Raw genomic sequence first — 72,089 nt, forward strand, 5'->3', positions numbered from 1 at the left:
GTGTCAAATGCATGCCTATCAAAGGGAACGCTAACCATGAATCCTGACCTTGATTTACTCTCCCGGCTCAGTGCCAGGCAGTGGAGAAATCACGTTTAGTTCTCAGGAAAGACATTCAAAGTTCAGTCTGCAGCATCTCATCAGCAGCAGCTCTCTCTACATCTTTCTGTCTTTGTGCTGCAGGCTTCACTTTATTTGTCCTCAGGTCTTCAAGCCTTCCCACATGATGCTTCTCTGTGAGGACACAAGTTGAAGGTGAACATAAAGGGACACACAGGTTCCCATCGTTTGCTCAGTACTGATGGACATGGATGATGTAGGAATCAGAAAACTGACAATGGTGAAAGTGAGGTTTTGGATATTATCAATAAGCTTGAATAAACATCAACTGCTTGGAAGGACATCAATAACAATTGTCAAAAAGGTCAAAGAGGGAATCTTAAAATCTTTCAGAAACATCTCACATTTATTACAGATGTGCTATGAAGCTGCATGGAGACGGATGACTTCACAAATTACAGACATTTTTCTGCTTCCACAGTTTTCACAAATCTTAAAACTTTTCTGTAACCGATGAGACAAATTCCTAAATAAATATGAATTACTCTCCATTGATTTAGGTCAAACATTTCAACATTACTAGCACCAACAAAATCAGTTGAGAAAATGAGAAAAGCTATTGATCAGAAGCAGAATGCAAATGAAATATATGTTGTAGTGCTGACACGGTGTCCACCAGGGGTCAGTGTTGGGTGCTAAATAGTTTAAACTCTAAATCAGAGGTTCCCTACCTGAGGTCTGGAGTTCCCTCAAAGAGCAAAAGGGGCCCAAAGGCTTTTATCATTCAGGGCCGATGTCCACACAGCAAGTTGAAATGTATCAATTTAGTTTTTTTAAATCACTTTTTGTTAACATGGAACTGGAGTTTTAGGAAAGGTAAAGCTTGATGTTTTTCAGAGGACATGATTTAGCTAGAACACAGTATTTATAGTGAGGATCTTACTGATGAAGCATACAACCAAGCATTGTTGCAGCACGCTGTATAGAAGCGGGTGCACAGCTTTTTAGTATTTGCATTATGGGGGTTCTCAAGGAAAATTCCCCAGGGAACAATCACTCTATATCAAACCAATTAAAAAATTGTTTGTATAGCACCTTTCATAAATAAAGTAGTGCAAAGTGCTTTACATAGATTAAAATAACAAGTAAAACAATTAGACACATAATCATTCACACACACATTCTGAACACACCCCAAATCCCATGTTGCATGGTAAAACTATGAAGTAATTTTCTGTCTCTTCAACCAATCATAATAGTAAGAATAATAATGAAAGAATAAACATCTGTCCCTCTCTGAGCCGTCACCTTATTGTGGTGGAGGGGTTTGTGTGTCCCGAAGATCCTAGCAGCTATGGGGGGCTTTATGCCCCTGGTAGGGTCACCCATGGCAAACAGGTGTCTAGGGGAGGGACCAGACCAAGCACGGCTCACAGACCCCTATGATGAACACAAACCCGGGCAGAAATGTTCCCTTGCCCGAACGCGGATTACCGGGACCCCCCTCTGGAGCCAGGCCTGGAGGTGGGGTACGAGAGCGAGCGTCTGGTGGCCGGGCCTTCGCCCATGGGGCCCGGTCGGGCTCAGCCCGAGAGGGTTACATGGGCCCCACCTCCCGTGGGCTCACCATCTGCGGGAGGAGCCGTAGGGGTCGGGTGCAATGTGAGCTGGGAGGCAGCAAGAGGCTGGCTGTCCGATCCCTGGCTGCAGAAGCTGGCTCTAGGGATGTGGAATGTCACCTTTCTGGTGGGGAAGGAGCCTGAGCTTGTGCACGAGGTTGAGCGGTTCCGGCTAAATATAGTTGGACTCACCTCGACTTATGGCTTGGGCTCTGGAACCAGTACCCTCGAAAGGGGCTGGACTTTCTTCCACTCTGGAGTTGCTCATGGCGAGAGGCGCCAAGCAGGTGTGGGCATTCTCATCAACCCCCAGCTTGGTGCCTGCACGTTGGGGTTTACCCCGGTGGATGAAAGGGTAGTTTCCCTCCGCCTCCGGGTGGGGGGACGGGTCCTCACTGTTGTCTGTGCTTATGCACCGAACAGCTCTGAGCAGCCCTCTGAACCCAAATGGTGTTTTGTTATTGGACTTCTGTGCTCATCATGGATTGTCCATAACGAACACCATGTTCCAACATAAGAGTGTCCATTTGTACACCTGGCATCAGGATTCCCTGGGCCGCAGTTCGATGATCGATTTTGTAGTCGTACCGTTGGACCTGCGGCCACATGCCTTGGACACTCGGGTGAAGAGGGGGGCGGAGCTGTCAACTGATCACCACCTGGTGGTGAGTTGGCTCAGATGGTGGGGGAGGAGGCCGGTCAGATCTGGCAGGCCCAAATGTGTTGTGAGGGTCTGCTGGGAACGTCTGGCTGAGTCCCCCATCAGAGCGAGCTTCAACTCCCACCTTCAGCAGAGCTTCAAACATGAAGCAAAAACTTGGGCATGGGAGGAGTTCGGCGAGGCCATGGAGAAAGACTTCCGGACGGCTTTGAGGAGATTCTGGTCCACCATCCAGCGTCTCAGGAGGGGGAAGCAGTGCTCCATCAATACTGTGTACATTGGAGGTGGGGATCTGCTGACCTCAACACGGGACGTTGTGGGTTGGTGGAAGGAATACTTCGAAGACCTCCTCAATCCTACCAACACGTCTTCCGATGAGGAAGCAGAGCTGGGGGACTCAGGGGTGGACTCTCCTATCTCTGGGGTTGAAATTACTGAGGTGGTCAAAAAGCTCCTTGGCGACAAGGCCCCGGGGGTGGATGAGATCCACCTGGAGTTCCTTAAGGCTCTGGATGCTGTGGGGCTCTCCTGGCTGACACGCCTCTGCAGCATTGCGTGGACATCGGGGGCAGTGCCGCTGGATTGGCAGACTGGAGTGGTGGTCCCCCTTCTTAAAAAGGGGGACCGGAGGGTGTGTTCCAATTACAGTGGAATCACACTCCTCAGCCTCCCTGGGTAGGTCTATTCAGGGGTCCTGGAGAGGAGGGTCCACCAAATAGTCGAATCTCGGATTGAGGAGGAGCAGTGTGGTTTCCGTCCTGGTCGCAGAACAGTGGACCAGCTCTATACCCTCTCTGGGGTCCTGGAGAGGGCATGGGAATTTACCCAACCTGTGGACCTGGAGAAGGCGTTGGACCGTGTCCCCCGGGGGCTCCTGTGGGGGGTACTCCGGGAGTATGGGGTACCGGACCCCCTTGTGCGAGCTGTCCGGTCCCTGTACGACAGGTGTCAGAGCTTGTTCCGCATTGCCAGTAGTAAGTCGGATTTGTTTCTGGTGAGGGTTGGACTCCGCCAAGGCTGCCCTTTATCACCGATTCTGTTCATAACTTATATGGACAGAATTTCTAGGCGCAGCCGAAGTGTTGAAGGGATCCAGCTTGGTGGCCTCAGGATTGGGTCCCTGCTTTTTGCAGATGATGTGGTCCTGTTGCCTTCATCTGGTTGTGATCTCCAGCTCTCGCTTGAGCAATTCGCAGCCGAGTGTGAAGCGGCTGGGATGGGAATCAGCACCTCCAAATCTGAGACCATAGTCCTCAGCCGGAATAGGGTGGATTGCCCTCTCCGGGTCGGGAATGAGTTCCTGTATCTGTCGTGGTGAAGAAAGAGCTGAGCCAGAAGGCGAAGCTCTCGATTTACTAGTTGATCTACGTTCCTTCCCTCACCTATGGTCATGAGCTGTGGGTTGTGACTGAAAGAACGAGATCTCGTATACAGGCGGCTGAAATGAGTTTCCTCCGCAGGGTGGCCGGGCTCACCCTTAGAGATAGGGTGAGGAGCTCGGTCATCCGGGAGGGGCTCAGAGTAGAGCCGCTGCTCCTCCACATCGAGAGGAACCAGTTGAGGTGGCTAGGGCATCTGGTCAGAATGCTTCCTGGACGCCTCCCTGGTGAGGTGTTCCAGGCACATCCCTCTGGGAGGAGACCCCAGGGAAGACCCAGGACACGCTGGAGGGATTATATCTCTCGGCTGGCCTGGGAACGCCTCGGGATCCCCCCCCCGCAGAGTTGGCAAATGTGGCTGGGGAGAGGGAAGTCTGGGCTTCCCTGCTTAGGCTGCTGCCCCGGCGACCCGACCCCGGATAAGTGGCAGGAAGATGAAGATGAAGAAGATAAACATCTGTCTTGGCAAACTGTGAGAAAACAATGTCCCGGGGATCCTTTCACACCAGGGGCCAGCTCACCCATAACCATAGAGCGTGTCACCACTGGAACAGCCACAACCCAGGGCTGGTTCAGATCCACACCACAGCCAAATGGCTGCAATGCAAGGGCCAACCTGTTCAATGGCCATCCCCATGGCAACGACCCGGCACAATGAGTAGGCATAGCCCCCAGCGTGAAGGATCCTGTTGAGGAAAACACTGGAATCACAAAGCTTTAAAGATCAGACAAGATTAAGAGCTACAAAACAGCTAAAAAAAAAAAAAGTAACTAAATAAATGAATAAAAGTAAACAAAAGAATAAAATATTTAAATAACAAAGTGATAAAAATAAACAACTATAATAATAGAACAGCAATAAGAACAAGAACAATAGATTTAAAAAAAAACAAAAAAACCCTACATCAACTCAATACCGGATAAGATCATCTAAAAGCTAAACTAAAAAGCGGGGTCTTGAGTCTCTTTTTAAACATTTCAATAGTCTCTGCAGCCTTGAGGTCCTCTGGCAGGCTGTTCCACAGACGGGGACCATAGTGATGGAAAGAGGCCTCGTTGTGAGTTTTAGTTCTCACTTAAGAAACATGTAATAGGCTAGTAGCAGAGGACCTCAGGGCCCAAGCTCATATCTTAAAAGGATGTCTGATAAATAAGACAAGACAAGACAAATTAAAAAATGACTAAAAGAATCTTAAAATCATTCCTGAAACGCACAGGGAGCCAATGCAGCGATTTTAAAACTAGAGTAATGTGTTCCCGCCCTCTGGTCCTCGTCAGAACTCGTGCTGAGTTCTGGAGTAATTGTAAGCAATTTTTAGGAAGACCAGGGAGCAAGGCATTACAATAATCTAATCTACCAGAAATAAAAGAATGCATCAGCATCTCTCTGCTGCCAAGAGAGAGAAATGGGTGAACTTTGTTGATGTTTTTAAGATGATAAAATCCTGTCTTTGTGACATTTCTGATGTGTGGAATAAAATTAAAGCCAAAGTCAAATAAAACACCTGGAGTTTTCACACAGTTAGAAGGTTTAATGTTTTCCAGTTTACGTGAAATTATCTCTCTCTTGTCTTCAGGACCAATAATTAAAACCTCAGTTTTGTCCTAGTTGAGCTGTAAGATATGTATACATGACTCTTGTAACATATCACATACTGATATTATTATTGTTTGCAGATGATAAAAATATGTTTTGTTCTGGGGAAAATCTTAAGGAAGGTCAAGAATAAAGATGTGGTTTGATCAAAATAAACTCTCCGTAATGATGTTTATTTATTTCTATTAAAGCTAGGGTAGGTAATGTTAGGGAGCTAGCAACATTCAAAAGTAGCGCCCTGTCTTGGCTCCTCCCCCTCTGGTTTTGCTCCTTGCATGATCCAAGGCTTTTTTCTTATCTCCACCAAGGAGGTTATGTTTTTTACCGGTGTTTTTCTGTTTGTGTTCAAGATAACTTAAAAAGTTATGGACGGATTTTAATTAAATTTGTTGGAAATGTGAAAAGGAAGAAATGATTTTATTTTGGTAGTGATCCGGATCACCACCACATCATCATTTGGAATCAGCAATTTTTTAAAGGCCTTGGCACCAGTTTGAGCTCTCTTTTCTCTTTGAGTGCTTTTCTAGCTTTTTCCACCAACGATTTTCTCTTTCTCGGCCTTTTAGCAGGAGGCAAATAAACTGAGCTGGGTCAGGAAATCCTTCCTGCATTTTCTCAGCAAATTTTGCCTTCCGAGTTTCTTTTTCACTACTTTGTATTTTCATCCTAACATGCTGTTTATATGCAGGGTGTGGCTATCAGGTATGCGCTGTAGGAGGGGGAGGAGGGGAGCCGGGAGAAGAAGCTGACTAAATTTAAGAAATTAACAACTTTAATTCGGTCCAAACGTTTGGATTGGTCAGAGGTTTTACAGATTCACAGTAAACTGAGGCGTCTAACTATATTTCTTATTGTTCACTATATATGAAAATATATAAATTTTCATCAAATGTATTTTGCGCCATGTTTTTACCATAAACTATCACATTATAAGGTGAAAAGGTCCCCTTTTTTTATTTTGTGTGACATGGCATCATCACTAAATCTGTAACAGAGATTTTACCTGTTCCGTCCAAACGATACTGTTTGATCAGCTGCTCGTCTTGGAAGCCAAAATTTCCTCCCCAAATTTCCACGCACATCTTTCTCATCCTAGTTCCATCTACTAAAAGCGACGCCTAACCACTGAGAACACCTCTGGATGTCTCCCAAATATCTGGAGGAGTAGGCGTGATCTTTAGACTTGAGAAAGTTGATTAAATAACTGTTATTCTTAGATTTGAGGATTGGACTAAACTCCACAAATTCTCAGCACAGGACCAAAATGTCACTCTAAGACCCAGATCTACGAAAGCTTTACATGTAATAAAACATGTGCAACTCATTGCACGTGGCTGCGGTTATTGTCACAGTTAGGAGACATCAAAACAAAGCAAGGAGACTAAAGGCACATTCAGATCAGCCTTTTTTATCCGAATCCGAGTCTGTTTGCTCGGAAAGTCCACTTTGTTTGGGGAAGTGTGAATGCGCCAAACAAGTTCTGATTTTGATCAAAGAAGCGGTCTCAGTCCGTTTCAAGTGAACCAAATACAGAAAGCAGACTAAAAAGTCATAAAAAGAAATTTTCCTGCATTTGGCGTAGCATTGCATTGTGGGTAAATACATAGCGACGACATTAAGAGTCCTCTGCCTCCTCTGTTGTTTATACTGCGTCTATCGTTGCTGTGTATTTCTGCAGTATACTTGCATGAGACAAAATAAAATAAAACAAAACAACTATAGTTCTGGTCCTCTCTTTTGGTAAATACTAGTGCAGTGAGAATAGGATAAATTTTTCTAATGGTTTGGCTCGTTTGACCAAAGTGCAGTGGGAATGGGATCTCGGTCTGAATGGATACACCCTCCTATAACTGAGTCGAGCCCCCAATCGGATGCACCCGCAGAGAACATCTTTTTCACCCTAGTATGAATCATTTTTGGGATAAACAAGGTGCAGCTTTGAAAATTAGACTAAGTTAAATTTGAGGATTGACTTCTATCAAACTATAACCTGCCTGTAGCTAAGAACTGACTGAGCTATCAGGAGCTAACCAGCTAATAAAGGTAGGCGGGCTAAAGCTAAATCACGCTAAAAACTGCGGTTGTTCTACATTCTGCCATCTTGCAGCAGGATATCGGATGCATGTCAATCAAAAGAACATGCTTCTAACTATGTCGTATTTCGAGATTAAATTGGTTATAGAAGGAGAAGTTATAGAAAAATTCACTCCCCCCACAGTTGTCATGAAGGTAAACCTGACCTATTAAACCTTAAATGATTTTTTTTTACCAGACTCTAAACATGTTTATTTCTGCTGTGAAGTTGGTCTTTTTAACATGGGAGTCTATGGGGATTTCCTGTTTTGGACCCCCTAGAGCAGGAGTCGACAACCCAAAATGTTGAAAGAGCCATACTGGACCAAAAAAACAAAAACAAATATCTCCGGAGCCGCAAAAAATTAAAAGCCTAATATAAGCCTTATCATTAAGGCAACACATGCTTTATGTATCTATATTAGCTATATTAGCCTACTATCAAAATGACTAAGATGGCTATAAATACATAATGAGCCTTAATGATAAAATGTTTATTTTCCCTGCAGCACATCCTGTAGAGAATGATGCACCACGTGATTACTTTGTTGTTTAACTTCATTACTATATTAATGAGTTATGTTTCGTTGCTTTGATGAAATTAAAAAAAAATGCAATATAGAAATCAGATTTTTTTATGTCATTTTTATTTTGAGGATTCGAAAAAAAAAAAAAAGCAAAATGGAATGTGCATAACGCGCCCCTTATCTGGGCAACAAACAGACCGCAATAAAACGCTGCCTGCATTTATAAAAAATAAACCAATAAATCAAATGAATACAGTTTGATTTCTGTGCAAATGCCAAGCAAGTCAGTGCAAGGGTAAAACGCAGCAGCATCTTCTTCTCTTTAGACACAACCAACGCAGCTATCCTCCGACCCGAGCACCATTACCAAGTGTCATTCCAAATATATACTGACAAAAATCAGAAATCATTTTATAAAAACAGCCACTTTGTTAGTCAATATGTGTCTATGAAGGATTATGTTCTTACCCGTTTAATGTGACTTCTGTTGTCCGACATCACTGGTCAGCTTCTAAACATGTAAGATGTAACTTGTGCTGAATTAATGTCCTTGATTTGCTGATCGGTAATGTTGCCTGTCATTTTAATGGTCCTTTCCTTCACTGTCTTAGCGGAGAGGGGCATGTCTTTGATTTTCTGTATGATCTCGGTTTTGTTTTTGAAGTCTGGAAATACGTGTCATGATATGCTGATGACTGACTCCTTCATGTAGTCACCATCTGAGAACGGTTTTCTACGCTTTATTATCTCCCGGGTTGCAACAAAACTTGCAGCAGTAGTGGAGTTTGGAGATGCAATCCACTTAAATCTATTTTTGCGCTTCTCTAATTTCTTCAGAAGTAATGCAATCGCACTTTTTGTGTCACTCCCAACTGGGTACTGGCTGCAAATGCAGCATGCTTTCCCTGGAAATGTCTTTCCACCTTACTCTTTTTGTTATTTGACAACTTCTCGCTACAGAGCAAACATTCAGGCAATCCTTCCGCATTGGCAATGAATGCAAATGATTCGGTCCAAAAAACGTTGAATCCTCTGTTCTCCTTGGTTATTTTTCTCTTTTTCCCTTTGGGATCCATGTCCCATCACACAGCCCCGGTTTGTTTACAACGCCACCTGCCTCCTCCCTCCCTGCTGATAGGCTATGTGTGTCGCAGGCTATGACGCAAATCTTCCTTGACAGAAATGTTGAAATTTAATATTTATTCTACACATTTTTACAGCGCTGGAAAACGTTAAGAATGTTTGTGTCATGTTTGTCCTCCTTCAGAACCAGATCAAAACAAAAATATAGATCTTTTTCCATTTTTTTAAAAAACATTTTTGAAAAAGCTCCAGGGAGCCACTAGGGCGGCGCTAAAGAGCTGCATGCGGCTCTAGAGCCGCGGGTTGCCGACCCCTGCCCTAGGGGATGAGGGCGGAACTGCAACTTTTTACACTTCCACATAGGCTTCTCTTTTAACCTCTGAAGGTTGCCGCTTGATGTAAACCCACGGCAAGTAGCTAAAAATGGCTCATTCGAATAGAATAAAACCTGAACAGCTCTTAACGGTTCATAACCATTTTTATTTTTACACAGTGCACCTTTCAACAACACACAGGGTGGCTGAAGCCACACTGAGGAGGTGACCCCCTCGCCCCCCCTCCCTCCAAAGTCACCATCATGCCACCAGGGTATCTTGTAAGGCTCATTATAGTGTATTAACAGCGTCCCCGTGGAACAATGGGAGGCCCTGAGGCAGAGCCCAAGGCTGGCTGCGACTGATATGGAGACCCCAGGGACCCTGCTCACCATCAGGCTTCCATATTCAGCTGGCAAGCTCCATTCACCTCTGCTTCAGGAGGTCATCAGGCTAATGTGGGCAAGTACTGTCTAGAAGAAAGAACAAAAGGCTAACCTTTTAAATGCAGTAAAAATTGTATTTAAATAATGTTATAAAATCAGTTTGTTTAATTACACTGCAGGTGTTTGTGCTTTCAGGTGCGGCTCATGTGCACCCTCTTACCTCTGGATGACTTCTGGTCCATTTGTGCACCATATCTGATCACTTTTATGCTCTTTTACCATTTCACGGATTCCAGTTTCCCACTTGCCCCTCAAAGACCAGTCGATGTTTCTCTGAACTGTGGAAGAAACATAAACAGTTCCCGTGACAGTATCCAGGTCCCCCTCAAACTCTGTCACATGAATAATAAAAGCCTCCCTTTATTTAATTTAACCAGCAGTAGCTCTCTCTATGATTATATATGTAAAATTAAATCAGAAACTGTCTTGGTGTACAAAGATATAATTTTAAATATGTTCATTTTTTGTGTGTATTGGGTAACTTTAGATATAGTCATCATCAAATTTTGGTCTAAAAGAATGAGACTTGGTTTATTTTTACTCCTGCCAAATGTAAAAACGAATTAAATAGGATTTGAATAGTATGTAAAATCAACTATTTTATCAACTGAAAGCTAAGAGCATTTATTGTCGTTTGTTTGGCTCCACATTAGCTGCAGAATCACTGCTACTATTCTTTAAAGTGTGCAGCGCAGTCGGCGTTCAGAAAGTTACACCATAATGTCAAATACAAACAATCCCCATTTAACCACCTCCTGGTGCACATTAATTTGGTCCCATAATCCATACCCACTGACGTAATGTGTAATACTTCAAATATTGATTACTGGAATTTACATTAGTCCTCCAAACCCAATAACACAATCACCCATTAAAATGAATCCTCATTGTTTCCATGTAACAAAAATTTACCACATATTTGCACATATAATTATACACAACATCACTGTTCTTTGTTACATAGTCAATATATCCTTAACACATTTTAATAATTTACTCTTATTTACCATTTCAGCTTCATGATATAACACTACGTGATCACAATAAAACCATAATACAAGTATTAATATTGTAATTTAAACACATTATGTCACAACACTTTAGACAATAAATTTAAAGATGAGAGATATATCAGTGAATGTTTAGAATAAAAGAAACCCTGTGAGAAAACTACATAAAGCAACCTGAGATGCTTAAAAGGCCAACAAAATAAAGAGAGTGAACCTCTGCTGTAAAAAGCAGATATTTACGATTCATTGTTGTATATTTAGATCAAATTCTCAATCTAAGGTCTTCTCTTCGTTTTTCTATCTGTCCCTTTGTGAAAAAGAGGAGGAGGAGGAGGAGGAGGAGAGACCCGCTGACGATGCTGCGTGCGCAGCTCTCGTCTGGAGTCGCTACGACGGGACCGCAATGAAGAGATAAATAGCGACCTTATCTATTTATTTCACAACATCACGGCTCTCATTAAACTGCTAATTGAGACGTAGCGATACAAGGAGACAGCTGCTAATGCGTCGGTCTGCTTTAAAGGTTAGTAAATGTTGATGTTCGTAGGGAAAAACATAAGAATTAAATGGCAGAAATCCAGTGAAGGAGCGGAGCGTGCATCAGGGAGAGCTGACGCTTTTTCTGAAACCGTCATTGACATCAACACGTTTCATTAATTACGATTTATCGACCTATTTGCATGTTTTCAGATTTAAAATGACCTCTCGTTTTATTGTAAATTATTTGTTTTCCTCTTTACCAATTCTCAGACGGTGTATGCGCACGCGCAGCGTTTGACAGCGCGAGCTCTGTTATTAACTGTGCCCGAGCTGAAGCTCGGGGGGGTGGGGGGTTTCAGAGATAACAGGTTATATTTTAACACGAGGACATCTCTGTCTCTCTTCTCCGTCTGACGTGTTTACTGCTTTAATGTCAGAGCAGCCTCACGCGCCCCTCCTCCTCCTCCTCCTCTTCCTCCTCCTCCTCCTCTTCCTCCCCCAGCACCTCTATGTGCGCATTCACAGCCTCCCTGCGTCTTTAATGGCGAGCTGTCGCTTTGCAGGGAGAGACCAGACACACCAGGGGACGGGCTCGTGTCTGTCTGGGAGCCGCGTGGCTGGAGGGAAGTGGGAGCGTAGCTGGGATCAGGGCCGTATTAAAAGTGAACAGGCCCCCGGGCCCAGAGTGTTCCAGGGACCCCCTTCACCACCGCAACATTGTGAAAATTGTGAATGATACAGTGTGAAACGACATTTCTAACATCTCTTAGCCAGTGGTACCAATGGAAATACACTAGACACTGTGGTGTAACTATCTGGCTTTTATGTACATTTTGTTTAATGTCCAAACTGCTGGTGTTTGCCCTACGTGGGCCCCAAGTGGGTCCACGCCCATAATGCCCATTGGCTAATCCAGCCTTGGCTGTGATGAAGAAAGGCAAAATATCTTCACGAGCTCGACACACTCCAGGACTGTTGCAATAGGCTGGTCTGTCTTTAGCATGAACTGCCTGTGTTGTCCAGACATGTACAAATCTCTGCATCCTTATAATCGATTAGTTCCTGCAGTTATTGAACTAAATAGAAGGTTTCAGTCTCGTATGTACAATTTAATTTGATTTGATTTTATTCCAGCATTTTCATGGTGTTCCACATTTTTAAAGTCTTTTTCCAAATTCTGTTTTCTTAATAGTGCACCAAAGACAGATTTACTCTCCTTTTAGGACATTTCAGGTAAAAAAAAAAAAAAAAAAAGAATCCCCAAAACTGAACTATAAAAAAACATTACACATTAAAGTTTTTACACAATGATGCTTTTTACTTTTTTAACTCAAGTGCTTCATAAATTTCTTTCTTAACCCTTTAAGGTCAGACCCATGAAAAATAGCAAGAAAAGTCCATTTTTATAGCAAAAAGTAATTTTTTAAATTTAAAGTTTTTAGGGACATTTACCATTTATTACCAACTATTATATCAAAATTTAAAAAATATGTATTTTGGTGTATTGTGTTGAGATTGTGTTTAACAGGATTTAGAGTAAAGTTTTTTTTACCATGAAGTGATGCCACACGTCTCAGGTGTGCGTATCAAATACGTCATGCTGGGCTCTTTAGGGTTAATCAAAAATACCAAGTGTGTAAAGTTTTAAATGATCATAATGAACATTTTATTATATACAGATGGAATTTATGGAAAAATACACATAAATGTATTTTCCATGGACTGGCGAGCTGTCCAGGGTGTACCCTGCCTTTCAGCCAAAGACTGCTGAGATAGGCTCCAGCTTCCCCGCGACCCTGAATTGAATTAAGCGGTTCGGAAAATGAATGAATGAATGTATATATTTTCCATTTCCATATATGTATACATAAAAGTTGGGAAAAAATCTGTAATGTGTTTACAGAGTTGTTTTTGGGAAAGGATTTTTTTTAGTCCTCCAATGACCTGAAACGACAGTAAACTGAAACGAACCTGACGAGTTAATAATAATCATCTTTCACGAAGAAGTGTGCACACTTTAACAGAAATTTAAAATGCTTGACTTTATGCTGCATGTTTTCTTCTATTTTCTTCTATACTGTTTTAGGACTAAATTCAGTTCGATGAAGTGAAAAATGGTCACACTGGTGATGATTTTTAAGCTGTTTTAAGCAGACTTGTTCGATTAATATGTCGGTGAAGTCATTGTGGCATTTAGGGGATCAGCTGGAGGAATAAAAGATCATCTGCGCTGATGTGAAAGGAGGGTCCATCTCGACGGGAGTCTGTGTGTGTCTCTAATGAGATGTAATTGGCTAGTGGAGCGGAGGGGTGTTGATGGGGATGACCTTTAGATTATCTGCCATCCTCCATCCATCCCCAGTGCTTTTGTTTCCTGTGGTTTAACTCTCAGCCCATCACATGGCAGATTTACATGAGAAACAGAGCAATCCATGCAATGCATCTGGACTGTAGTGCAGCTTTAAGCGTTGAGATCGAGGCATTGTTTTGTCTCTGCTGTTACTCCAGCATACATTCCTTCAATGAGGGAAGGAAAAAGCATGGAAATGTGGAAATAATTACAGCAACGGGGACAGGGAAGGGATTGCATTTGGCTTCGGTCTCTTCTTTGCCTATTTACTCAATTAGCTGTAACTGGCTTGTCAACACAGACCGCGTAGAGATGACGCTTGAGATTTATGAAGCCAAATGTGCAGCTTATTTAAAGAAAATGCTTGAGATTGCAGGTTTGGTTCTGTTGCATTTTTCTTGCATTAGCATGCATTTCACAAAAACTGTGTTTTTTAAACAGTCTGATCTACAAATGCTGTTATTTTCTTTGGAAACGGGGAACTCCTGCAACAACAACACATTGGATTTAGGAAGATTAAGATCTTAAAGGGAAATAAAGTAAGGTTTAACTCTCAGACAGCTGGGAAGACCTGCTGTATTAGAGCTAAGTGAAGTCTTGCAGCTAACCTGGGGTGAAATCGACACAAATCAAAGTGTTATTAAATGACGCTGATGCAACGTCTTTGTTTGACTTTCCCTATCTGTGATAACAGAGACAAAGCAGAGTCACTGAGTCGGATAACGTAACAGGAAAACAACAGAGGAGCACAGTCGCTGTACTTTGGATCCCTCCAAAATGTGCTGGTTAAACTTCCTTCTGCTGCTCATCTACACAGATTGACATTGTTCTTACATGATTCAAGTGAGCTGGAGGTGACGCAGTGACCTGTGAACTGCTGTGCATGCTCAGTGGGGTGGGGAGGCCTTGGACAACATGTCACCAGAGGGGTTGTTACTGCTTAGCCTCAGGTCACCTGATCTGGAGCAGTTTTCTTTTTTTCTCATCAAGCCAAGTCGTTGCAGAAAAGGTTGCAAAGGTAAGGGAGGAAGATTAAGTGAGTTGATTATTTGTGTTGTTTCCTCACTTTGTGCATAAGTGGGACAAATCATCGGGAGTGTGTGACAATAAGAGAGCCTCCGCCAAGAAAGACTTCTTTCATATTGGTCAGGGAGGCTTTACTGTGTCACAGACCTCATGACTGTTATCAAGCAGGAAATATCTTGCCTCAAACTTCCTGGAATGCAACTCAGACCATGACATTCAAGTAGTAGAAAAATGGATCTGAATTTCCTATTCATGGTCTTAAATTAGACTATTGGACAACATTTACAGTATTTTGCTTTTTAGACAAAGAGAACAACAAGCGGGGGAACTAATTAACCCTAAAACTGCTTTCTGCCAGCTCCCCGAGTCCTTTCTCTTAACTATATGTCAGCAACGGCAGCGTGTGGCACTGCGGGGTAGATTGGGATGGATAGCTTAACCTTTGGGTGATCTACGGACTTTTATATCCCTTCCAGGAGGTTTACCAGTCATCTGTAAAATGCAGTGTTTATTCAGAGACTATGGTAAATCCACAATGATTGATGCATGATAACATCATTATTTATCAGAGTTTTGTCATTAAAAAAGACCCCAATCATCCTTAAGTTGATAAGAAACCTTTATTTTAACCCAGATATTATGATGAAAGCGCTTCCTGTCAATCATTTGACCAATCAGAGAGCTTCAATTGATGGTAATGTCCAATCAGGAGCAGCCAAATATCAACTAGTAGGCAGAAAGTTCTATGTGTCTGAGAAGAAGGAAAATAATGTCCCTCTGTGGCCGGAATAAAACTGGCATCACAGGTTTGTGTCATGATATGTTTCGTGTTATGTCTTTAGTTCTAGTTTCTTGTTTTTATTTAGTTGTTTTACTTGCTTAGCTCTGGCTTTATGTTTTGCTTTCCTGTTCACGAGATTCACCTGGACTCCGTAGTTAAGTCATTCCACCTGTCTTGTTCTATTTGTGTACTACTAGGTTTCTATTATTCATCGCTGGTTCATTTTGTTAGCTCCATGTGCTCGTGTTTGGCTTCATCGTGTGAGTTTGTCTTCAGTTTAGTTTTGTGTTAAAAGCATCATGATTCTGCATTTCTGCCTCCTGTCCCTGCATTTGGGTCCACACCTCCACACCTCCACCTCTTCGTGACAGTTTGATGCACCGTGGTGCCAAAAACCAGCTGATTTGGAGTTGGTTTTGTGAGGGTAGTTGGTATTTAGTTGCATAAATAACTGTAAATAATGTTTTCCCCTCTGCCCCACTAAAAAATGTCAGGAGGAAAACATGTGAATATGTTCATGGCTTCCATTGTGTTTGGTTTTTTTTTTTTTCGTCCTGAAAGTTAAAACTCAACAGAATGATAATTAGGGCTGTGACAAAAAGCTTTCATCCTGATTCAATTCAATTCGATTCCAATTTTTTGGATACGGATTCAATATAAATTGTGATTCTAAAGATTCTGCGATATTGCTGTTTTTTGTAGACTAAAAACAAACAAAGAAAAAGTTAATTTTAAAATGGATTAATTTTATTTATCTGAAAAAAAAGATTTTTTTTTAACAAAAGAAACCCATTTTTAACAACAAAAAAATAAATAAATTTAAATTGTAAAGCAAAAAAATCCCGATATTTGATTTTTTTCTAATTTGATTTCCGACCCCTAAAGATAAATGAAATGAGAAAAGGTTTGGTCACTGTTAATCTGTTGAGCTTCTGCTAATAAATTCTGTTTTCTTGTTTGGTCTTGTTGCCTTTATGGCTTTTGGAACATTTACATAATTTTAGCTTCATAATCGTAAAAATGAATTGGTAGGAAATGGGTTAGAGTTTTAAGGGTTAACAAATAAAGTTTTGTTTATTGATTTGTGTATGTGTAAGACGTGGCGTTCGTTGGCTTCGCAACAATGTGTCTGAGTTAATTTAGTCTGGCCTGTGGTCTTGTGATGGGCAGGGTGAAGCCTCCATGTGGAAACACAGAAGTGAACAAGTCTCTAACTTTGATGTTGACTGCCATGAAAAGCCAAATCATCACACATAAGCCACACTGAAAAATGAAAAAGAAGTCTATGTTGGGAAATAAACATAGGATCTTCACGTTATTAATGCAGAAAAAGCTTCTATTGGATTTTAATAAAGTCTGTTTAGGGATGCCTTCATGCATGAATCCAGTACAGGATTACCGCCTGCCTGCAAAATCCACAGTGTAATCCATCAGAGCCCTGTTACAATGTCTCATCTGTGTTACAGAACAATGTAAAACAAGCCTGGGGGGGGAGGATAGAGGTCTCCTCCTTGCCGGTCACTAAGGCAACCCAACACCACATTAAAGCAGAGCAGAAGAAGAAAAGTGTCATGGTTTAGCTGTAAAAATGTAACTAAACGCCTCCATTTAATTGACTTTTTACTTTACAGGAACAAACACCTTGTTGTGTTGCAAGTGAGACTCCCCCTGCATCCAAAACCTGAACGTTGTCCTTGCTGCACCCACCGATATGAATAATTAACTTTGCTGATATCAAATGCGGCGTCTCTCTCAGCACCTGAGAGATGTTCATCATTACAGATGGATGGGGGTTGACAGCCAGCGCAGGCAGGACATGTGTTGTGTGGACGTGTCATGCAGTGATGAAAAACACAGCAGCAACTCATAGATGGATTGATCAAAACTGGGTCATCTCTCCCTGTGTGACCTTTTCTGTGTAGATATTTTAGGTTTGATGTGTCGGTCCCTTCGGACTTGTTTTGAACCAGAGGAGACGAGAGACGGGGAGGAACAGATGGGGGAGCATCACTAATAGCAGAATAGTGAAGGACCGTGATCGGCTGTGAGAGAGCACACAAGTGCAATTTATTTTAATCAAAACATCTCCTTGATTAATATGTGGATGGGTTAGTCTGTATAACATGTTGGCAAATAACATGTTTTATTCAACTGAACATCATGTTACAGGGACATGACACAACCTCCCTGCTGGAAGCTACACAAAGGATCCCAGCATGCAGGGTTATAGATCAATAATAACAATCTGTCTTTCAGATAGATGGATTTTTGTTGGACGACTGCATAACGAGCCTTCCAACACGCTCCTTCTATACTTCATTTTTATTTATATACATCCTTAGTTATTCACGGGCAATTGCTACATTTACATGGGAGTTTTAACTCCTGTTTAATGCCGAATAAAAGTTAATTCCACTTTAAACTGATGAAAAACGACCATGTAAACACTTAATTCCTAATGCAAATTTAGGAATTAAATTTAATTTTGATGTAAGTGTCTGGTTTATTCGCATTTTAATTCCGAACTATTCAGTTCCTCTGTCATGTAAACCTTTATTCTGCTCTAAGTTAATTCCGGTCGTTCTGAGCATGCTCGTTACCTTGTCCTGTCCCGATGACGCGCGTTGTTTTGCCTCCTGTGTTCGGTGGTCTATCTTTCTTCTCCTTCTCTGTTGCTGCAGAAAGTGAAGTAGTATGCCCGTGTTGAGCTGGAACTTCACTTTTATAATAAAAATAGAGGTGAAACTGGTACTTATTATGTAGTTTTTACAAGTTATGACTGAAAAGACGAGAAGCAGGGAGCCAACTTTGTTTATTTCTGGTATACGTCATACGTCACATGGACCCTCTGTCCAATCAGAACCCTTCCCAACCCGCCGCTCTAAAGAGGAATTAAGTAAGGACGTGTTTGATGTAAACCTTTATTCCGAATTATTATGTTCATGTAAACTCTTAAGAGAATACGTTATTATTTTTTATTACTTTTTTTTTTTTAACCTATTTAACCACATAGAGCCCAACTATCATATTTGTCACATACAGTATTTGAGACATTTTGCATCACTTTATGGTTTTAATTTTGCTCAAAATCCTGTTGAACACAAACTGCCCCTTCATAGATACCAGGAAGCCAAAGATTACAGTCATCATTTTCATTAATCACATGTTAACAAGAAATATTTAGTTCCATGTTTTTGTAACAAACCCAAAATGGTCAAATAAATTCATCATTTTTTTAAAAAAGGGACTTTTTTGCCATTTTTTTGTGGGTCAAACCTTAAAAGGTTCAGATCAAATTATGCTGAACGTGTGGGCCGGACTGAAATGGGCCTGAACTACATGCTGGTGGTGAATTAGCAGAGATGCAGCTGATCTGGTGGAGGCTAAATGAGCTCTGAAGAGAGTTTGAAACAGCGTGAATGTGACTGATTGGTTAGAAGAGCAAGGTGGGCGGGAAGCCCACCGGAGCAGAGTTGTGACGACAGAACTAAGGATTAGGTGAGTTTGACAGAGTGGGAAAATGAAAGTGACAAAGCTTAGGATGAAAAGTTCCAACAGCACATAATGAAGGCAAGTGTGAGGGAAAAATAGCTTCCTCATCAGACGTATTCGAGTCTCTTGTCGTCGCAGACATGCAAAACCTACTGACTTTCTTTCAGAAGAAGAAAGTCTTGTGAATGTTTTTCAGCCTTTTTGTTTGTTAAAGAATTTGACAGAAAAATGTCACAGAGAGAAAAGAAGTGGGGGATAAGATGCAGCAAGAGGTCACAGAAGATGCTTCCGTATCTGTACATGAGACCCATAAAATGAATTCTACAGTATCAGATCAAAAGTTTGAAACTTTTCACATTTCACCGCCTCTTTGACCAAATAACTGTCTCTGGCTCGCTTCTGACTTTCATTATGAGCATTCCCAGAGCTGTCGTTGCCTTGCAGCGTCCTGAGGCTGACAAACGGAACTTTACTTCGACTTTTCCATCCTTCTGCAGCAGCTTTTTGCTTTACGGCAACGCTTTCAAAGGCCAGCATCAGGATGAAAACATGTGGCTGTTAGGATGTGCAGCGTGGTTGATTCAGCAGAGACGTGCAGGAGGACGTTATCAGAGGAAGAGAGAAAGGAAAGCGCAAAAGAAAAGTGAAGAGAGCTCAGAGATAAGACAGGATGCACAACAGATGCTAAGTTAAAGGTGAGAAAGTCCGCCAAAGTTCAGCAGTGGGCTTAAACAAAGTCTGTGTTTTTTAAATTAAATAATTAATTAATTAATTAATCAGATCAAACAGTGATTTCTGCAGCTGAGTGGTAAATATGGCAAACCTGCTTTTTGCTGGATGTGACTAAACTCAGCAGTCGCAGTAAGTAGTAGCAGTAGTTACTAGGGGTGGAAAATTGAATAAAAAATCAAATATCCACATTTTTTGCTTCACAATTTTAAATTTGTTTTTTTTTTTATGTTAAAATTTTTGTACAAAAAATCCTGATAATTTTTGTCATTTTTATTGTTTTTATTGATCTTTTTCCTTGTCTTCTTTGTTATTATAGCAGCAGAATGATGGTCTGGCTACTGGGTTGTTTTTTCCTGATTGAAATCAAGAAAATTAACCAGCAAAAAAAAAAAAATGTTTTACTTTTTTTTTGTATTTAGTTGACAAAAATCAGGAATATCAAAGAATCGTGAGAATCACAATTCAAATTGAATCGGCACCCAAAATATTGTAATTGAATCAAATCGGAGCGAAAGCATATCGTCACAGCTCTCGCAGTTACCAGCCAATCAGGATTTCCACCCACCATTTTACCTCTTTTTTTCTTTTATAATCTAGATTATGATGTTGTAATTTAATATTTTGGGGGGGGGGGGTTGTCATAAAAATGACTTAAAAAATTTCTCTTTTCCATTAAGGAATATAGAAGCTTTTCCTTTCAACACATTTAAAAAGATCAACTTTAAGCTTTTAGTTGATTTTTTTTTTCACATTACTTGAGTAACAAAATGTTTGGGATTTCCACAACTTTGGAAATTCTAAAAGAAGTCAGACATGGATCAAAAGAAAAAATAAAAGAAAAAACAAAACAATCCTCTCAACTAAATAGTCGACCTAAATCCTCATGTCGTTGACATTTAATCAGACATCTTTGCTCAGGCGGCAGCTTAGAAACAATGTCTGGATGCTGCATAGTAGAATGATGTTCACGAGAAATGCAGAGCTACAATTATTTGTCATTCAGCCTCAATACAAATAAGTTTTCATTTAAACCCAACAGAATGAATCCTAACTTTACATTTAGTGGAAGTTAATTTGAACGGTTTTGCTTCCCAGCCTGTAAAGATTTATATAAACTCATATTTGTCAAGTGTGAGCAAATCAGTGTTGCATCAGATTACTTTGTTTTCCACAGACGGTGTGTTGTTAAAATGGTGCTACCTTGTCAAAACATCCTACTGCAGGCTGACTCTATGGCTCCGTTTCTTGATCTGCGCTACCGAATCAGAAGAAAACATCACACGTATTTTATTTGCAGTTTATTTTAAGATACATAATCCATGTTTATTCATATTTGAACCAAGTGAAGATTTTATAAACTGGAATAAATTTATGCTGAAAGCCTCAACAGTATAAAGAACCTGCAAAACTACCTGATGCAGGAAGGATGGTGTCATAGTGTAAACTGATTTATGGATCTGTTCATATATGAAATAAACTAATGATAAAAATCTTAGTTTACATGTTGGTTGATTTTTTTTTTGTTTTATTTAGTGTATTTTTATTTTTTGTGATGTACTGGCGACCTGTCCTGGGTGTCCCCTGCCTCTCGTCTGCTCACTGCTGAGATAGACTCCAGCTTCCCAGCAACCCTGAACTGGACTAATATTGCTAATGCTGATTGTCTCTTTGCTATGTGTTGTGCCGGGGCTTCATTTGGCCACGACCCTTTAAAAAAAAAAGTGGTCTGTGATCATTTATTTGGACTTTTTTGGTTAAAATTTAGCTATTAAAACAAATTATAATGTACAATTTATATGAATATGCTTTAAAATATATGAACATTATTAATTGACTGATTTCACAAACAAAAGTCTGATAATAACACAGAGGTCCATGTGTTCTTCAACACGGTTGAACTTGAGGATCGCGTGTAGTACATTTGTCCCCAACGCCACGTTTCAGTGTTGTGCAACGTTGTCCATGAACCAGACCCGCTGGTTCTGGATGGTATCGTGGAGACTGATGAGTAGTTTCTGGGAATTAAGTTTATTTGGGTTAAAATAAGGCAGACAACTGAGCTCAGACACAAACTCTAACTTAATGAACAGAGAAAAACCACAAGAGAGGGGTACAAGTACACCGAACACAACGAGACACAGGTGACGCCATGGTCGAACCAACTGAACATAGAACTTGGCTAAACAGAAAACGAGACAAAACGCAGATTGCTGTTCTGTATGCTGAGATGCTGGACAGGACAGGTTAAAAAAGAAAAAAGGAAACGAGACAAAAGGGAACTAAGCAGGGAAATGACTAAATAAAACCAGAAACCAGAACTAAAGACACATGAGACGTCACATCGTGCGCAACGAGTTGGAGAACTTTTTTTTATTTAACTGAGTTTTTTTTTTTTATGTGGAAAGTTTGATCACACCGGCTTATATCACGTTTTGTTTTCAAAGCAGCATAACTAGAACCAGCGAGATCATCTGGACTGCTCTGGTCAACCTCACCTGATGGTGCAGATTTAAACCTCTTTCCGAGTTTTTCCTCTATATTATTAGATCTTCTAAAAACCAGTTTGAATGGATTTTATGTGATTAAAAAATATTTACTGTATCTGAGCGTAAAAGTAGGAGAAGCAGGTGGATGATATATTTTAATATTGTTACCAGTTGTCATTTCTTCACAGTAAAAAGTGTTAAAAATCAGGATTAGATTTATTTTGTATGATTTTCAGCTCAATATGGTGGTTAAACTGGAAAAATCAGATCATATAGCTTCTATTATAAGCAAGAAAGGAAAAAGAAAGCTAACATGAGTGGGGTAAATAATCTTTATGTTTTATATAAAGTTAAAATCTGAAGTATTGGTTGGCTAAAACAGGCTCTGATCTGTAAGGATTACTTCAGTGTTACGTGTCAGAGAACCACCATTACACACTCAGTGGTTTTAATGTTTTGGTTCATCAGTATTTCACCTAAAACTCAGGATTTTTCAGCTTCTGCAGGTCAAATTCTTCTCTAATCTGCTTTTCATTGCCGCTCCCTCTGCAAGGCAGGATAGTATTTAGTCATTTCTCTCAGTCTAATGTTGACTTGATCATAAAATGCTTGTTTTTCTACAGTAAACTACAAACCAAGCATCGCAAATGCTCCTGCAGCTTTAACCGTAATCTCAGCAGAGCTGTCGTAGACAAAACATCCACGCCGTGTCCTGGTGGCGTCTCGGAGGACAAATTCCACAGCGAATGTTTGGTGTCATTTTGGATTGTTGGATTTTTATTTTCTTCTGCTCACCATCAAACCTGTTTCCTGTTTTCCAGGACTGAACAGAAGAATAATGGCTGAGAGCTCAAACTGATGTTGGACAAGCTGTATCAGCATTTGGGATGGAAAGTACCGGCGACGCGCCTGGAAGTGCAGCCCAGCCTCAGACGGATGTGTGCAGCAGGGAAGACGGAGGCCAAGACTTCAGCAAAGGGGGCGATGGAGCAGATCCGCTCGCTGCTGCTGACTCGCGCGACAGCAACGTGACGGGACTGAGCAAAGCAGGGCTCGGTAATCCCGCCGACAACCCGGCGCCACCGTTGGTGAGTCCCACGGCTGAGTCTCCAGGAGGAGTCGCTCTGAAAGTCGCCACGACTGTGCTCCACCCGGTGTGTCTGGGGGAGGGTCCTCTGATGCTGCCCATCCACCTGCAGATGGCCGGAGCGGGCGGGCCTCAGCTCGGACCGATGGGGGCAGCACCGTACCTGCTAACGAGCCAAAGTCCAGTTTCACTCCCCCTGGTTTTGGATCAGCAGGTTCTCCAACACATGAGTCCGTCTGTGATCCCTCAGAGCGCTAGCTGTGTGCCGCTGCCGCTCCAGAACAACGCCCTGTGCCAGAATCCTCTGGCGTTTGCTTTACCTCCAGCTGTGGACCCGAAGGCGGCTGGACCGGTGCAGGACGCCAACCTGCTCTCGCTCCTGCAGAATCCTGCATTCGCAGCCATTTTGCAAGATCTCTTCCCTCCCCAGGCAGGTTCCTCGACCTGTCAGTCTCCAAGCTCTTCCTTTTTCCCCCTGCCTCCCCTCGCACCTCCCTACGCCGCCCCTCTGGCGCCTTTGGTCCCTCCCGCCACGCTTCTAGTCCCCTACCCTGTCATCATTCCCCTTCCTGTGCCTCTCCCCGTCCCCCTCCCCATCCCCGTCCCTGTCCCTCAGACCGAGGACTCAAAGGGGAACATGCCAACACCAGTTTGCACTGTGAGTAAAAGCACTCAGACGTCACCTAAAGATACTACCTCTCCCTCGTTGTCTTCAAGGAAGTGCATGCCGCCATTCCAGCCACAAGGCGCGTCGCCATCCTCGCCGCCGCTGGAGGAGGGACACGTTCTGGACCTCTCTGTCAGAACATGTCCGATTGAACCAAAACAGGAATATTCCAGTCCACAGCAGGACAGCGTGCTGGACTTGTCGGTGCCTGGCGTGAGGAAGAAGTGCGTCCAGTCGGACAGACAAGTAACTTTCCAGTCGGGTCCAGAGACAAGCGGCGCCGCGTTGTCTCTGGGTGTTGAATGCACTCAGAGTTTAGATTCCAAACTCCTGGGCAGCCTGGCGTCCCTGGAGTTCAGCCGGCAGCACAAGTGGCTGGTGGACACCAGCGCTGCTGGATCTAGCTCTCTGGGCCAAGAAGCGTCGCTCAGCGGAGCCGGAAACCTCGAGATAGTCAGCACGTCGCAGACCGCCAAGGTCATCGTCTCTGTGAAAGACGCCATCCCCGCCATCCTCTGCGGGAAGATAAAAGGTCTTTCCGGAGTTTCCACCAAGAACTTCTCCATCAAACGGGACGGCAGCCAAGCAGCGTCCCTGCAGCAACTCTACGGCGTCCCGTCAGTGTCTCAGGGGGAGCAGCAAGACCCCAGCAACCCTCACAAGAAGATCTCTAAAAGCAGAGCCATAAAGCTGAAGAAGGTCAGCTCCCAGGAGATCCACTTCCTTCCTATTAAAAAACAGAGACTCGCGGCGCTGCTTCCCAGGAAGTGACAGCGATCCCCACCGGGCGCCGTTGTCCCTGACTACAGAGGATAAAACCTGAAACACACCAGGATCAGAGTCCAATCAGAGATCGTACTGGCTCCAACGACTCTGACAACGTGACCTGAGTTTTCCATGGACTTTTCTAAGCAGTTTTTTTTACGTGTTAGCTTACAGTGTGCTGCTAAAATAGACATGTTGGTCGGCGTTGTGTGTAAGGCAGCTTCATTGGGTCTTTGTGTAAAACAGTAAGACACAAAGGATCCATCTTCCATTTCATTTCCACGTTAAGAGCACTGAAAAGCTAGAAGAGAAGAAAAAAGACTTTTACTGGGAGATGATGTGACTGAGGCTGTTAAAACGTTGTCCTACAGTTGGAAATCCACACCATCATCACAAAGTTCTTTATGGATTTGGTTTGGCGTAATAGGCTTAACCTCTTCTTGACTAGATCCCCTCCCCCCTTATCTCCCCCCTTATCAGGAGATGCACTCAGTCCAGAACATCTTAGCACACGCTAGGAGGTCCGAACATGTAGCATACCGCAGTGCAAGGCCGGATTATCCAATGGACATTACGGGCACGGGCCCATTGGGGGCCCCCGTAGGGAAAACACCATGAAACTAAATGTACATAAAAGCCAGATAGTTACACTACAGTGTCTAGTATATTACTACTGGTACCACTGGCTGAGGGATGTTTGAAATGTCATTTCACAGCGTTTCATTCACAATTTTTACAATGTTTTGGTGTGGAAGGGGGCCCCTGTAACACTCCGGGCCCAGGGGCCTGTGCACTTTTAATCCGGCCCTGCCACAGTGGCAGGCAGAAACTCCGCTACCGAGCGTTGCTCCCCAAAAGATACACAGTTCAAACCCCTGAGAGGTACATGGGAATGTAACAAATGAGTTTGCTACTTTCTCCACCTTCAGTGAGCCACACAAGCCGGCGTCGTACGGAGGCGGAGACTCGGCTGATCTGTCAGCCAAACGGTAGCAAACAGAAGCATCTGTGATGTGTGTAAATCACGTCTTTTTCCTGCTGTTTACTGGTGAAAAGTTTTATTCCAGTTCTTAAAATCTCCTGTGACTCTGCCTTCTGTTTGGGATGAATTGTGAAAGTCCTGCTGGTTTCCATGGAGATGAAGGAGGTTTTATGGAGAAGCATTTATCATTTAATGCGATAGTTACCTGTAAAACAGCTCAGGTTCACGTGTTCAGCTGCAACTTTTGCACAGTTGCTCATCAGACTATGTTTAAATCATTCCTGCGCAGACTGGGCTGCTGTCTGGGTTTTACTATGAACAATCTGTTTTTTCTTTTAGGAGGAGAAAACCGCATTTTCTGCTGTTTTCCAGGAGAATTTACTCACACACAGAAACACACTGATACTTCTTTAGCAAACTCACTTCTCCGCTTGCTTTTGAGAGCATGATTAAACATTCATCGCGTGTATTTGCAAAGACGTACTTCATTTATTTTAGCTTCATCATTTCAGACAGGAGGCAGGAATACTCCGTTTAGTCAAGAAGAGGTTAAAAAAAAAACTCGTCAGACCGAAACCGAAAGCAGCGGCAGCTTTCATTTTGTTTCCACATGTGAAGGACACCGTAATCATCTGAAACCTTAGAAACACCTCGCAGCAAGTGTTTGTAACACTGTGACCCCCCCCCCCCCCCCCCCCCCTTCTACTGTTCCTGATAAACTGTTATGTGGATCTGGGCGGGAATTTCATTCACAGAGGGGAGATGAAGGGAACAAACCACAGTGAAGAGAGAGTTTTTTGTTTTGTGTGTGATTAGTGCGTTAATAGCAATGGTGATGGACCCCCCCCCCCCCCCTCCCCTTTTTTTTTTTTTTTCATTGTTTTTTTTTTTATTTTTTTTTTTTATCAGACACATCATTGTGAAACATTTGTTCTTTGTAGTTTGGTGTCATTTTGTGGAGCTCGGTGTTTCTCATCCTCACGGTCCTGAGCGGAGTTGTGAATGTGGAGCTTGTTTTGTGTGTGTGTGTGTGTATGTGTGTGTGTGTGTGTTATTTATCATATTGAGTGCACTTTGTCATAGTTTAGTTAAACCCCCCTCTGTTCGCCCCCTCTGTGATCACAGCATTTGTATAAATGTGCGAGTTCCAGGCCAGGAAGTAAAAACAGCCATATGCAGACTGTCTGAAGGAGCAGAAATGGAAAATATGTAGAAGCTCCACTTTTTTTCTTTTTTTTTTTAACCAGTTCTTTATTTATATCTGTGTACTTTAGTATTCCCAGAACCTCCTCACTCGTACCTGCGGACAAACAGGTTGACCCGATCACTTTAACGGAATTTCCCTCTTATTTATTATGTGCAACATTTATTTATATGTTTTAACGTACTGGAGGTGTGTGAGGCGATGAAGAGCGACTGGATATGAAGATGTGTCATCATCCTGAAGAACTGACACAAGTTTAACGTTACAATGAACTGAAAAGTGCTGGAAGTTAAATATTCGCTTACTGTACTGTATGTGTACTTTTATATGGAAGTTAACTAAAATCTTCAAGTCTAAATAATTTTCTTTGCCTCTTTTCTTTTTTTTGTCACCTTTTCTATGATGGGACTGGTTTGAGATGGGGGGAATTCTCTAAAATCAGTCTTGTGCCTGACTTGGTCAAGTTTCTGTGCTGAGAATTCATCCAAAATTATGGGAAAAAAAAACCTATCATCTGACAAAATGAACATTTTTTATCTCATATACTTTATAAGGAAGATTTTACACTTTAATCTCCCGTTCCACCACATCGTGATGAGAATCTCCCGTTCCACCACATCGTGATGAGAATCTCCCGTTCCACCTCATGAGAATCTCCCGTTCCACCTCATCATGATGAGAATCTCCCGTTCCACCTCATCGTGATGAGAATCTGCCGTTCCACCTCATGAGAATCTCCCGTTCCACCTCATGAGAATCTCCCGTTCCACCTCATCATGATGAGAATCTCCCGTTCCACCTCATGAGAATCTCCCGTTCCACCTCATCGTGATGAGAATCTGCCGTTCCACCTCATGAGAATCTCCCGTTCCACCTCATCGTGATGAGAATCTGCCGTTCCACCTCATGAGAATCTCCCGTTCCACCTCATCATGATGAGAATCATTCCACCACGTCCCAAAGCTGCTCTGTTGGATGTAGATCTGGTGACTGTGGAGGCCGTTGGAGGACAGTGAACTCATCGTCATGGTGGAGATGATGTGAGCTTTGTGACATGGTGCATCATCCTGCTGGAAGTTTCCATCAGAAGACGTAACGGCTGGTGAATAATGGACTCAAGACCAAGACCAATGCTACATGATTGACAAATTATTTAATAGCGATGATCTTGTTGAAACTCCGGGAATGAAGTAATGCCAGGAAAAAACTGCCAAACAGAGAAGACCGGATGCCAACGTGGTTTGGTATGTGAGTTGGAGAAGCATCCGAAACAGGAAAAATCCAGGTCCTGAGCAGGTTAGAGAGATCCCAGAGGGGCCAGAGGCAGAAAACATTGTTGGGGTCAGATCCAGGTTCAGAGGAGGTCAGATCAACTCCGGGGGGGGGGGGGGGGGGGGGGGGGGGGGGGGGGGGGGGGGGGGGGGGGGGGCAAAAGGTAGTAAGCAGCTACAAAAACAGGCTAGAGACAGGAGTCAAGGCTGGCTTGCAGATAACCAGGCGGAGAACTCTGGGTTGCATGGTGTTTAAAAGAGGAGTGGAACAGGTGAAGAGGATTGAGCAGATTGATGATAATTGCAGTGAGTAGGAAGCATGTCCAAATACGGCAGGAGTCAGTGAGGTAGACCAGAATCATGACGGAAGATGCTCCACTGTGCTCAGAAAGGGATGGACATGGTCAGCAGCAGGACTCAGGTAGGCTGTGGAGGTTAAACCATGTCATGTTGGTACTAAGGGGACCAAAGTGGGACCAGAAAACCTCCCCCCACCATTCCACCAGCAGCAGCCTGAAGCCTTGATCCTGACGGCAGGATGGATCCATCATGATGTTTCCAGCAGATTCTGATCCTACTATGTGAATGTGGAGCTGAAATGGAGACTCATCAGACCAGCAACGTTTCTCTGGAAACACCAGAGATGGTGGTGTGTAAAAATCCCAGTAAACACTCCGACCAGCAACCATGCTGCGTTCAAAGTCACGTAAATCTCCTTTCTTCCTGATTCCGATGCTCAGTTTGACCTTCGGCAAGTCGTCTTCATCATGTCTACATGACTAGACGTGTGATGCTGCTGCCGTGCCATCGGCTGGTTAGATATCTGCGTGAATAGGTGGACACGATAAAGTCACCAGTAATAATGCAGTTTAGTGTAGACGGTGGATGTGTTGCTGTAACCACGGCAACTTAAATCTGAACAGCTGAGCTCTTCTGGATCGAGATCTAATTCAACTTCTTCCTCTGAACTGTGCCAAGCTGTTCTGTTTTGTTTTCGGATGAAAACAAAAGCAAAAGAAGCTGAATAGAGATGAATAATCCTGCCCCCCCCCCCCCGTGCCTGTCCCCCGTCAGCAGGAAAAGCAGGAACACGTTTGTTTTGGTAAGTTTATAGAAAATAAAAAAGAAAGAAAATACACAACATCATAAACACATCCTTAATCTGATGTGACTTAAGGAACAAGTGAAACACATTTTCAAGTACTTTAAAGATGCAAGAGAAGAAATCAACAGCACTTCGATCCTGTGTTGAATATGAATATGGCACGATTCTCGACGTGAGAGGAAATGGGGGAGGCGAAGGGGGGAGAAGCAGTAAAGTATATTATAAACATTATGCTACAAAAGCTTCTACCAACAAAGAGCACACAAACCTGAGAAAACGCCGTAGATGAAGCAAGGCAGACTCTAGTAGTTTGAATATGTGAACTAAAAGCGCTGCGTTAAGTATTAAAAAGAAAGGAAATCACTGTTAAATACGCACCGCTCCCCCTTTTTATCTTCACATTTCTCACTATGATTTCCTTAAAATACTAAAAGTTTCTACAAAATGTACATTCGGTTGCTGATATTCATGGTTAAACCCATAAAACTGTACATATCTGTTTTCATTGTTAACAGTGAGTGTAAAGTGACAACACTTCGGTCTCAATCGGACCAACAAGATTAAATGATAAACGACGTACATATAGAAAAGTACATTAAAATGTAACATCAGAAGCCCTTAGAAATGTCACATCCGCATCTCTAAACATTCTGCACGTTGAAATTGATAAAGCCACCACTTAGGTGAGCTTGGAGTGGACGCAAACTGATGCTGAACTGCATGAAGACCAGTCGGGGGCGACTTCGGATCCAGTAAGACACGATGTGCTGCCCAGCAGGTCGCGGTCCTGCAGTACGCTTGTGGGAAATGTGAAGTTAAACAATAAAAACGCGATGCGTGACTCGTAGCTACGACGCTGACGACAGCGTCCTTCAGGCAAACACGTCCACTTGGAGAATGGAAACAGTGAGACAGCACAGACAAGAGCTTTATATTCTCTTCACGAGTTCGAGGAAGAACGTCGATGCTTTTAGTTTCTTTTCGGTAAAACAACCCCTTCCTTATTAACTGGAAATTCAGCAATAATAAAAACATTATATTAGAAGAAACATTCTCCATCTTTGGGGATCCAAAACCAGGATCAAAACTTTTCATCTCCTTAAAACCAAAAAAAGGAAAAAGAAAAAGGTGTCCACGTCTGTATGCAATGTAAACACTACAGGGATGGTTCTCCTTTGGGATTTCTGACAGTCTGGGATCTTGAACGGGTTTTTGTGTTGATGGGGGGATGAGGTAATGTGTCAGCAATGCACAGCACACTTTTTCCAGAAGTCTTCACATCTGATCTGTTCCCTCCAGGAAGAGCACAGACTGCGCCCACACCCCAGCGTGGCCCGTCAGTCAGGGTCCAGACACTGGCTTTCTCTGGGCCTTATTGCTCGTGGCGATGGCAGGGCTGCAGACGGCTCCGCTCACAGTTTGCCTTGTTTTAGTCGCTCTATGTGATGGCATAACTTCAGAGCGGGGCCCAGTTTCAGACCCATGTACTTCATTATCATGTCGCTGCGCAGGAGCATCAACGCTTTTCCATCGATCTCCTGTGGAAACAAACGACGAGACTCATCATAAAAACCACAAATTAAACCAAAACTCTGCCTGATGCATCAAAAACAAGACTCACGTGTTTTCTGAACAGCTCCGCATGAGGCGCTAATGCTGTGGGGTCTGCATCCCTGACGAACTGCATCACCTCCTCAATGGACCAGGAAGCGGGGTTTTTACTGGGCAGCAGCAGCAGACTCTCCCTGTCAGACCCCAGAGACTCGGGACCAGTGGTGGAGCTGGCTGCTAACAAATCAGAGCCAACAAATGCAGCATCAACCCAGGATGGGGTTTTATTTGAACATAAATACTCAGAAATTTGGCTCCGTTCACACTGCAAGCTTTCCTCCAGATGGGACTCATTTTTTATTCCAGTTTGAACAGCACAGATCTGGGCCACGTTCATGTCAGGTACTCGTCTTTCACAAAGCAGACATCTTCAGACAGACGCTGCCATTCTAGACTGAATGTAAACAATGGATGCAACAACTGTTTTCTGGCTCTGATTGCTCAACATCTTTGAAACATATGCGCCGACATGTGTATCACCTATGCGTGAAGCCGTGTGTTAATGTCACGTCTACCTCTGTCTGTGTGTGTGTGTGTGTGTGTGTGTAACTTCAGGCTGGCATGATGGAGGTCGCATTTATATGATGATGTGAAAACCCACGTACAAAATAATATAAATAATAGGGGTGGGAAAATTGAATCAAAAAATCGAAAATCAGGATTTTTTGCTTCACAATTTTAAAATTGATTTTTTTTGTTAAAAAAATAGATTTTTTTTTTCCGATAAAAACAAATTAATCTACTGTAAAATTTATGTCTTTTTATTGTTTTTGTCTTCTTGGGCATTATAGCAGCAGAATGATGGTCTGGCTACTGGGTTGTTTTTTCCTAATAGAAATCAAGAAAAATGAAGAGCAAAAATAAGTTTTATACATTTTTTTTGTTTCTAATCTACAAAAATCAGCAAAAATTGAAAAATTGTGAGAATCGCAATTTCAATCGAATTGGCACCCAAAAAATCGGAATCGCATCGAATCGGGACAAAAGCATATCGTCACAGCCTTAATAAATAAATATTAGATTGCTGCAGAAAATGAGATTTAAGCATGAAGACCTGCAGTGTGAAGTCTGTTCTTGTGTACCTTCAACTCGTCTGAGAGGCTGCGTGGAGCTGAGCTCTGCAGGGTTAGAGGAATGACGGCGCACCGGCGTACTGTTGCTATGGTGATAGAGGCTGCCGGCTTTGGAGTGGTACTCGGAGGAGCTCCTCGCTGTCTGGGATCGAGGGGTCATGGAGTTGGAAGCAGAGTCCATGTAGCGATGCTCTTTTATTAGTCCATTCTCTTCATGGGGAAGAGTCTCTGCTGGAAAAAATAACACGCGTGATGTTAAAATGTCGCTCCTTAAAGCAAGTTCAAGTTTATTTTTATAGCACATTTCTACAGCAGCAGCTGCCCGAAGTGCTGAACAATAAAACAACAAACAACCACACACACACACACACACACACACACACACACACACACACACACACACACACACACACACACACACACACACACACACACACACATAAAGTTCATCACCAACAAAGTTAAAATGAATTTATAAAAGAAAAATGTTCATTAAAAACTCTTATTGAAACCAAGAGAAAACACTCCACCAGCAGAACCGGGAAACAACCTGTTAGACTTTGTTAATAAAAACAGCTGGAAAACACAGCTGGAGATCTACAGCTGATGACCCACTGAGGGAGAGAGGAAGATGTCGTCACAGGCTTAGAGGGACGCTCTGCCTGTTTAAAATAAATCATGATGCTCCTGCTAGTTTCCATAGTGTCCAGTTTAATTGTGAAGTATCCGGTCTTCCCATCATAAACTATCCTGAGCTTCACATCTTTCTGGATCCTTGTGGTGTTTCCTGGTTTCTCCTGACTCTGACCATCATAACCATTGGATGATGGCTTCCTGGTACCTGCATAACACTGCTAATTTAATGGTCTATGAAACTGCCTCTACCTTTTCCCAGTTCCTCCTTAGAGGTGACTTTACTCATTCCTAGATGAACTGGGATGGACTGGTGAGCTGACCTGGGAGTACCTGCCTCTTGCCCAAACGCTGCTGGGATAGGCTCCAGCATCCCGCCACCATTACATGGACTAAGTAGTTAGGAAAATTAAAAGGCTGCTGTCCCCGCAACCCAACCCCAGATATGTGGCAGAAAATTGATGGATGGATGGATTGATGAATGAATGGGTGGATGGAAGGATGGATGGATGGATTGATGGATGGATGGATGGATGGATGGATGGATGGATGGATTGATGAATGGATGGGTGGATGGATGGATGGATGGATGGATTGATGAATGGATGGATGGATGGATTGATGAATGAATGGATGGATGGATGGATTGATGAATGGATGGATGGATGATGGATTGATGAATGAATGGGTGGATGGATTGGTGAATGAACGGGTGGATGGAAGGATGGGTGGATGGATGGATGGATGGACGGATTGATGAATGAATGGGTGGATGGATGAATGGATTGATGAATGAATGGGTGGATGGATGGATTGATGAAAGAATGGGTGGATGGATGAATGGATTGATGAATGAATGGGTGGATGGATGGATTGATGAAAGAATGGGTGGATGGATGAATGGATTGATGGAATGGATGGATAAATGGATGGATGAATGGATGAATAGATGGATATATGGATAGATAAATGGATGGATGGAAGGGTGGATGGATGGATAAAAGAATGGATGGATGGAAGGGTGGGTGGATGGATGGATGAATGTATGGATGGATGGATGTATGGATGGATGAATAGATGGATGGATGGATGGATGGAAGGGTGGGTGGATGGATGGATGAATGGATGAATAGATGGATATATGGATGGATGGATGGAAGGGTGGATGGATGAATGTATGGATGGATGGATGGATGGATGGATGGATGAATTGATGGATATATGGATGGATGGATGGAAGGGTGGGTGGATGGATAAAAGAATGGATGGATGGAAGGGTGGATGGATGGATAAAAGAATGGATGGATGGAAGGGTGGGTGGATGGATGGATGGATGAATGGATGAATAGATGGATATATGGATGGATGGATGGATGGAAGGGTGGATGGATGGATGAATGTATGTATGGATGGATGGATGGATGGAAGGGTGGGTGGATGGATGGATGAATTGATGGATATATGGATGGATGGATGGAAGGGTGGGTGGATGGATAAAAGAATGGATGGATGGAAGGGTGGATGGATGGATAAAAGAATGGATGGATGGAAGGGTGGGTGGATGGATGGATGGATGAATGGATGAATAGATGGATATATGGATGGATGGATGGATGGAAGGGTGGATGGATGGATGAATGTATGTATGGATGGATGGATGGATGGAAGGGTGGGTGGATGGATGGATGAATTGATGGATATATGGATGGATGGATGGAAGGGTGGGTGGATGGATAAAAGAATGGATGGATGGAAGGGTGGATGGACAGATGAATGGATGGGCGAATGGGTGGATGGATGAACTGGGCTGCTGTCCTCTGCTGCTCTCATGTCAGTTTTCTGTTTAAAGGAACGCTGTACAAACAGCCTTTGTTGTGAAGTTGTGAAGATATATTTTAATTGTTTAATTTATTTAATTTCAAACAGGAAGCAGAAAAATGACGTCTTGTCAAGACGAGGTCAACAAACTCTTTTGAGCAAGACTTTGCGTTAGTGTGGGATGACAGCGCAGCATAAACCGTCCTGCAGAGTGAGCTGTACCTTCCGATGGGTGAGCCTCAGCACGTAAATGTTTAGGACTCAGGGGGGCTGCATATGGCGGCGAGACTCCAGACAGACTGCGTTTACCGCCCCGCGCCAGAGAGGGAGCATCCAACGCCTCCTCTTTCACTGGACACAGACATGAGGTAAAACTCCTTTCACAAACAACATGAAACAAACAGATTGTATTTGCGTGGCGTTGAGGGGGACGCAGGCTCTACCTGACTTGTTCCTGTCGTAAGCCGTGTAGTGGCTGAACGGCTGGCTGCTGAACAGGTTGTCACACTGGAGATGACGGCACATAGTTTCCAAGAAGCGCAACACAAAGGAAGCACTGGAGGCCGCTGGTAGTCTGATCACACGAACGCCTCCATCTGTTCTCACTGGGAAATCAGAGACGTTTAGCTGTCCTGTCAATCATTTTTTTCTTTAAATCTACCTCGGCGGCTTATGACCAGTGTTAGTGTGTGTTTGTACCTCTGACTACCTCTCCTTCTCCTGAATCAGACTGCAGAGCGCTGAGCAGGACTTTCGGCTGGTATGCACAGTCTATACAAGACTGGACGACTTGCTGGAGCACAGAGTTCACTGGCCCCGGGCCAAAGTGGTCTGGCAGATGCTGCATCTGCTTCCTGTCCAAGTGGGGACCACAGTTTCCATGCTTGTTCACATACACACACACTGAAACAACACACAAACACAAGAGACACATTGAAGGAATTAGCCAACCGAATGAGGGCTCAAACGGAGAGCCAGGAAGCGAATGAGCGTTAATGATTACCTGTTGACACCACGGAGTTGTGGCTCGGAGGACTTTCCTGTGGAACCTGGATGCTTGGCAAATGTGTGGGACTGTGGAGAATCTTGGGTTTTCTCTGGAGTCATGCACATTAAGAGAAACGCCACCGTGAAACAAATGCATCTCCTTCAGAGACCAACTCTGCCCGGTGAGTCTCACCTTGCTTCCTGGTTTGGGTCCTCTCTTTTTGTGGACCCGAGGCACAAGCTGTGTGTTATCTGGGACCACGCCGTTGTGAGCAGCCGCCGCCTCCGCCACCGCCTTGAGTAGAGCGATGGTCTCACTTTTAGGCCGACGGCCTCGCACCCCCTTCCTGACAGGCAGAGGGGGCAGAGGGTTGGGGAATCTGTAGGGGGACTGAATGGAGCGTCTGCTGGGTTTGGAGGGTGAAGATGGAAGAATCTGCAGGTTCTTTGGAAGAGTCACTGCAACAAGAGCACGAAGGAAAAGCATGAAAATGTTTTCCAGACAAAATATAAAGGTTTAACACGTAAAACTGGTTTAGATGGAGAAAGTGTACAGGCTCAGTCAGCAGGATAATAACTGTCACCATCATTATGGTCCTTGTTTGCTAAACTATCAGGATGTGGAGGCGTTAGTGGAGGCTGATTCAAGATGCTGGGTTTGAGCAGCTGGCTTATGATGGAAGAAGAGGTACATTGTACGTATGTATGTGTGTGCGTGCATAGATGTGTATATATACATGTATACGTATGTGTATATGTGTATATGTATGTGTATATACATCTGTAGATTGTTTTTATTTTTTCTTTTGTTTGTTTTTGGGTTTCTTTCCTCTCCTTTTATCTTTAACTTTTCTCTTCTTTCTCTTTCTGTCTTTCTTCTGTCCTCTCCGGTCCAGCAGAAGAAAAAAGAAAAAAAAGAAGAAGAGGTTTAAATCATATCATACAGATTCACACAGATTTACAGAGTTCCCCTTTAAAATGCCAAAAATTACTATTAAGGTCAAATTAAAACCATTTCAGAGCTTTTAAAGTTATTTCTATAATTTTAACATAAAAAACATCCACATACAGCTACAATTCATATAACCATAAAAAATACACTTAAACTTTCACAGGAAAACTCACTCAAGTTATTATGATTATATATAGTTATAATTTCACATATATAATGATAATACCTTGAGTGAGTTTTCCTGTGAAAGTTTAACTTTTTTTTTTATGGATATGTGAAATGTAGCTGTATGTGGATGATAATAAAAAGGCTTATTTGACAAAATAACAAGTATGTAAGTTTCAACTGCAGTCCTAGTTTATCATTTTATGTGATTAAGCCCATAGAAATATTTCATACATGCTACAGATACAAACAGGGACGACAAGCCTACAGAGGGTTTCAGTAAACTTTTTTTTTTTTTAAATTTATCTCAAACACATATACAATAAAAAACACGGATGCACATTTGTGTAACATTATACCTTGTTTGAGAAGGAGCAGAAGGAAGCCCAAGGCTTATTTAAATATTACTCTTTATTTACAGTCTTTAATTTACACAGTTATATGGCTATATACACAGTTTACATATTGAAAGTTATCAGCCAGATGGCAAAATATAAAGCAGCAAAATAAATCATGAATTTTCTTCCTTTTTATATTTATCCAAAACATTAAAGCTATAGTAGGTAATCCTGCTCAGACATTTTTTTTTTTTACTCTGGGTGAACTGGTTCCTCGTCCTGATAGTAGTCTATACATTCTGTAATCATCATCAATAAGAAATATAATTAGACCCCTCAGTTTACTGTAAATCTGTAAAAACTCTGACCAATCCAAACGTTTGGGCTGAAATGAAGTTGTTCATTTCTTATATTCCATAAGCTTCTTTTCCCGGCTCCCCTCCTCCCCCTCCAGCATATCTGATAGCCACACCCTGCATATAAACAGCCTGTTAGGATGAAAATACAAAGTAGTGAAGAAGAAACTCTGAAGGCAAACATGGCTGAGAAAATGCAGGAAGGATTTCCCGACCCGGCTCGGTTTATTTGCCTCCTCCTGCTAAACAGCTGAGAAAGAGAAAATCGTTGGTGGAAAAAGCTGCGAATAAGAAAGACTCGGATCACGCAAGGAGCAAAACCAGAGGGGGAGGAGCCAAGACAGGGCGCCACTTTCACATCTAGTTAATTCCTAAATATTACCTACTCCGGCTTTAACAGCAAACAAAGATGGAAGGAAAAGTGTGTTTATCTACTCTGTTTACAGCTCATCCCTGAGCTGGTCATTTAAATACAGTAACGATACACTTCCTAACTTTCAAACCTCCAAACTTCGCGTTTCAGCCTGGAGCTGCCATTGCCCAGAAACGTGCCGAGGCTGAGAAGCTGCACTATAAGACTTCTTCTGGGACGCTGCAGCTTCACTTTGCACCCTGTGTCACCGTGAGCAAACGGATATTAACACACCGCAGGTTTTCAGCGTGAAACAAGGCTGATTCAGCAAAGAAATGCAGAACATTATCGCAGGAATAGAAGACAAGAAAGCGAAAAAGAGGCAAAACAAGAAAAGAGGAGTCAAGAAAAGACTTTAGCTGGCTGCAGAGATGTCAGAGTGCAGGTGGGATGCAGGATGGATGCCGAGTTAGCCGTCGATAAGGAGAACGTCACGGAGAAATCTACTACAGGTCTGCGCTGCGTCTTTAAGAGCAAACTCACACGGAGCTGTAAGTCTGTCTCCTCCGCGTCCAGACATGGCCGAACAGACAATTAACAGAGCTGCTTTTATGTAAACATTTCTTCTCCATGTAAACAGACAGCATGTAAAGCAGATGTTTTCCTGCCTCTTCATCCTGCCTACCCAACAGAGATGCACGAGCTCACTCAGCTCCTTAACATCTGGGAGTAATCAGATTACTGTCATCATCTGATCCGACACGTCCACATTCACTTCTGTCATACCATATTAATCAATCCTCATCTACACTGTAGTTGTAGAGGCCATTTATGGGTTTTTGGTTTCTTTAATGGGAAATGGCTGTTATGTAAGTTAAATTAGTTTTTGTATTTGTATTTTTGTGTTTCATTTAGTTATTGTTATTTTAATATTCTATCTTTTTCTTGATATTTTTTAAAGATTTTTTTATTTTTACTGTCCAATATTTTCCTGTCCTTAAATTAGTTTTGCAGCGGACCAGCTCTATACCTGGAAGAGGCATAAGCGTTTGTCCAACCAGTCCTCTTGTGGTTTATAGACTTAGAGGAGGCATTAAACCGTGTCCCCCTGGACTACTGTAGGCGATACTCCATGAATTTGGACGATCGAAACCCCTGATACAAGCTGTCTGGTCCCTGTGCAGCACGCGTCAGAGCTTGGTCCATATTACCAGCAGTAAGTCAGATAAGTTTCCAGTGAGGGTTGGACTGCGGCGAGGCAGAATTCCCAGGTGCATCCGAAGAGTTGAGGGGATCCGGTTTGGTGGCTTCAGGATTGGGTTTCTGCAGATGACGTGGTCCCGTTGGCTTCATCTGGTCGTGATCTCCAGCTCTCACTGGAGCAATTCGCAGCCGAGTGTGAAGCTGTTAGGATGAGAACCAGTACCTCCAAATCTGAGACCATTGTGAAGTGTCCTCATCGGGAATGTGGTGGAGGAGTTTCAGGGTTTTGTTCGCGAGTGAAGGAAGCATGGAGCGTGAGATAGACAGGTGGATCGGCGCGGCGTCTGCAATACTGTGGACTCTGCGCTGGTCTGGTCAGGATGCCTCGCTAAGGAAGTGTTCTGGGCACATCCCTGCAGGAGGAGATCCCAGGGAGGAACCAGGACACGATTATATCTCCTGGCTGGCCTAGGAACACCTCGCAATCCCCCTGATGAGCTGGAAAATGTGACTGGGAAGAACCGGGGAGAAAGTCTGGGCTTCCCTGCTTCGGCGGCTGCTGCAACACGACCCCGGATAAAAGGTAGAAAATGGACGGATGGATGGATTTACGTAATAAGTGAAAATAATTTAATCATATTCTCTTATAGACACGCAGAAGCAAACAGAAGTCATCCCAGGTGACACTTCCTCCAGAACTGCTTTATATTTTGTTCAATAAATGAAAACTAAACAGCTTGATTAAATAAATAGCTAATTAAATAGCTGCACTTTGCATCACAACGTCCACCTTGATGCACACACACACACACACACACACACACACACACAAGGAAACACTCCCCTCCAGCGGACAGTGTCATCGACGACTGGGAATCAGACAAGAACATTGACGTTTTTTAAACTCTCTCAGGTGAAGACGGACACCCTCTCGCCTCAGCGAGGAGCAGATGGAAACATTTCTCCTGCTCTGGTGCCACGATGGCACCTTAAATGTCCACTGCAGGAACAATAACGGTGTGATAAATGTCATATCTGGGGTGTGTAATTCTCTGAAATAGATAGTTTTTTATTAACAACAATGTGTGGTCTGGGATCTGAACTTTAAGAAAAGCAACTTCAATCTGAAACATTTGTAGAAAAATTTGTCTGTTTTAAGGTTTAAAAATGTGAAGAAACTTCACAGCTGACTGTAGCTGTTAAGTCATGTTTTTTTTTTTGTTGTTCAAAGTTTTTTTATTGAAAAATTAGTTCGACATAGTATTGAAAATACAATACAGTCTTTTTTTTTTTTCTTAATATATACCTCCCTGGAACAAACCCACCCTGTTGCACCATAAAAAATACAGAAACAATAATAATTTAAAGATTAAGTTACTCATGTAAGATAAGTGAGGGATCCACCTCTTTAATCTGATCCAAAATAGATATTGAAGAAGTTATTAATGCAGCATCTTAGAGAGTACCTTATTTTCTCCGGTGTTAAATGACGGAAAAGATTAACAAACTATAATTTAAAAGATGGAGGATGCTTTTCCTTCCACTTAAGCAGTACAAGCCTGCGAGCAATAAGTGTGGCAATGGAAATTAATATTTTATATTTATGACTGCTGAAAATTTGAGTCCAACACCAAATACTGCAGTCTTGGCCTCAGCTACAATATTAATCCCAAACTGTTAAGTCATATTTAATCAGGCATTTTCCTACACAATATATCAATATTATTACTATAACAGAGATAGGAAGTTTAATATGATTACCTGTGTGTTATCTGTTTGAGTCCCTCTGAGCTGTCAACCTGGATAAACACTTTTATCCAGGTTTTTATACAGCTGTAAATAAATTAATTGATTAAGGTGTTGAATGTCAGACTGAATTATTGGATCTGCACCTGTTTGTGTTCTGTGTTCGCTTGTTTTTCCCCTCCTTGACAAATTTCAAGCTCCTTTTCAAGCATGGTGCATGGAGCTCTGTTTCTTTTGTTTTTTTTTTTGGTACTGTAGTCTTGTTTTACCTTTTGTATGACCATGTGAGAAATAATTAAAAAAAAAAAAAAAGTTTAATAAAATAATAGTTTATAAAACTATTCTAAATGTTGATATAAAATCCCACCTGCCACCACATGAAGGCAGTTCAACAGTTTTACCTCCACAGTGAAAAACCGCTGCATGAAACCACAGCAGGTCACACACATACCTGCATGTGAAGCTTCACACCTTTTACATGCATCCAACAAGACAGGAAGATTAATGCTAACTGGGTTTACATCCATCCAGCTGTGTGTGCAGTTTCCTGCATTCATTAAATACTGATTCCAGTCAAACAGTGACTGGTTCCCAGCTCATCCGTGCAGATATCTGCTGCCACCTGGAGTCGGACACTCACCACTGTTGCCTGGCGGCTGGAGGCTGTGCTTGGTGAGAGAGCACCAGCCCACTGGGAAGATGTCCCGGGAGTCGTACTTGCACCAGTAATCAAAGGCACCTCTCCAACCGTCGAACATTATAAACACCTCGTCGCCTTTCACCTCTCCGATGGTGGCGGGGCAGATGAGGTAAGGATTCTTCTTGTCCACGGCCTCCAGCTTCATGCCCGCCTTGAAGTTATTTTGTGGGGGCCTTGGAGGTTCCTGAATATGAAAGGAAGGTTTTCAGACGGTGGTTTGTACAGAAACATTTTTTAAAGCCTTTCAGACGTAACACAAACCTTTTTAAAGGCGGTTACTGGCGCCATCTCTGCTCCGTTCAGCGTTCTCAACAGAAACATGGGCCAAGAGGAGGCGTTCATTCGAAATCCTGGAGGAGAAAGTTTTACTTTAAACCAGATTTTAAACATTAAAACACACAAAATACACAACATTTGTTTAATATCGCAGATGGAGAAACCTTTCCGTACTGTTTGTAACGGGTTGCTCTTTGACCAAAATACAAACTATACAGGATTTGAGCGGGTGTGAGGTGGTGATTCCTGGTCCAGAAAGTAAAAGTCCTTCCATGTTTTTGGATCTACCTGTACATTTAGAACAGGTGTTTTCACTAACAGGCTGGTTTACCTGGTAAATAAACTCTGCTCATTAAATTCAGCTGGTTTGCTGACTGGTCGGAACAGCTGCCGGACTGGACTTTTACTTTCTGGACCAGGAATTGCCTCCTCTAGATTTGAGTAACTTTTTTTAAAATAGAAATTTTTCACATGAGGTTTAAAGTACGGCAGCAAAGGAGCATCAAACTACAGGAAAACCAGTTCAAATAAAGAGAAATTAGACATAAGCTTTTATCCAGGAAAAAACAGTTTTATTGTTTCCCAAATTCTATGTTTTCTTCTGAATTTTGTGTTTGTCATTTTTTGCAGGGTGAAACGTGTCTGGTCGGTGTGTAAAATAACATTATTCAGTGCGATGTGTTGCAAATTCATTCAATAAAACTAGCAATGAAAGCAGCATCTTTTGTCAAGATGTGTGTTTTGCATATTTAGTTCCCTTGTTTCCTGTTTAGCCTTTGTTCCTGTTCATTTACTTCACCTGGATTCACTAAACGATTCATTCCACCTGTGTCTTGTTTGGTTCCCTGATATTTATACCCCTTGGTTTCTGTTCCCATTGCTGCCTCCTGTGTTTATTTTCTCTTGGGTTCTTTAGGAATAAACATCTAGATTCTGCATCTCTGCCTCCCATTCCTGCATTTGGGTTCACACCTCCACTAAACCCTGACATCTTTATTGTAAATGAACCAAAACTGTCAGAAAATATTCTGCAAAAAAGTTTCAAAACATTAAAACGGGTTGTAAAGAAGAGATGTTCACTCTTAATGTTAAATGTTAAACCCCCCCCCCTCATAAGTCCTCTATGGAGTTAGATTTGTGTTTTTATCAATGCAAGAAAATTTGCAATCTAGGAGGGAAAAAGTTTTGTAAGTAAAATAAATGTATTTGATAGTAATTCTTTTCATGCTGATAGCAAAATAAAAATATTTAATAGTAAAAAATAAGTTGTCATAGAATAATAATTTCACATTTTTCACTTTCAAATATTGTTTTTTTTTTTCCCTGTCAGAGTGAAAACTTTTACTCTTTTACTTTTTCAAGATTTTACTGTCGATGTGAGAACTTTGCCATCGTAAAGTCTGCTACGTACACCACGACAGGCGAGACCTTTGTTCTATCTGGACCCTCCAGACCTGCATCAATCTGGACCGTCCAGCTGGACGTCCATCAGAGCAGAAAACTGATAGAAAACGAGTCTCCATGTGTTTCAGCGTCTCTGCAGACGTTTCTTTGTGTGATCATTGGTTAAAGGAGGTCCAGGTGCAGCTTTAAATCCAGCTGCAACCTCTGGAGGATCCTGAAGGAGAGGTTCACCTGCAGCTTCAGATACCTGCTGCTGTTAATGAACAGCTCATCTCTGACTACGATGGAGACTTTCCTTCATCTGACTTCATCTGAACACACACGTTTTCTCTGAATCACACACTCATTTTTAACAATACGATGTTTTACCGTTTCTTCTCCTTTCTCACAGCACTGAACTATTTTACTCTTTGTGTCAGAAAGATCCTTATTTTCCCAGAATGCAAGCAAACAGGGAATGTTTTGACATTAATTATCGACCTGCGGCAGTAGTTTCCCTTAAATCAAGCTCATCCAGATCCCTCATTACCAAACCGGTCTGAGATCATTGATGATCTAAACAGATGAAGAAACAACACATAATAAACTACAGTGAAAAACTTAAATTTAAATGTTTGATCAGAGGAAATCCTACATGAAGAATCATTTTGGAAAACAGTGCAGGTAAACACCCTGTAGTCATGTATCTGCAGTGTCATCAAGGCATTTTCTTTTCCCACAGATCCTCTGCAGGACAGCTCAAACACATGAAGTCAGCAAGTCTGACTGAACCTGCGTTCATTTCCTGCCATCATCTGTAACGCTTCAAGCTTTGGTGTTTTTCTGGAGCCTCTGAGGTCAGATTTTTTCCCTAAACACAGTTCAGGTGTTCCTACAAGCCTCTTGGCCTTCAAAGACCATCAGAGGAGACTTGAGCTGCAGGTCATGCCACACAGATCAGGGCTGGGCGAGGGCGTCAGAATACGTTTCATTCATTTTGTTTTTCTTGTTCAGACACTGTAAACATATAAACAAAGCACCATTGATGAGTTTTTTCTTCATGCTACTCATCATTAGCTGCTGAGTTTTACTCATGTTGGGATTAAAAACCCCACCGGTCTGTTTAAAGTTATCTTTTGGAATTAGCTGTGTGTTGTTGGCAGTAAAGCCAAATCAGTCCAGGCATCTTTCCATCCATAACGTGCGTCTGTCCCACCCTTACCCAGCGGTGGCTGCAGCATGTCTCCGTTCTTCTCGCAGGTGCCGATAGGTTGGATGTCAGAGGAGTCGACCAGTCGCCAGAAGTCGTTGCTGTTGTCACTCCCGTCCAGCCGCAGACGCAGACGAACGCCGGTTAAACCCATCACTGTGGCGATACAAACTGAGGTGGAATTGCGTGGATCGTGGGCCTCCAGCTTCATTCCCACCTTGAAATCATTGGAAGGCGGGATTCTGGCCTGCGGACATTAAGTTTACAGATGAAGGTTAGTTCTGGCGGGCAGTGGGGAGGAGCTCGCTGCATCGAGAGTTAGAACTGCTGGAGGAGACTAAAGCAGCTGGTAGGAATCTCACGTAATTTCACAAATAACAGCTGATTCTAACACCATGATTAATCAGTCGCAAGGATCACTTCAAGCTCGAGTCCTCGAGGGCCACAATCCAGCAGGTTTTCCACGTTTTCCTGCTCCAACACACCTTACTCAAATGAAAGAGTCACTGTGCAGAACTTCACCAGCCCATAGTAATCTAAAGCAGGTGTACTGACTCGGGGAAACACTGAAAACCTGCAGGGCTGCAGCCCTGCTCAGACGAGCCTGGGTTAAATCATCCTGCTGGATTTTTCTGGTTGTGGAAAGAAATGATTGAGGTAAAGCAGCTGTAAGAAGCTGCAGTTAAACCAGGAAATACATCACCTGCAGGATAACAAGCAGCTTTTTACAGTGAAGACATGATCAGTAGTTTGATTTAACGAGGTTTAATGTTTACTTAGTTCATTTATATTTATTAATATATATAGATTTTATTATTGTGTTTACTTTATTATTTATTTTTATTGCCCAGACTGACACATCCTCAGTGTAGGACGGAGCGCTGCCACAGCTCCTTCATTCTCACTGTTGTCAGACTGTACAACTCATCTGTACAGTCATAATACTATGTATTATTTATTCATATTTCACTGTGCAATACCTCCGTTATCACTACCTACATCATCCTACTTTTTTTCATTTTACACCATCACCATGTAAATATGTATGTAGCTTGTGATGTTGTTTTTATTTACACTTTTATTCATATCTATGTGTATATTTGTGTGTTATATTTATATTTGTTGTGATGCATGTTTATTTTTCTGTTGATTTATTCTGTAAGAGATCCTGTAGCAAGTGAATTTCTCCACTGTGAGATTAAAGTCATGCACCTATGACAAGCGAAATGTCGTCTTCTTACGTACGCAGGCATGATGACAAAGAATCCTCAAATATAACGTTAAAATGAAATTTTATTGTGCTGTTTGCAATCTTATAATTATGTATAACTGAGGTTGGACTGAATGTTGCATCACGCGGATAAAGAAAAAGAGTTTTGCTGTTTAAACGTCACTGAGTCGGCATGAGATCGATAACGTCAGTGGGGCAACAGAAGAAGCCATATTTAATCCCACATATCTGGTCTCTTATCCATCAAACAGCAGCTTTTCTGCTAAAGGAATGTCAAAGAATAAATGTTTTAAAATGTTTCCAGAAAAGAAGTGGTATGACTGTCATGTCCCATAAGCTAAGGGCTAATGCGACGTTTGCATAACAATCAGGAATCGACATGAGTTTTGCCAAAGTTACCGCTTCACTCGATGCTCAAAACTATAATTTATAGTAGAGAAGTGTTTAATTGTGCAACAGTGTCGTGTGGACTGTGGGAAATTACAGGTTTAGTGCCCCTAATGGCCAAAAGTGACATGGTGCCCCTTCAAGTGAAATATACTGAAATGTGGTTTGTCAAAAACCAAACCAAATTTTATCAGATGAGAAATCTCCTCAGTGGAAACCAACACAAAGAGCCGTACTGACACCTCAGCTGAGGTTCATGGTAAAACTTTCCCATTAAAACCACATAAGAAGACAGCTAAACCACAGACACAGTCCCCAGCTGGTCCTCGAGTCGTAAACCACAGCCAGCTTTCATATTCATGTTATAAACATGGTTTAAAAAAGGTCCATTTTTATACAAAACTGACCCCAAAAGTCTGAACACGCTTATTAAATAAGGACACAGTCTTCTATTCACATGCTTTTATCCAAAGTTACATGTGAGAAGTGATCAATTGAAGCCAGAGTACCAGGAGAAACACCACATGTAGACAGGGAGAACATGCAAACTTCACATAGAAAAGACCACTGAGGCTCAAACCGCAGCAACAACCGCTACGCCACTGTGCTGTCCGTGTCTGACGGACTTTTAACGCATGATTATTTCACGTATGGTTGTACTTTGTAAAGATAAACAGACCACCGTCCAGTGAGAAGTGTTAATCTTACTTAGCTTCACAAACAAAGTAAACAAATCTTCTAAATAAACTTAAATCACTGAAGATATGAGCAACTGTGTTAAAGTCTGGTGTCGTATCTGTAGAACCAACACCAGTGTTTCTCTAGTCCGGTCCCTGCATGTTTTACAGGCGACCCTACTTTAACACACCCTGAACGAAATAAAGGTTCGCTAACAGGCTGCAAAGAACTCAATGAGGAAGTTCAATAATCTGCCTCAGGTGCTTTGGAGGAGGAACGTGTCTAAAACATGCGGGGCGGGGGGGGGGGGGAACACTGACCAACACAAACTCTTCATCTCACAAAAAAAAAAAGAGCATTAAGAATTAAATCCATTATACATTCAGTTAAAGTGTTTCTATGTATTTTACTACGTTATTAAGTTGCTTCATGTAAAACACTGAACCGTGTCGCCGCAGCGATGGCGTATGAATGTTTCCGACGGTGTTTGGAGGCCGATGGCGCCACGTTTCCATCATCTGCCTCGGACCAGCTGTAGCTACACCTGTAGCTTAAAATCACCAGGAATGAAAGAGGAGAGGACGAATAGAAAATCAAATTTAAGTGCTTTGAGGGCCGAAAGTTTTTAAGTTTCTGAACTCTTTGAAAAATAAAGAGAAAAAAAAAAAGACATATATTTTTTCTTGTTCATGCAGATTTTTGTAGACTAAAAACAATTGAAAAATTCAGAACTGAATCGAATCGGGACGAAAGCGTATCGTCACAGTCCTCCGCATAACCCAACTGATTTTCTTTGTATTTATTTGTAGCTCTATTTTGTGATTTCTGAATATTTTCAACATGTCTGATTTAAAAGATTAAAACAAAACAAAAATTTGGAGAGAAAAAAAAAAAAAAAAGAATGAATATAGCTTCAATAGAATGGAGGTCTTAATGAAGCAGATTTACAGTTCATGTGACGAAGCGCTGCATCTCTGGACTAGTTTATAGACAATAGTTTGTACAAACAAGATAAATAAGTTAAATTAATATTTTTAAAAGATTATTAAAGTCAGTTTTTAAAATAAATCTGTGTGTTAGGAGTTTCCTGTGTGTTGGTAGATAGATTTGTCTTGTTCAAACTTTGCTTTTGGATACATGTTCTTTAAGGTTGGTTCATGAAAAATGTTGCTTCTTTCTTCTATGTTTCATTCTTGCATTTGGATTATCTGTTGTTGTTGTGAATTATGTAAGAATGAAACAAAAACATCCAGTGTCAGTCGAGACAGACCAAGCTTACCTGCCGAAAGCAGCTTGGTGGGGCCGGTGTGGACGTCGTCTCCTTTAGATATTCTTCCCAGCTGAAAGCATCTAAATATAAACCAATAAAAAGATTAAAACTCTGGCAGTAAGAGACAGAAATATTACAGAAATATTACAAATGTTGCTTGTACATGTTTATTAACTACTGTGTGTACATGGAGGTGGAACATCCAGTGAGATCTTTAGCTTTGGTTTGATTCAGTTTGTAAAATACAGGGATTTTATGGTGTCTGTGGACCTTAAATGACGGCTTGAAGCACTTTCCAGCGTCAAAACAAAACTCTTAGAACAGATTTTAAGAATATCAAACCAGAGCTTTAGTTCTTAGTGGACCATTAAAAGCATAATAGTCGAAAGAGGAAGAAAAGCGTCAAACATTTCTCATCTTGCAGAGTAAAAAAGAAAAAGATCAGTCATCAACCCATCAAATCAAATACAGCTGCTACTGTCTGGACGATGGTTCTGGTTTACGGCTAGCCATCAAACCCCCCCAACCACACCACCCTCGTTCCATGTCTGCCATGTTTCACACACTCGTCTGACACATAACCCTACCTGTCTATTCATCCATCCATCCATCCATCCATCCATCCAACCAATACATTTCTAAAATTTGTCATCATCTTCTGTCATTAAATCTGGGGTAGGTAATGTTGGGGCGCTAGCATGATGTAAAACTGGCACCCTGTCTTGGCTCCTCCCCCTCAGGTTTTGTTCCTTGCGTGATCCAAGGCTTTTTTCTTACCTCCACCAAGGAGGTTTATCTGTTTGTGTTCAAGATAACTCAAAAAGTTATGGACGGATTTTGATTAAATTTTCAGGAGTTGTTGGAAATGTGAAAAGGAAGAACTGATTTAATTTCGGTGGTGATCCGGATCACCATTTGGATCCATGAATTTTTTAAAGGCTGTGGTGGAGGTTTGCGTTCTCCGAGTGCTTTTCTAGTTCGCACCATTTTCCACCAACGATTTTCTCTTTCTCGGCTGTTTAGCAGGAGGAGGTAAATAAACCGAGCCGGGTCGGGAAATCCTTCCTGCATTTTCTCAGTCATGTTTGCCTTCTGACTTTCTTCTTCACTACTTTGTATTTTCATCCTAACATGCTGTTTATATGCAGGGTGTGGCTATCAGGCGGGAGGGGGAGGAGCGGAGTTTAGGGAATATATGAAATGAACAACTTTAATTCAGTCCGAATGTTTGGATTGGTCAGTTTTTACAGATTTACAATAAACTGAGGGGTCTAACTATATTTCTTATTGTTCATGATTACAAAATGTATAGACTACTATCAGGACGAGGAACCACTTCACCCAGAGTAAAAAAAAAAAAAAAAAGTCTCTGAGCAAGATTACCAACAATTGCTTTAATTAAATAAACACAGATTTATATTTAAGACAACACTGAACTCTGGGAGTGGGGAACTGAATTGAAAAAAAATAAAAAATCTGGATTTTTTTGCTTCATAATTTTAAAATCAAAATTGATTGGTTTTTTTTTTTTTTTTCAAATAAATACATATAATTCTTTATCATTTTTTTGTCATTTTTATTGATTTTTTATTTTTGTCTTCTTGGGCATTACAGCAGCAGAATGATGGTCTGATGTCTGTGTTGTTTTTTTCCTGGTTGAAATTAAAAAATTACGTTTTGCACATGTCGCAATTTAAATCGAATTGTTCCTGATGATGAATCAAAAATCTGTTTGAATTGAATCGTCACCCCAAAAATCGGAATTGAATCATAAGTCGTTTGATTCACATTTCTACTGAATTCCATTTTTTTCTTTAGTACTTTGTCAAATAAATAAAACTCAACTCAAAGTGCTTTACGGAGGGAAAATCAGCATAAAATGACACAATTACCACTATTTAAATAAAACTAAAACCATACAGATTGCTTGTCAATGTTTCCAGTAAAGTAAAATAAAATAAACAGGCAAGTGTGTTTGTTTATGTGCTATATAAATAAAGCTGACATTAACATTCAATAACAGTTTTTGTACCTTGTTAAATCAAGTAAAACTTTGATTGCAAAGTCTTGAGCTTTTTATTGAAAGTTTATGTTAATGCTGGAAATCTTTGTCGTACTGATTCCAGATCGTATTTAATCATTTCCTTTATTAAACATCTCCATAATGATTTCCTGTATGTAATAAAGTACCTCCATAAAAACAACAATAAACAAATCAAACAAAAAATATGAAGACTGTCAATAATAAAAGGAAGGTGCAAATATAAATAAAGTAATAAATTAGATGGTAATAAAAGCAAAAAGACAGGAATTTACTTTGCTTCTCATGTTAATAAGCTTGATGAGCAACCAATCAGCATTGAGGTGGCCAGTTTAATCTGACAGGAGGTCCTGGTCTGCAGACGGGGAACAGGGGGAAGCTTGTTGGTCCTGCTGCAGACTGAGACGCAGGAGCCACCAGTCAACCTGGACTGCCTCTACTGGTGATGATGATGATGATGATGATGATGATGATGATGATGATGATGATGATGATGATGATGAGGAGGAGGAGGAGGAGGAGGAGATGAGTGGCAGCTAGGCGGTTTGGTAAAGTTTAATGCATGACAATCACTCCACAAGAAGTGGGAAATTTTGTAGCTCACAGGCGGCTGATCCCACCACAGACCATCTGACAATTCTACATTAGTCAGAAATCTCCCAGACTTTCTATCAGACGCCTTGATAAGCTGTTGCACCTGACAGAAACATTCTCGTGTTGACTCAACGGTCTGCAACAGAAACACGAGGCCCAACTCATCTTACATGGAAGCAGCTTCAGCAACTTTCTCCACTCTGACATACGTACATCCGCCACACGGCTGACATGTGGAGAAAACTGCAACATCAAGGCCAAAGCTGTCATCTGCTGGTTTAACCAGAGTTATCCCAACAGGCAGCGGAATTAACTGGGTTAACTCCAACTATCCAACTGGTTTCACAGGAATATTCACACAACTCCACCTCAGCTTTGCCTTGAAGCAGGAATGACACAACGATCTACAATGATTTAATGCTGAATTAGTCTTGCAACACATTCCTCGGGTTTGTCCAATTCAGGGTCGCAGTAAGATAGAATAACACACACACACACACACACACACACACACACACACACACATTTACACACACACTCGTAGGGACAATTTAGAGCCAATCAACCCCACATGCATTTGGACGGTGGGAGAAAGCCGGAGTACCCAGAAAACCAACACATACACGGGGAGAACATGTAAACTCCACACAGAAAGGCCACTGTGTCCAAACCTCCCCAGCAGAGACTTGAACCAGCGACCTTCTTGCTGTGAGGCCACCATCAGAACCACTAAAGCTTGTTCCATCCTCCACGAGAAGCGAGAACGTTTTTCTTGTTCTCGAGGCTCCGAGAAGAAAATGACGTCATTTTGTTCTCGCGGACATGTTTGAAGACAGTTCTCTACACATCGAGCTGGCAGAACTTTTTTCTTGCGGGTCTCCAAGAAGTATCGTGTGATTGGTCGGGCATTTGAGGTGGGCGTGGTTAACACGGAGAAAGCATGAAGCAGAGTTGCTGCTTCCACGTTTTTTGCTGTTGCAGGTAAAACGGATTGTTTTGATAAAACAGCTGATCAAGGAGGTGAAAAAGTACGAAGGTTTTTACATGTAGCATTAAAACACTCGGACCCAGGCTCGTGCACAACCCGCCCTGCTGCGGACGAAGTTGCTTGTTAAATATGAAACTAGAAAAACACTCGGAGAGCGGAAACCTCCGCCAAGCACGATGTTAAAGAATCCTTTTAAAACATTCCTGGATCCAAACGGTGATCCGGATCACCACCAAAATTTAATCAGTTCTTCAATTTTACATTTCCAACTGTTGAAATTTTTATAAAAATCCGTCCGTAACCTTTTGAGTTGTCTTGAGCACAAAGCCGGGAAAATCCTCCTCGGCGGAGGTAACAACCAGGTTCATTGCACATAAAAGCAGACATCACCCCCCCCCCGCAGTGATCCCTCCCCGCTGCAGACCTGCTTCTCGTGGAGGATGTCTGGACCTGACGAATAAGAAATTTTTTCTTGTTCTTGCAGCCTCGAGAACAAGAACTTAGTTCTTGCTTCTCATGGAGGATGGAACAAGCTTATGCCACCATGCAGCCCCAGCACATCTCTAATAAAGTGGCGTAAAGTTAATAAAAATATTAATTATATTACCAGGACTGTACGACTCTTCCTACTGTGAAACTGCTTATACGAAATCCTTTTAGTTTACACAAAGTGATGAGTGAGAGTAAGATGCAAAGATCTGAATAAACTCCTGAAATATCAAAGACTACCTTTACCTTTAGTTGTGGCAGGGCTTGTACCTGGTGGAGGAACCGTCTTTCCGGGTTTCTCTCTTTTACTGTCTTTTTGATCTGAAGATAAAAGACAACAGAGACAGCTGCTATAAATCTGAATATTTACTGTACATACATTTAAATATCATCACAATAAGAGTATTTCTCTTGACCAAAACAAAAACATAAATGAACTTTTAAGGGGCATTTACATCAGTAGAGTCCAGGCGGATTCGGTCCACCTTCCCTTGGTTTGGTTTGTGTTCAAACGGCACTTAACTTAAGCAACATGTGTTTACTTCGTAGTGATACTCCCACAAAAACACAGTTTTGTACGTTAAAATGACATAGATTATATGTCATTATATACATATGCAGGCAGATATTTATTTACTGCAGGTGGGTCGCAAGTTTTCCTTTTCTTTCTTGTTTTGTTTCTTGTGGGCATGACGAGTGTTTTACTGACAAAGTGTCTTTATTGTGCAGCCCTGCAGGAGGATGTCCACGGCTTGTGCTTACTGCGAGGAAAAGTTGGTACAGTGTGAAATTATACAAGTTAAAATAAAGTTTTACCTTCATATTTATTACTGTGTTGTCTCTTTTCATTTCTATTGTAAACGAAAATGACAAAAAACATAAATCACGTTAAATATAAGAAGAAAAAAAAGAACAGTTATGTAATAAAGGAGGAATTATGGTGTATTTACTGTTACTTTTTATATTAACATGTAGGTTTGGTCCCATTATATTCATAGAACGGATCGGGTCCAGATTTCAATAGGAGATATTAAAGAGTCGGGTTTGGTCTTTGTGAAAGATTTGGGTGGGTTCGGTTTTGGTTGAATTGGACCTACGCAGGACTCTGGTCTCGGGGTTACTCATTATATTGGCGTGTGCGTAAAATGCTTTCACTGAACAAATGCTGTTGGTTTTGTTTTTCCTCCAACTCAAACAATATTCTGCATCACTTCCCTCTTCTTCTTCACTCTGGTCAGCAAACGTCACTTTTTTTAATAAACCTGGAAGCGGACCAGGGTCCGTTTTAGTCGGACCAGACAACAGCAGTGTAAACGTCTCTTTAGATACTAAATATGTAACCTGGAAAACTTCAGCATGTTTATAATCAGCTGAAGTTTTTTTTTACCCTCTGAAAAAACACTGGAATGAAGTAAATCAACAATAATCCCACCACAAGACACAAAACAATGTTTGACCTCTTTGAAGAAATCCCAGTAACATCAGCTCTGATACACAAAACAAAAATTACTTCACATCTCTTACCTCTCAGTGGAGTTTTCCCCATGTTGGCAGATAACCAAAAGGGTGGTGCTTTTAGGGTGAGAAACAGGGTGCAGGATGTTCAGCCAGTTTGTTGATTTTTCAGCGTAATCCTGAAAACAATACAGGTAAAAACAGTTTGCATGAAACGGTCAGTAAAACCCAAATCACATGCAGGTATGTATGTAAACAGTAATACCATGTACTAATACAAGAAACTATGTCGCAGTTATAACAAAAGTAAAACTAAAGTTTATGTGTATAGTTATGTTATGTTTAAGGCTAAACAAAATGTTCTTCCAGAAGGTGTCCAAAATTACTTTAAGCTTCAGCAGACTAAATATAACTTTAGAGACAGTTGTAAATTTATTGTTCCAAAATCTAAGACAGGAGTGAAACAGAGATGCTTGTCCCTTCGGGGGGGTTCAACTGTGGAATAAACTCAGTAATGAGGTAAAAAAAAAAAAAAAAAAAAAAAGTAATTCTTTATTTCTATTTAAAAAGATTATTTATCAGTTTATTTTTTAGAGATTTGCAACTTTATAAATGATTTTTCTTTATAAAAGTCACACATCATGGAAGTAATGCATCTGCTTTTGTTATTTGGATAATTTAAGGTAACTCTACTTGTAAGTGTTCATTATTAGTAGCCGTGTGACAATATGCTTTTGTCCCGATTCCATTCCATTCCGATTTTTTTGGGTGCCGATTCAATTTAAATTGCGATTCTCACAATTCTCTGATATTGCTGATTTTTGTCGATTAAAATCAAGAACAAAAAATGCTCATCATTTTTCTTCATTTCAATTAGGAAAAAACAACCCAGTAGCCAGACCATCATTCTGCTGCTATCATGCCCAGGAAGACAAGTAAAAAAAATCAATAAAAAACAATAAAAATGACAAAAATTTTATAGTGCATTCATTTTTTTTATTTGAAAAAACAACAACTATTTTTTAGTAAAAAATTTATTTTAAAATTGTGAAGAAAAAAATCCAGATTTCCGTTTTTCTATTTGATTTTCCCACCCCTAATTATTAGGCATACAAGCTTTGCTTCTGCCTATTTTGTTTTTGTTTTACTTGATTGTATTTTTGGAAATGGACAAACTGATTGTGACTGATACAAACAAAACAAAATAAACTAACTAACTAACTATATCGGTTTTGTTGTGTTTTTTCCCCCCAAAAGCAATACATGCTGGCAACCTCTTTTGTGTACAGTAGTGTGGTTTCCAGTAACCAACTCCCAGTGAGACAGGAAGGCTGAAACAGATGAGGGGTTTTCTTCTAATGAGGTCCACCAAGAGGCCCGTGGAGCCGTGGGACAGCCCACACTACAGTTTTAGGTTTGTGTACATTCCCTCAGTGTTTCCACATTTCAGTCAGCAGCTACTACCACCTACACAGTACACCAAGCCTGGTGAAATAATACAGATGTTTTAGGGTGTTAAATACATGGGGAAAAAAACAGCATTACTAACTCACACTTCTGATAACTTGATATTGTTATGATAGAAAAGAATAGTTATCTGTACAATTTGACTTTATTATGATGTTAGCATCTAATAGACGCTGTTATAAACAGTTATTTGTGTTATAACTAAATTAAATTGTTGCTTTTTTTGTATTTAGACACACTTATATGTTGACTTCCCAGATGTTTTTCTGTCCTACTTGAAGGTTTGTTGTCAGCTTTTACTGTGAGCTACTTGTGTCACCATTTCCATGTTAACTTGGTAGCAGCTAGCGTGGCTAAATGTAGAGTCGGGTTCACTCCTAATAAAAACGCTGAGCTAAAAAAAAAAATCTTTAGTTCACATCCTAGCGTTCACGACATGTTTCCCACCCAACAGGAACACAACCAAAGCCAATAGTTGGGCCCAATGTTGACAACTGGAGCTGCTTGCTTCGCTAGCTGGCTAATAACTAGGCTGGCTAACCTTAGCATTAACCTTCTCGAGTTAGGTTTATATTATTTTATAAAGGAGAAATACACATAGCGAGAGAGTAATAGATCTAATTAGTAATTTCCCTAATCGATATGTCTACAATTTACAGGAATAAACTTACAAGTGCCGTCTTTTTTCCGAGTGAAGATCCACTTTTTTTCTATTCGTCATCTGCCATTTTTTCACGAATGTAGTGTATGCTACACGCATGTAATTTATGCCAAAGATCGTGAATTAAGACAACCAAAAACAGGTCAGCTGGGCTGGAAGCGCTGGATTAAAAAATGTAGTTCAATAGGCCAATACATTGTTATGCTATTCAGTCTTTCAGCCAATCAGAGACGAGTTTACTGAAGTTGTCCAATTAGCGCCTGACTTCGTCTGGCAGTAATTTTAGGATTCCAGAAAGCGATAGGAGTTATTCATTTTTGTTTTATAGTTTCTTCGCGTGGTTCAATTTACTGGTTTCTTTGCCAAAAATTGGAAACGTGTCACTGAGCAGCAACCTGAACAACTTCATAAATACGGCTACTGTTGTAGAAAAGTCACCGGAGGGGAAGAAACCCCTCCCTTAGGCTTACATAACCCATATCGACATAGGATAACTAACAATAAATTTGAAAAAAATTACTCTGTTGTGGTCATTAAAATTTTACAAAAACACAAAATAGTTTTTCTGTGAGGATAAAAATGAGAATAACTGACAAACTAAAACAAGGCCACAGTTATCTAGGCCACATTTCATTGAAAGTTTCGATTAAGCCAAAAAAAAAGAAAAAAGAAGCGCGCTCTCGATTAAAATAGAAAATAGTGCGTCATTATAAGAACCAGAGAGCATGACTGAGTCACAACCAGTGTCCCAGTTCAGTTTTAAACCAGTAAGATTTTCCCCGCCCACGATTTTTTTCCATTATATCTTCAATACTCTCCCCCGTCAATTTCTCATTTAAAAGAAACGCAAACACAAGAGGTAATAAATGTAATATGAGTAATTTATTTGAGGTTATTCTTAATATCTTGCAGAATGATATTTTTATGGTTTGGTGGATTTATTAACCTTTAAACTGAAAAAAAAAATATTTGTGCAGGTTTAGATATTATCTGTGTATTGTCATTAATGCAAAAAGATAAAAAGCAGGAAATAAACACACACTAACACTTTATCAGATCTACCCGCAGTTGTTTGCAAAGAAAAACCACATAGAGGAGTTTCTATTTGTATGTATTTAAATTATTATATATTAACATGATAATCCAGTCGGACAAAATGAGTGGCAATTATTTTTATTGGTCACTTTTTGCTTTTTCTTCTTCTTCTTCTTCTTCTTCTTCTTATTATTATTATTATTAGTAGTAGTAGTAGTAGTAGTAGTAGGAGTATTAATATTATTATTATGAATTCATACATATGTAATCATATTTTTGAAATGCATATGAAGTAGTTAATGATGTTGAACAAAGGGCTGGGATTAAATAAGTCTTTGGACACAGACTTATTTGTATATTCCTTCGGGGGATTTTTTCCCTGTCTTCCATTTCAAATAAACATTTTAATTCAGTTCAATCTCATAACAGAATATCAACACATCTATTCATGTAGACATGATTACGACTTACTGAAGTTCAAACTGAATATCAGAATGAGGAAGAAATTAGATTTAAGAGACTTTGAACGCAGCATGGTTGTTGGTCTGAGTATTTACTGGGATTTTCACACACAACCATCTCTAGTGTTTCCAGAGAAGGTCTGAAGAAGAGAAAATATCCAGCGAGCAGCAGTTGTCTGGACCAGAATATCTGGTTGGTGTCAGAGGTCAGAGGAGAATGGTCAGACTGGTTGGAGATGATGGAAAGACAACAGGAAGTCCAGTAAACACTGGTTCCAACCAGAACATCATCTCTGAACACACAACACGTCCAGCCTGGAAGCAGATGGTCTCCAGGAGCAGAAGACGACACCGGGTTCCCTCCTGTCAGTAAGAACAGGAAACTGAGGCTACAATTCACACAGACTCACCAGAACTGGACATCATCTCCAACTGCTTTCTTCAACAGTCACATTTATATTTTAAGAACTACATATTGTTAGATTGCTTTTTGGATATGGTATAATAATGTATATAAATTGTGGGAATCAATGAATGAATCAATCAGATACTATGGAAGCTGTCATACTTCTGTAAGTCCAGTATATTTTAAAGCTAAAAAACAAATCTTTGTTTAATTAAATATCTTTATATCCCATTTACTTCAATGTGCCTTCGCACACTGGGGTGTGCTTTTATAGTCCAACGCTCAGCAGGAAATAATTGGTTCTTTCAAATAGGTCATGATACAGACAGTAAGAGAGTTTCATGTCCTTATTTGTCAGCAGTGAAACTGAACTTTGATTCAGGAATGAAAAGGACATCTAAACTTTCTTATTGATGTAAAAACTAGTCATGCTTCCAGATGAAAACAAAATGGCTGTGCCATAATCAGCCTAGTAAGACAGTACACTGATGCTGTCGCTTCTTTCTTTAAAGGCCAAAAATAAAAGCAAATTTACAATAATCAGGTTTTCACATTATTTGTTTTTAGTGTAATTTAAGACAATCTTTTCATATATTCATTTATTTAATTACAATTATCTAACCTAAGTGGACAATCTCCCATTCTCTACACACCAAAAGAGAGAAAGAAAAATGGGAAAAGGACATTTTATAAGAGCAATTATGGTAAAATAAGCACAGAGGGACAGAAGGGGGGAAAGGAGCTGAATCAGATGTGCCACCACATCATAGTAAGAAACGACTGCGCATTCCCAGCAGTTTTCCTCAAACTGTTACCTCTTATTAGCACTTTGAAGATATGACCTAAATGACTGCCAGGCCTCATATAATCTGCCTTTTCATCCTCTCAGTCACTGTGATTTTTAGCAGATGCAAAAGCTGCATCGGTGCTGCATCAATCCAGCGACTGTGGGAGGGTGGTCTCTTGTCTGTCCATCTGAGCACTATAAGCCTCTTTGCAATGAAGGGTGGAACAGTGATTACTTTTAATTTATGTTTTGGGAGATCAGCCCCATTAGGAGAAGCTCCAGAAAATGCCACCAGCATGCTCCTAAAACAGATGCAAATCTCCCTCCCCCAGTCTGGAGACAGTCTGGAGCAACTCCAGAAAGTGTAAATAAGTGTTCCTGTTTGTTTTTTTACACCTTGCACATGTTGGCTATGTATTCTAGCTAATATCTCTTTCGTATGCTACATACAGTGGAGAGTTTTGAGTTTTAACAGCTTATGCTGGACGCAGACAGAAGAAGTAGACCCATTGTCACCAGAGTAAAGGTTTGATCAAATTCTCTTCTGTTATTACAATTCTATTTAAAGATCAGTCAGTGGCTGTCCACAAAGGCTTCTTTATGACTCAGTAATGATGGAGGAGTCACCTGGTCAGCCTATTATAATCACATCACAGTCAAGATTACGGATATGATGACAATAAGTTTCTCTGGGTCTGCCAAGAGAGAGTGTTTTCATCATGAAGGATGGAGTTTGGTCCCAGATTTTGTAAATATGTCATTGCCACTTGCTCCAGACTCTCATTCTGATTGGGACACACCTGACAGGGACTAAATATCAGAACAAGACAAAGTGAACACCAACAGGACAGTACTGGAGGGGATTTTGGTACATTTTGGGGGGGCACTACCCACTTGTTCGTCTCTGTTGCGGATAAAAAAATAAAAAAGCACAATAATCAGAAGTCACAACTCATTACAAAGGTAATTAATCAGGTTTTACAACCTTTTATAGTACAACAACAAATTGTGCTTTTAAAGAAGAGAAATAATAAACCAAACACAAATGGTTATCCACCTAACACTCACTGATTATTCTCTCACTATGTTGGTTGGCTTCAGTGGTAAGTTGAATCCTGTTGGTGGCAGCATTGCTTAGCAAACATACTTAAAAAGTTATGTGGAGAATGTCATGGTTGGAGCAGCTGATAAACACAGCTGTTGTGTTATAGCTATGCAAGATGTGACCTCTGTAGTCACAATTAGTATGCTAAACAACAATGCTGTACTGCTTTCTTGGTGTTAAATTGACATTTAGTTTGAGTTACTAAAGTAAGAAGTTGTTTTTTAAAACTTTATCTGAGCTTTGTCATAATAACTTTAAAAGAAGGAATGGAGCATGTTTGTGCATTGTGCTGTTGCCAAGAGTGAGAATGTAATCAGTCCCCAGAAGGATATTTAGTCTAAATACTCTTCAATATCCTTCTTTCATATCAACCTTATGTATGCAGTAAAGTGGAAACGTCTCATCCCTTGTCAAAGCACCTGTTCCTCTCCTTTGCAAGCCTTCTGCAAATTTTACTTCACACTCTATGAATTTCTTTTGCTTAATTTCATCCTTAGAAAGCAAGTTTTCTACGGGTATGACCATTTTAAAGTGAGCTTTAGATCGTTTATGCTTTCAAACTGGACGCAGGGTGTCATTTTCTGAATTATGTAATTTGGAAATTGGAACAATAATATCTCTCCTCGCACGAAAAACACCCTCAGACCGCAACACAGTTTTCTCCCCATACAAAACATTCCGCTTTGTGATTGGTCCAGAGAAGGGGGGCGTTGGCATAAACAAACGCTAGAACTGTTCTCATTGGCCGCCGTCACGTCAATCAAACTGTTGCCTGGTGATACGCTTGCAGCTTGTCAGCCGCACGATCCAGTTACTGTAGCTGCCTGCTGCAATGAAAATACCGTCGTTGGTGGGTGGATATGTATGGGCCCAGCTCCATCATTTTTTCCTCCAAGCACGGACTGAGTGAGTAGTTCTTTTTATTCCTACTTAAATAACACGAAGAAGCTCTTTGCTGAACGTAAATATCTCCCATAACAACACATGACAGGAAAGCTTGAGGTTTGTTTTCAGCATATGTGCGGTGTGTGTTTTGTGAATATGGCAAAGGCTCAGAAGAAACACAACTGGCTCTGTAAGAAACGCAACTAACCAAAGTCCAGGCTGTTGATTTAAGAGTTTGCACTAAGTTGGTCTCAGTATAGTTATGCTGCATGTTTGACTTGTTGGATTTATTGCTCTGCGTTGGAAATGAACTACATCCATTCTGTGGGCAGTCTCTGGGAACGTACACACACTCCCACACACACAAACACACTCATCCTTCTGGTATGCTTATTTAGTTGTTGCTAAAAATGGGAGAAAACTGTATGAAAAAGAACCACAATGTGAAATATTCACACTGACATTTCTTGTACCCTCCCACAATATCAGCTTTAACCACTAAAATGAATTCAAAGCAGTATTTTATTGTTGGTCTAATTTTGTGTGGCTTCTAAAAAAAAAAAGCGTCACAAAACAGCAAATGTCTGCAATGTCACCACCTGAATGCTTGATCTTTTATCTGGCCATTTGTGGTTTAAACGATGTAAAACCCATTTCAGCAGAGAAAACAGGGCACTGATCATGTGAACAGATTCCTCACCTTCAGTCCATTACCAAGCATGAGTCATTCTGTTGATACAGACAAAATATATGATCCACAGCGATGCCCAGTGCATTCCTGATCATATAAGCCTCCTAAATGTGGGCCTAGTGAGTAGTTGGCTTAAATCTACCCTGCATAAACAGCAAGACTGTATGCCAAAGCAGCCCCCACGTAGGTTGTGAAGTGAAGAGATGAACAACAGTTGCTATCAGTTTACCTGCTGCTGAGGGAGATAAGACTGCACAGCAGTGTTTAGTGCTCTGGGAGTCACAGTTTATTTAAGTGTCGAGGTTTTTTTTTTTGGTTTTTTTTTCTGAGCAGCTCCTGTGCCCACGGCACTCTAGGAGACTGGGAGTGTGAGTAGGCTATACGCAAGTCCTTGAGCTTTCCAGCAAGGAGAAGATGAAATGGAGAAAGTGGTGTCTGGAGTTTTATCTGATTCAATAAGCATAAAGACTGCGTGGATACCAGAGGAAACGCTTTGATCACATTAAGAGTGTGCGTGTGTGTGGTGGTGTTTCCCTCTTATAAAAAGGGAGCAAAGCATGAAGGAATGAAGGAACATTCTTGTTTTGCTAATTATCATATGTGTAAGGAACACAACGTGACTTCTTTCTGTTTGCTTAATTTATGCTCAAGTGGCACTCCACTGATGTGACACATTACGGTCCATTTGCACTGTATATGCAGTGATCCGCTGTCTGTTTGGATAGTGTATAATGTCTTCTGTAGCTCTGTAGCAGCTATGTAAAGTAAATAATGCTGTAATATGATCAGGGTCTTCTTGGGTGATGCCTAAGACTTCAGTTATCTGGCAGAAACTCTGCGTAACAAATGAGAAGGAAGGAGGCTGAGAAATGAGGGCATTTGGGCGATAGAGGTCTGAAGAAAGATGGAATAAAAATGCTTTTTATGGAACTTTACATCAACCTCTGCTGCTTTGGTTTGCATTTTCTGAACTCTCTGTATGTCATCATGCAGTTTCGCAGGTGAAGATGAGCCACTGAAGAAGGCATGTGGAAGATATTATGGCTTACAGTAGACGTCTGCTTCCTAGAAGCCGGCAGCTGGTCACCTCACGCCATCCTGTAGCCGGGGCCCCCATGCCTGAGCTCCATGCGCCTCACACGACGGACCGTTTGACTTCATGAAGATCCCTGATATCGGTGATGTAATGAATAAATTTGAAGTCCTTGGGATTGTGGGTGAAGGTAAGGATACTTATTCTTCTTTCCTTGTCTGTACTTACATTAGCGATTGAGCTTTTTAATGAGTACATTTAGAAGCTCAAACCTTTTAGTCCCTGTCAACATCCAGACATAGTTTTTCCAGGACAGTGTCAGATTATGAGGCATATCAATAGATATCGCACCATGAAAGGCCAAACCAAAACAACAAGGTTGAATTTATAGAACTTTGTAGAAAAAACACACAGATCAGCAGTGAACAACCTTTTCTCATCTGCACTTCATTCTGTCAAGTTTTTAAAAAAAACTAATTGAAACAAACACACTTTTTCTTCATCCACATCTATTTATGTTACAATTTCCGATATGCTTCTGTCCCGATTCGATTCTTACTTTTTGAGTGCCGATTCGATTGCAGATTTAAAAAGAAAAAAAAAAAAAGTACAAAACTTTTTTTGCTCGTCATTTTTATTGATTTCAATGAGGAAAAAACAACACAGTAACCAGACCATCATTCTGCTGCTAAAATGCCCAAGAAGACAAGTAAAAAGATCAATAAAAACAATAAAAATGACTAAATTCTTTTGTTAAAAATGAGATTTTTTGTCAAATAAATACAAATAATCCATTAAAATTTTTGAGTAGTCAACTTTAAAAAAGAAAACGATTTAAAAAAATCAATTTAAAGAAAAAAAAAAAAAGAAATTTTTTTTAAAACAAAAAAAAATCTTTTTTTTTTTTTTTTTTAAATTATTTTAAAATTGTGAAGCAAAAAAATCTTAATATTCCATTTCTTCATTTGATCTCCCACCCCTACAATCTACAAAAGCAAATCAGACTCAGCTGCTTTTTGTGCCACCGTGCTTCAAAAACATCTCGGTTTTGTTTCAGTCTTAGAAGAACATTATTTTTCTTCTTTTCAGACACGCATAGAGCTTCCTGCTCACATGTTGGTGTTTGTTTGCTCCTGGTAGGATTTTACCATAAATATATGCTCTGATTGGTGGAATTTTACAGGAAGTGGCTTCAATTAAGTTTCTGGGTCATAACAGCGATCTCTTAACCACATAGCAGTGATGGGCTTTAGTTTTATATAAATAGATCTCTCATTGTGGATTTACAGGAAAAATAAATGTTGTAGCTGGTTTGGAAATCTGCTGGATGGGATATAAATGCATGGAAAACTTTAATAGATCGCTTATAAGGAAAGCTGTCGATCAAAATTTACCCCACAGAGTTACACACCATTATTCCACAGAAACTATTGACCATATAAGCAATAGTGCTCGGGGGTGCCAGAGGTCTAGTGCAGTTTTAAGGGTTAAAGACCTGATCTGTTGAGCTCTGTAAGCTAGATGCTGTGACCTGAATTCATGTTCTTGTTTTGTTGTGGTAGAAATAAAATGGTGGGTAAATATCTGTTTATTTTTAATGCGAGGCATTAGTCACGGCTGTGTTGCATCACAGCTAGTATTGTAAGAATGATTAGTACAATGCTTTCCTGTTCTTGCCTTTTCCTGGAATTAGACTGGACAAAAGGAACTTTAGTTGTTGTGTTTGTTTTGTTTTAGACCACAAATGTTCTCATGAAGTGACAGGTCTGGACTGTGGGCAAAGCAGGGGAGTATCTGCACTCTTTTGCAGGGCAGTGTTGTGATACGTGGCTTCAGAGATGTGCACGTTATTCACGCCATGTTTACGAATGCATCCCCACGCTGGTACAGATGGCAGCTTTTAAACACCAGGTCATCTCTCACCTCTTTAGCCTGGAGGAGAATTTAAAAGATTTCTCAGAGTGTGGGGCGGTTTTCCTCCTCATATCCATGTTTCTACGATTAGCTTAGCCCGGAAAAGGTGGCGGTCTTTCTCTACTTGCTCTGTATGTTCCTGGGAGGGTTTAGCTGAAGAATTGTGCTCCCTGACTGCAGTTTTGACTAGTTTTCCTGCACCCAGGCTGGAGTTTCTACTCCACAACTTTTTATTTTAACCCTATAAAGCCAAACATATCTTATTCTATACACAAAGGTTTCTGACACATTTTGCATCAGTTTATGGTTAAAAATCCTGATAGATACCACGAAACAGAAGATTAAACTGTAACAATCTAAATGGTAAATATCGTCCCCATAAATGGTTAAATTCTTTATTACGTTTTGGTAAAGGGTCAAGTCAAAACATCATATTTAAAAAATGTACTTTTCTTGCCAGTTTTTCATGGGTTGGGCTTTCCAGTGTGCCTGATGGCCTGTGGATATCAGATGTCATCCAAGTCATTTGATATCTTTCTAGTTTGATTGTCTTGTGATGTTATCTGTTGTTAAAGTCATTCATTATCCTAACCGCTTATTCCAATGAAGGGTCGCGGGGAAGCCGTCTTTGGGCGAAAGGGAGGGTACACCCTGGACAGCTCGCCAGTCCATCACATGGCTATTGTTAAATAATTATTTTTAAATTTCCGAACTGTACACATTGTTTCTCAGGACGTGACCTCTTCCTCATCTTTTCTTCTGTAAGTCTCAACATTTCTAAGATGCTCGTTTTATGACCTCAGATGTTTGTGACCTGTTGCCAAGTAACCCAAGCAGACGTGAGATGTTTTATCTGTAATTATTCTAAGCATTAACCTGGTCTTTTCTTTGTTCCAATATTTGACACACCATTGCTGGGGCAGAGGGTTTTTAGCTGCCTAACAGTGCACCTTAGCTTTAGCCTGCCTGTTGACCCCCATGGTCACAGTACCCCTCTCAGCTCCATTGTGATGGGGGAAACTTCTCACCGAGCTGCATTTCAGCTCTTCAGTAACACCATGGAGGCTCTATCCATCTTTTCATATACGGTCTATGATTTCCACTCACATCGCAGCCGACGTTCTAGTCCTACGTTCATTTTATATGGATCAGATTCCAGATATATTGGTAAGAAATCCACGGTGTTTTGGCTGTATTGAGGTGTTTGTTGCATGTTTATATCTTAATTTGTTCCCTTGCAGTGATGAAAACTCCAAAGAGTCCCCATTTATTCCTGTTCTGGATGGTTGTATCCAGAATTTTTTTAGGAACCAGATCTATCTTTCATATATTATTAAACATGTTGGAAACTTCTGGGTTTTTTAGCCAAACACTGACCATTTATTGTGGAGTTATTTGCATATATACTAAAAAAAAATGGCCCAATATCACAATCATAAAGAATCCTTTAAACATTCCTGGATCCAGACGGTGATTCAGATCAATCCAAAAATGTCCGAGGGTACATTCACATCAGCCTTTTTGATTCAAATCCTACTTCATTTGTTTCATTTGGGAACCTGTGAATGCGCCAAACGAATTCTGATTCGGACAAAAGAAGCCGACTCGGTCCGCCTACAAACGCAAGTTTTGGCCCGTTTCAAGCAGACCAAATACAGGAAGTGGACTCCAAAAAAAGTCATTTCTGCATTTGACCTAGCATTGCATTGTGGGTAAATAAATAGCGATGGCGTTAAGAGTCCTCTGCCTTGCCTGGTGTTCATACTGCGGTCGTTGTTACAGTGTAGTTTTGCTGTATACTTGCATAAGACAAAATAAAAACCAAAAAACAGCGATAGTTTAATCTCCATGTGTAGCTCGCAAGTGGAAGAACCAGTTTTCTTCTTCACGTGGATCTTGTCCTCTCATTTGCTAAATACTAGTGCAGCGCCACCTTTGGTGGGAATGGGGATTCTGCCAGAGGTTTTCTGTCTTCCTGTTAAAAGGGAGTTTTTTTCCTTCCCACTGCTGCCTCACGCATGCTCAGGATGGGGGATTGGACTTACTGATTCAGTGCAATCAATTGGTTTCTATTATAGGCTATTAATGAATTGGCTTGAAATGATGTGTATGTAAAGTGCCCTGTGACAACATTGTTGTGAAGTGGCGCTTTACAAATAAAGCTGAATTGAAATTAATTGAATGTATTTTTCTAATGGTTTGGGTCATTTGACCAAAGTGCAGCGTGAAGATGATTGATATACTGTTACCTCACATTCAAGCATCTTAACCATTTTTAAAGTGAACCAATTGTCTTTATAGTGAAAATAAATGAATAAATACAAGTTATATTTTTGAAATTGAATTTTTAGGTTTTTAATCCGTGAGTGGGACATTTATGCATGTTTGATAATTCTCTTTCTTTTAGTTTTTTTTTTCTGTCAAGTTAACTGTTAAATATTTATTGCTTTTAGTAGCAATTCAGAATTTATGAGCACAGAAGCACTTTTAAAGCAGTCCCTCAAGTAACTACGCTAACTAAAGAGCAATGTTAAGAGCAGCCAAATACCGACTGTAATGGATTACTAGTGTTTGTAAGTAGATTTGTAACTGCTCTCAGGATGACTGAATACGGTAATGCAGCTAATCTATTAACACATAATTATTTTTATAAAAACACTGGGTATAACTTTATTTCCAGACCAACTGGAAAGTGTCTTTAAATGCAACTAAAACTTAAATCTGTGAGTTGTTCTGACACATGCAGACACATACAAACAGAATCTTTTGAACGAATCAGAAAATAGAAAGATGTTAATAATTCGATGGCAATAAGTGGCAGAAGGCGTGTTGACGATTCTTTGTAATCATTTTGAAACTGAAGATGCTAAATGTTGGAGTTTTGGTAAAGGAAACACCGCCTGGTTCTTGTTGAAAGAACTGTTTCCTCACAGACCTGAAGTGTGGCTCCTTCTTTCCATAAAACAGCTTCAGGTTACATTTCAGAGATGATTGCACTGAATAAAAGTGCTTTTCCAAGGTCTTCTTGAGCTCATCTGGGGGATGCTGATCATGGTAGCATGAAGTTTTTTTAGTTGCCTAAGGATTTGATGATCAAGCTGTGGCTTCTGGTTTCGGCTTTTAAGCTTTAAGACTTTTCTCGACTGCTTGTATCTTTTTATAATATCATGAACTGTAGATTTTGAAAGACCAACGTTCTTTGCAATCCTCTCCGAGAGAGTTTTTCTCTTTTTCTTTTGTTCTTTTTTTGGGATTGTTTCGCTGATTCTCTTAAGAAGTTTGGAACAATGTGATGATCCTTGCTTGGAAAGACTGAGGCCTTTTGAAGGCTCCTTTTATAGCCAATCCTGACACCCCCACCTGTCATCAGTTAATCTTCTGTTTGTAGACTCTTTCTGAAGTGTGTGACTTGTTTGCCTCTGTTTCAACATGTTTGAATGTTCTTCCAGTGTGAAATATTATATTTGTTTATATTGTCTAAACACAATAAACTTGAAGATGCTAAAAATAGTTCCTTTGTATTTGTGCATTGGTATAAATGTAATTGAAGCCTTGAAGAGTGCTCTCATGCAGACTGCTGATGGACTCATGAAGAAGCAGAACAGTTCGTCATTTGCCTGCACAGTCCAAAAATTCCTCTTGAACCCTCAGGGGAAGTGTGTATGTCTGTGTGTGTGTGTGTGTGTGTGTGTGTGTGTGTATGTGTGTGTGACTGCCAGGGTCGATAACATCAGAACTACAGTGGCTTGCCAACACTTGTGTCCTACTTTCTGAACCACCTGTCCTCTTACAAAAGAATGAGGTTATTTCTTAATTCATGTGAACATATAAGATGCAACAATAGGGAGATTTAAAAATAGTTTGTTGGTTTAGTCTGGGAGACGTGTTTAGCCTTTATGCCATATTGATAAAATAAATAATCTGGGATCATTTTTAGTTTCCCAATAGAAATCATGCTGACACATAAATATGATTTGACATGCATCCAGTAATTTCTGATGAATAAATCTGATCATTAGTTAATCATGCGGTTTACTTCTGTTACAGGTGCTTATGGTGTTGTCCTGAAGTGCAGACACAAGGTAGGATCAAGACTTTATGTGTTTTTCATGTCTTATATTTGTCACATGAGAAAAAAAAACTACTGAACTGTATATATCTGTATTCTTGTAAAAAAATCTTAGAAATGCCAACGCTAACTGGAAATTGTTGAAGTAGTATTTCTTAAATCTAACCGAGTTGCATGCTTTATTTATTAGAGCACGCAGAGCAGAGAGTTTAAAACAACTCAGAGCTGTAATCCAGCAACTTTCTTGTAGAAATTTCTCTTTCAGGAAGCATTTTGACTTGGGACTGTAAGTCTAAGCGTGCTTGGGATGTCAAGAAGTTGCTGACAGTGTTTGACTCCAGCAGCAGTTTTTTCTTTTTAATCTTCTTGAGAAAACTCTCCGTCAGATTCACAAAGTGACTGCGACTTGTTCTTCATCTGCACATGGAAACTTTATGTATTGTATGGACAGTTTATTTATAGCATCCATGAATCACTGCTGTGATGTGTCCGCCCTTCAGCTCCTGCTGAAATGTTCCAGAGACTAAAAAGCTGAGAGAACCTGCACATGTCGCGGGACAGGGTTGTTGTGTATGACTCCGAATGATTGCAAAGGTCCATTAGAGAAGCTGCTGGTGGCCTAATGCTTGGTACATACTCTGCAGGAGAGGAGAACTTTGTTCTTGAGGTTGCAACAAAGCGAACATAGTTTTAATGCATAGTTACTTAGTTAGTCCGAGTCCTTACATGCTGCATGCATCTCATACCTCAACCTTGTTTACTCTTTCACGTCAGCAGAATGACAACCTCCCACTTAACCACACCCACTCAAATTTAACACCAGTCATACAGACGCCACACGTGAAAAAAATTATTTCTGGATAACATGTCGTGAAAAAGGCTGCAATAATTCGTAAAGCAGGGCACTACGAACAAAATGACGACATCTTGTTTTTGGCTCGTTGAGAACAAGACTGAACCTGTGCCGTATGGCCACGTTTACATCAGAGTTTTAATTCCTCTTTAATTTAGAATAAATAACAGTTAAATCTGATTGAAACAGATGAAAAATTACCAAGAAAAATGACCGGAATTAAACTTAATTCCGAAGTACGTAGCTGGTTTATCCCCATTTCAAATCCAAATCGATTAATTCCTTTATCTTGTAAATGTTTATTCCACTTTAAAATAATTCCAGTTATTCTGCGCTTTCTCATAACCTTGTCCCGTTGTGATGATGCACATATTCCAATCTTCTGCCTCCCGTCTCCGATACTTTATCTTCCTTCTCCTCAGAAAAATGTGATGTATAATGCTTGTGTAGAGCTGGTACTTTAAAAATATAATCAAAGTCAAAGTAAGTAAGTAAGTAAATAATTATTTATATAGCCCCTTTCTAAATAAGAATCCCAAAGTGCTTTACTATAAAACACAAAAACTGAATGCTCTGACTAAATAGTAAATCGGTGTTGTACTGGTGCAAACCAGTGCTAATGCAGATCTAAGAAACAAGCTTCGGTTCGCCAACAAACATTACTCTCACTCCACTTAAAGAAAACCAAATACAGGAAGTGAATTAATATGCAAACATCCAGTATTTCTCATTGTGATCAGAGTAACTATTAGTGATTTAGAAGTTATTTTAAGTCTACATTAGTGTTCATTTCCACATGCATGTAGCAATCCTGACCACCTGAACTTCACTTCATCATAAAAACTGAACTTACATCTGTTAAGTCAGAAAGATAGAGAAAATAAAGGAAGTCATGACGCTTTGTTTACTATTCTACGTGTGATGTGTGAATAAAAAAGCCTTGGATCACACAAGGAGCAAAACCAGAGGGGGAGGAGCCAAGACAGGGCGCCACTTTCACATCTTGCTAGCTCCCCAACATTACCTACCCCAGCTGTTGGATGTTGGATGGATGGATGGATGGATGGATGGATAAATGGTAGGATGGTTGGATAGATGGATGGATGGATGGATAGATGGTTGGATGGATGGTTGGATGGATGGATAGATGGATCGATGGTTGGATGGATGGATAGATGGATAGATGGTTGGATGAATGGATGGATGAATGGATAGATGGATCGATGGTTGGATGGATGAATAGATGGATGGATAGATGGTTGGATGGATGGTTGAATGGATGATAGATGGATAAATGGTAGGATGGTTGGATAGATGGATGGATGGATGGATAGATGGATCGATGGTAGGATGGTTGGATAGATGGATGGATGGATGGATAGATGGTTGGATGGATGGATAGATGGATCGATGGTTGGATGGATGGATGGAGGGATGGATAGATGGTTGGATGGATGGATAGATGGATCGATGGTTGGATTGATGAATGGATATATGGATGGATGGATGGATGGATGGTTGGATGGATGGATGGATGGATGGATGGTTGGATGGATAGATGGATGGATGGATGGATGGATGGATAAATAGACAGGTAGGGTTATGTGTCAGACGAGTGTGTGTAACATGGCAGACATGGAACGAGGGTGGTGTGGTTGGGGGGGTTTGATGGCTAGCCGTAAACCAGAACCATCGTTCAGACAGTAGCAGCTGTATTTGATTTGATGGGTTGATGACTGATCTTTGTCTTTTTTACTCTGCAAGATGAGAAATGTTTGACGCTTTTCTTCCTCTTTCGACTATTATGCTTTTAATGGTCCACTAAGAACTAAAGCTCTGGTTTGATATTCTTAAAATGAGTTTTGTTTTGATGCTGGAAAGTGCTTCAAGCTGTTATTTAAGGTCCACAGACACCATAAAATCCCTGTATTTGACTAAGTTGGAAAGTTGGATTCATCCCCGTTTTGCCAACAATGTTCAGGTACTTTTACATATATGTTTTGGGAATGTCCTGGAGTACGGCTGCTTTGGTTGCAGGTTACTAAGATCACCCACCAGGTTGGAAAGGGTTCCTAACTGTGTTTTCTTTTTTTTTTTTGTTTTTCTTGTCTTGTTTTGCTGCTGGCAGTGGTATGTGCATGTGAAGCGTATGTGTGTGTTTGTGGGTGTGTGTGGGATTGACGAGAGACATGCAGGCATAAATGTGTGCGTGTCCTTATTTGCAAAATGAGGTCTAATTTTTTGTTTTTCATTTCAGCAGGATGTTGCGCCCCCGTTTTTTCTTTTTGATTGATGTATATTTGGACATTATGCCACTGCACGCTCAATATGTAGATGTGTGCAGGCACTTGTACTGCTTGTTTGTCTGTCTGTCCTTTTTATGTTGCATTAAAATAAAAAAAAAGTTAAAAAATAAATAAAGACAGATAGACAATATAGAAGAAGCTATGCCCCTGTGCTAACAATCCACTACACCCCCTTGAGTGTCTGGAAGTACCCCAAGGGGTAGACGTACCTTCAATAGAGACGCGCTGATCTAAAACATTGGTTAACAGAGGTCATTGTGTCATTCCAAACAGACCAGAAACTACTGTTAAAATGTTTCAGGTCAGAAAGTTACATGATGCAACTTTAGATGTGGTGGTGAATGAAGAAAGGTTGTCCAAAGCAGATCGCTCCATTTTTGCCTGATTGATAAATGGGAAAGATCTGCTTTAACGGGGGGCAAGTTTACAGTAACAGCCTCTAAATCTTCATTTATTTATTTTTAATTCTTGCCAAAGCAGTTCTAATAGTTGTCATGATGCAATTCATATTTAGCACAAGATTAAGGAAACCAAAACGGAAACAAAACAGAAAAATAGCACAGCCACGAAGAGTTGACAGCCCACGCTGCAGTATTAGCCTTGTCATTTTAGTCCATTTAAGGAAGACGCTGTGCCAAGAACAGCAATCCAGCATGAATGAGTGAAGCTACCTCCCACTTACTGCAGGAGAGATTCATTTTCCCAACCCGGCTCTTCATGTGTCTTTTGTTCTGTAAACTGTGCATGTTGTTGCGAGGATCTCAGTCGGTGCCGCTGGTTTCTAATCCCAGGTAGTTAGTTTAAGAGTGAAAAAAAAATAAAAATCTAACACAGCCGCTTTATTTCCAACAGCGAGAGGGCAAAAGTTGATGTAAGCTGGAAACACAGTCTATAATCACTGGGCTTTATTATTCAAAGTGATTGATCAGAGGGCCAGCTGCAAATGTCAATGTCTCCATTTTAAACAACAGAGACATCAATAGTTTGGTCCCCACAGTAGAAAACAGTTTGCTTTTCTCTTACTGTTTTCTTTGTGCTGTTCATTTGTGCAGAAATCTCAGAATTAAACATCCTGGAGGAAACTGTGATTTTCCTTTTTCTTTTTTTTTTTTTTTAACAATTCAAATATTAAAAGCCCTGTGTCTTTTTAATTAGACCATTTATCACCCTAAATTCTGTGTTGTGTAAATTCAATAACACACACCACTATGATAGGATATCTGTAGGTCCGTGCACTGTTTGATGTGTGAAAGCACAGGAGGATGAAGTCTATGGCTGCAGAT

The 72,089-nt window shown here is 40.9% G+C and overlaps 3 protein-coding genes across 6 annotated transcripts in view; 2 read left to right on the forward strand and 1 right to left on the reverse strand.

The window, feature by feature from the left end:
• Positions 1 to 23,003: 23,003 nt before the first annotated feature.
• On the forward strand, positions 23,004 to 24,641 carry rai2 (retinoic acid induced 2; the record flags this gene model as incomplete). Its single annotated transcript, XM_079245711.1, has 1 exon — positions 23,004 to 24,641. One exon carries the CDS (start codon positions 23,004 to 23,006, stop codon positions 24,639 to 24,641), a length of 1,638 nt encoding a protein of 545 aa, XP_079101837.1.
• Positions 24,642 to 29,273: 4,632 nt separating this feature from the next.
• Positions 29,274 to 55,408, reverse strand: LOC306759376 (sex comb on midleg-like protein 2). 3 transcript variants are annotated; one of them, XM_079245008.1, is made up of 15 exons: positions 55,272 to 55,408; positions 53,203 to 53,312; positions 51,925 to 51,999; positions 47,576 to 47,646; positions 44,013 to 44,247; positions 41,393 to 41,481; positions 41,072 to 41,315; positions 35,513 to 35,778; positions 35,336 to 35,429; positions 35,032 to 35,235; positions 34,776 to 34,937; positions 34,555 to 34,683; positions 31,891 to 32,109; positions 30,819 to 30,985; positions 29,274 to 30,735 (listed from the first exon to the last, which is right to left on the reverse strand). In XM_079245008.1, the coding sequence occupies exons 2-15, from the start codon at positions 53,222 to 53,224 to the stop codon at positions 30,610 to 30,612; spliced, it is 2,103 nt and encodes a 700-aa protein (XP_079101134.1). In that variant the 5' UTR covers positions 53,225 to 53,312; positions 55,272 to 55,408; the 3' UTR covers positions 29,274 to 30,609. The 3 variants fall into 3 exon arrangements, with proteins under 3 accessions (XP_079101134.1, XP_079101133.1, XP_079101132.1); XM_079245007.1 differs by having other exon boundaries at positions 30,819 to 30,982; positions 31,891 to 32,112; XM_079245006.1 differs by having other exon boundaries at positions 31,891 to 32,112.
• A 4,500-nt stretch (positions 55,409 to 59,908) lies between these two features.
• Positions 59,909 to 72,089, forward strand: part of LOC306759612 (cyclin-dependent kinase-like 5) — a 58,373-nt gene continuing 46,192 nt past the window's right edge. Inside the window, exons 1-3 of one of the 2 annotated variants that reach the window (XM_079245302.1) lie at positions 59,909 to 59,961; positions 61,625 to 61,854; positions 67,626 to 67,660. In XM_079245302.1, the coding sequence (XP_079101428.1) occupies positions 61,791 to 61,854; positions 67,626 to 67,660 (99 nt within the window). In that variant the 5' untranslated portion in view covers positions 59,909 to 59,961; positions 61,625 to 61,790. Of the gene's footprint in view, positions 59,962 to 61,624; positions 61,855 to 67,625; positions 67,661 to 72,089 lie in introns of those variants that run through there. The other variant, XM_079245303.1, reaches the window with a different exon arrangement.

The sequence above is a fragment of the Telmatherina bonti genome, assembly GCF_933228915.1.
Source record: "Telmatherina bonti genome assembly, chromosome: 8".
NCBI classification, from domain to species: domain Eukaryota; kingdom Metazoa; phylum Chordata; class Actinopteri; order Atheriniformes; family Telmatherinidae; genus Telmatherina; species Telmatherina bonti.

Coding starts and splice junctions, on each gene's coding strand:
- LOC306759376 (XM_079245006.1), bottom strand. CDS start 53,224: ATGGGGAAAACTCCACTGAGAG. Junction 44,248..47,575: donor CACCAAGCTGCTTTCGGCAG/GTAAGCTTGGTC, acceptor TAATGTCCGCAG/GCCAGAATCCCGCCTTCCAA. Junction 34,938..35,031: donor AGAAGGAGAGGTAGTCAGAG/GTACAAACACAC, acceptor CTGATTTCCCAG/TGAGAACAGATGGAGGCGTT.